This window comes from Anomalospiza imberbis, chromosome 24, assembly GCF_031753505.1.
Source record: "Anomalospiza imberbis isolate Cuckoo-Finch-1a 21T00152 chromosome 24, ASM3175350v1, whole genome shotgun sequence".
Taxonomy (NCBI): domain Eukaryota; kingdom Metazoa; phylum Chordata; class Aves; order Passeriformes; family Viduidae; genus Anomalospiza; species Anomalospiza imberbis.
In genome coordinates, this window is record NC_089704.1 from 4,490,491 (window position 1) to 4,562,184 (window position 71,694).

At 44.6% G+C, this 71,694-nt stretch overlaps 2 long non-coding RNA genes across 2 annotated transcripts; one reads left to right on the forward strand and one right to left on the reverse strand.

Annotated features, from left to right (window-relative positions):
* The first annotated feature begins 27,676 nt into the window (after nt 1–27,676).
* LOC137462115 (uncharacterized) lies at nt 27,677–29,201 on the forward strand. The gene is made up of 3 exons (XR_010993578.1): nt 27,677–27,925; nt 28,378–28,454; nt 28,914–29,201. It is a non-coding gene; the product is annotated as an uncharacterized lncRNA (long non-coding RNA).
* Nucleotides 29,036–31,048, reverse strand: LOC137462113 (uncharacterized). The gene is made up of 2 exons (XR_010993577.1): nt 30,310–31,048; nt 29,036–29,345 (listed from the first exon to the last, which is right to left on the reverse strand). It is a non-coding gene; the product is annotated as an uncharacterized lncRNA (long non-coding RNA).
* Between the last annotated feature and the right edge of the window lie 40,646 nt (nt 31,049–71,694).

Below are 71,694 nucleotides of genomic sequence, written 5' to 3' on the forward strand. Positions count from 1 at the left end.
CAGAAAATAAGGGTAGTGGGACTGAGCTTTGTGTATTTCTGAGCATTTTTAACCCTGTGTTCTGATCCAGACACCAAAAAATGCAAAAGTGACTGAAGCTTCATTTGGGTGGATGAAAATTTCTTTATTTGGGGATGGTCAGGGCATGAAAGACCCTCAGAACCGCAGAAAAAATGAGGAACGTCCCCCAGGCATCTCCACTGAAAGTGTTTCAGCAACTCCTTCAGCTTTATTTGCGCCCTGGCTCACGGGGAACAGCTGATTTTCCAAAACCAAGTTTTTAAAGCACATCTGGCACATCCCTGGGGTTTGGAGTCACCATCTCCCTCCAAAGTGGAAGTCAAAGAGATTCCTACTCAGGAAAAGCCCTGTCCTGGGAGGGAAGCCCAGGAAAAGCCTCCAAAAATTGCCTCTGGAAGGTGAGGAAGGTCTTGGAGGAGCTTTGTCTGTGTGAGAGCCAGCTGGAGGTTTGATTGAATCCAGCCTTTGGGTGTCCACACAATAAAACTCCTCCTGGAAACCAAACTTTTACCTCTGTCTTTCCCCTTTTTTTAAATTTTATTTTCCTTTTTTCCCCCCTTTTTAATTTTTTTTTCTATTTCCCCCCTCTCCCTTTCCTCCTACTGCAGTGAAAATTCGAGGAATGCTGTGAGGAGAGCAGAGCCATGGCACAGACTGTGCTTATCTAAAGTTCAGGCAGAACAGAGGGACTCTCCTACCTTTGAATATGTCTGAAATGAAAATGCCACGGCTCAGATTCCCACTTCAGCTCATCATGAGTTTTATCCTGGGCTGCAAATCTTCCCTTGCAGTGAGCCAGGCCCGGCTGGAAGTGAGATGCAGTTGTGGAGCAGCATGAGGAGAGTACTCCTTGTCTCCTTGCTCCATAAAATATATATTATATAAAATATACATTTATGTTCTATAAAATACACATTCCTGGGCACTTTTTCATGCAAAATCCACTGCTTTCAGGAGCTCCACTGAAGGTGAAGGTCCAGATCCACCTTTTCTCAGTCTTATTTCAGTGCTAACAGCCAAAATCTTTTTCTGGAGGCACTGAAACAATGCATTTTGAATTATTTTCTTCTAAATCTGTTAAAATGAAGCATAAAGCACTTGGAAAATGCAGCTGGAGAGGTGAAGGATATCTTTGAAGGACAGTGCGGTGACAATGGCTTTTTTATTGAATGATACCAAAATATCTCAGCTGTGCCATCCTGGCAGTCCAGGATCTGGTTGGGATTATTCTCCTCAAGGAAAAAAAACTGAATTTTTCTCTACTTGCTCTATTCCTCTCTGAAGTACAACTCATTTTAATCTCATTATGACCTGCAGATTTGAGGTCTGATTTTCAGCCATGGCTGTGCCACTGATCTATGAGGTATTTATTTCCAGCATGGAATAATTTTCCTTTAAGGAAGGGGACATTGTGTGTGTCCCTTAGGTTTCTGCTCACTCTAAATCAATAAATTAACCCTGGATCTGACTTCCCTTAGTCCAGCCTGGCTTGAAGTTGTCCTTTTTCTTGTTTTGTGCTGAAGTTGGTGGGGAGGTTTTTCCTGGAATCTCTCATATTGGAGCAAAAGAGGCTGCTGGAATTCCCTTTCTGCCAAGAATTGTGGTGAAAACCAGTTTATTTCTATTCTAATTGCAGGATTAACATCTTCAGCGGCCTAAAAATATCTGAAATTAGGAAGTGCTAGTGAAAGGCGCTTTCCTAATTCCTGATTAGATTTTTCCTGTATGAGGAAAAGTGGCTACAGCTTAAAAAAATCAAGGATTTTGGACTTAGGAGCTCAAATGATCCATTGCAAACTGTCAAGGGAAAATGTGAAATTTCCAAGCTACACTTATACTGCCAGAAAGAGCTTCAAAAGCTGAAATAAATCTTCCCTTCCACATCAAAACCAGTGGAGGATCATCTTTGTCCACCTGGTAGATTTTTTGGGGGGTTGTTAAATCCACAGAAATACCTTAATTTATGCACTAAGACAACTTTTCTAATTTTTTCAGGCTTCTCCCAGGGCAGGTTTTAAATTTAATTGAATTAAGACGATGAGGGAAACTTTATTTCATGCAGCAGGAAAAAACCAAAAGGTCCCATTCCAAAATCGACTTCTTCCTTTTTGAAATTTGCTTCCCAATTTCCATCAAGATTAAAAATTTCAGGTTGGGGAATTGGTTTAATCATTAGGTACAATGTGTTGCCAGACTAAATGTCTGCAGTGATTTAGGGAAGCATCAGTGGGTCTTTGGGGTCTCTTTTCTCAATTAAATCTGTTAAAAAAAACCCCAAATGCTGCTTTTTTTCCATTACCAGTTAAGTGTTTTGGCAAAGATTTCAGGCAAGTTTTGCAGCCTTTGCACATTTTCCCTCAAATTCTTGCCATCAGGCTGTTTTAAATGCTATTAATTGATTATTTCTCTTTTAATTTCCCCAAAACATTTCTTCTCAGAGGCAAAAAATGATTAGAACCACCCCCAGCACAGCCACCTTTAAAAGCTTCTGTTCGGAAAATGAAGCAGAAATCCAAAATTGAATGAGGATTTCAGTTGTGGGGGGCAAAAAAGGAACATTATAAAAATATTTTGAATGTTTTCTGCTTTCCTATTTGTTTCAAGGAGATCATTTGAGGCATGGAAATGTGTGGGACAGATATTCCCCAGCACCAATAAATGGGATACAGCTTAAGGGAGTTAGAGCAGGATTTTACCCCCCCCAGCTTCTGCTAAATACTTCTTCAGTTCTTGATTTAATGACCAGTATGGATTTGCAAAGGAAAAAAAAAAAAAAAAAAAAAAGAAGAAAGAAAAGGAACAGAAGGAGGGGAAATGTAGAAAATTTCCTGTATATGTGGATCCCACTACTATAAATAAAGTGCACCACAGCCCAAGGGTGAGTTTGGGTTGATATTTTAGCATTAATTTTTAGTAGCAGCCAGGCTGCTGGGTTTTGATTCTGTTTCCCCTCCGCATCAGGCACTTTCTTGGTAGAAATGAGATAAAATATTGGTGTGGGATTGTGACCTGAAGCAATTCCAGACCCCCAGTGTCAGGTGTAACCCTGAGTCTGAAAAGGAATTAGGAAGGTAACACCCAAAACTTCTCATTGCCTTCTACCTTTTGAAATTCTTGGTTCTCTCTGAGCAATTTTACCAGATTTTCCTCCTCACTACGAGTGCCAAAATCACCTTCCTATGTCCACCCCTCTTGCTGAAGCTGTCCAAGATTCCCATGATTTCAGGAGCTGTTTCATGGATAAAAAATTGCCAAATTAGTGGCCAGGCCTCTATTGCTGGAGAATTGGAGGTCTCTGAGATATGAAAAGAATTTCTAGCTCGTGGTTGGGGTGAAATACTGCAATTTTTACCTTGGCTGGGAGCTGATGAGGGCTGGGATGGGGACAGGGATGTGCCCTACTTAGGAGAGGAGCTGGCAGGGGGTTGTTTTGTTTGCTTGTTTTCATTTGGGAAGCCTCGAAACAAAGGCAGCCCCAACCAGGCCGTGCTCATCACAAAAGCATATTTGTAAAGATATTTACTGATAGGAATTAAACAGAGCAGAAAATACATTTTATTAGGGGTTTTTTGGTGGTTTTTGGGTTTTTTTTCTTCTGGTGGTTCAGGTGCTTTTTTCCCCACTGCCTTTGCTGCACGTGAGAAGCATTTGGATGTGTTCAAATCAGTCCAGGATTTTAAGGCAGGATCATTTTCTTCCTCAGTTTTTTTATTTTTTTTTTTTAACAGAAAAAGGAGCCAATCCTGTGTGTGGCAGCAAACAGGGGCTGATCTCACCATTTCAGGGGATATAAAACCTCCTGTCTGGAGCATTTCTGTCAGAACCCCTTGGGGAAAGTGGAGGGGAAGCCAGGAAAAACAAAAAGATACAAAGGCAGTTTTAAAAATGACATTTTGAAATGCCTTTTAATGAGCAACTCTGCTAAAAGCACCTGTCATTTCCTCCCAAATAAGTCATCCTGGAGGTTTGGTGGACGGTTTTGCCATAGTTATTTCTGGTTGACTGGATTAAATATAGTTTTGGGCATGCAGTTTCCAGCAGAAATCCTACTGAACTTCCTTCTGGAAATAGAGATTCCTCGCAGGACTGGTGGATTTGTCCATCTGTGGGTAAAAATCACCCCCCAAACCCCCAGCTCATTGAACAAGGCCCCATTTTGGCTCAGCCCCGACAGCTCTTTGACCAGCCACATGTCGCTGCTGGCTACAAATGATCAGCAATTCCCCCAAAATTAGACCTTGCAGCTTCTTTGTTGGCTGGAGAAATTGGTCACTTCCATGTGAAACAACAGGGAAAAAATGGGCAGGCTCCAATATTCATTATTTTTTAATAATTTAGCCGCAAATAGGTAATTATTCTTAGCACTGAAAACATCAATGTACACAAAATCTGTATTTTTTTCCAAGTGATTCCATCTATGGTGGAGGGAAAGGGATGAATTTGTGGAGAATTATTGTGAAGAATTTTAGGAAACATTCCTGGTGCAAGTCTTGTCTCTGATAACCTGTAATAACTGAGGTTAATGCCTGTATTTTCACATGAATAAATATATCCAGGGAAAAAACTCAGTGGAGGGGGATTTTTGGTCTTGTTTGAGCACACCTAGAGAAAAAAGAATAAATTCTTTTCTCTCTCTTTTTAGCATCTTCATTTAAAATAAACCGCCTCAAATTATGATGCTGAAAAAACAAAGGAGGAAGAGCAGCTCTTAAAGGAAATGCTCTTAAACATAAGGATATGAGATAATGAAATGGGCTACTGGGATAAGCATATTTATTGGGTTTGTTATGTATCAAATGTAACAAAAGTAAAGTGTCTGAAGAACTCCATGTGTGGCTCCTTCACACTCTTTGATCACACAATTCCCCCTTTAATTCAGATGCAGTAGAGCTTAAGTGGCTTCATTGATGTGTTAAGTGTGGAATGATTTTTGTATAAAATAAAAAAAAAAAAAAGAAGAAGAAAGAAAAAGAAAAAAAAAAAAAAAAAAGAGCCCATTATGTGTCCAGAAAAGCCTTGTGTGCACTTGTTTATTGAGACAGGAAGTCGCTTTCCCACACCGAACAACGGTGCTGAAACACTGAAAAATTGTGTAGGGGAAGAAAAGTAAAGGAAACTTAATTTTCTACCTGGCAGAAATCGGCCTCCGGAGGAAGAAGTAGACAATGAGATTGGCCTTCAAGTGAATAATAGAGGCTGATTGATTTTAGGAAAATGTTCCCCACCGTTTATGGAGGGGGTTCATGTGCTGCTTTTGTTAGGAAAATGGGAGGCTTTGGTAGCACTTTGTAGTGAGGCTGCTGCTGCTGCTGCTGCTGGGGGAGCAAACCCCCAGCAGAAGGGCTGGCAGGTACAAACACAACATTTCAATAGATATTAAAAAAAACCAAACAAACAAAACAAAAAAAAAAAAACCACTTTTAGGTCATTCCTTCCTGGTTTATCACCGGCAGGGATCTACGTGAGGCTCTCTGGAACAAAGCCTCGGATGCTGCAGTGGTGTAAAATCAGGAGAGTTGCTTTTATCTGAGACAAAGGAGAGACTCCCCGCTCCCACACCTGATACCCAGGCCTGAATTTGAATATCTAAACCAGCGAAAAAGAAATCAGATGGGCTGGTTTGTAGGCTGAGGGTTAATATGGATTTACTCCCACCCAGGAATTGTAACAGGAATAATGTCAGCTGCCAATATTCAGATTATCTCGGGCTCCTCTTTGGTCAGGGAGCGCTGTGGGCTGGAGGTGAAATATGGAATGCAGACATTTCTTGGTGTTTCAGGAGCAGCTGTGAGTGCCCACAAAGGTCAGGAGTGCAGCAGTCCCAGAGCTGTGGGCTCAGAGCCCAGAGCTGGAATCGGGGGAAGAAACCCAAGGTCTGAGGAGCAAGAGTGGCACAAAGACATGGAGTGGCTCACCAAAGGTCACCTCACCCACAGGCAGCAGAGACCAGGCTAAAGATCAGAATTTACAGGTTCTGTGTTGCTGTGTTTTCATATTTACTGGCTTTTTCTCTGGATTTACTCAGCAAATAATGCCCTGCCACCACTGTGTGCTTTTATGATCAGCACCGAGGTCTCTCTTCACTTAGGAAACTTGTAAAAATGTGTGGTTTCCTCAGCCCTGCTGCCAAAACCAGGGCTATTCAAACCAAACAAACACAAAAGCCCTCCAGAATGCAGAGTGGGCTTCCTAAATATTACCTTGAGGTGGATTTGTGCAGAATGGTCAGAGGGAAAAATCCCAAATCTTCTCTTTGCCCCAAACCAGGTCTGCAGGACTCAGGGAGAGCCACCCTGGCTGTGTCGCTCCGACTGCAGGGCACCTGTTCCTTTTACCTGGATGCCAAATCCCCTCCCAAATGTGTGTCCTGGACTTCAGGATTTTTACCAGCCTCTCTTTAATCCTTGGAAAGCAGGACTGGCAGGGAAAGCAGCCCGTTCTCCTGCCACACGTGCTCCTTCCCTCTGGCACGCGCAGCTCCCCCTTCCATAACCCTGCTCTGCCAGAGCCTTTTCCAGCCTGTACAAAACTCTTCTTCCTTTCAGCACCATCTCCCCACACCCAGCACATTCCTTTCATGTGCTCAGCCCCGTGGCCTTATCTCTGCCTCTCGCCCTAATTATGAAATGTGTGGTATGCTGCTGCTCCGTGAGAACAGAGAGAGCTGCAACTGGGCAGAAGTTAAAGGACTCCTCTTGCTACTCTTCAGGCAAGTCAGGGTCAGGATAAACTGGCAGTCCTTGGTTGTTTGGGTGGGGTCTTTAATCCCTTTGTCCTTGAGAATGAAAATAAATTGAAATTGCCATTAAACCCATCAGCTAAATCTTGATTTTATGGATGGCTGATGGAAGGATGTTCGCACTGAGCGCTGATTTTGGGTCTGAAGTGTCAGTCACACCTGACAGACACTGAGAGAGCCCAGAGGGTTTGGATGTTGAGCTCCTGAGCTCGACCTGAAGCTTTGGCTGTCGTGGCCTTGCTGCCTCTCTCCATCAGCACAGATTTCCCTCTCTGCTCCCGAGAGCTGCAGGACCTTGGTGCAGAGCAGGAGAATTCCCGTGTCTGGCAGGCGTGTGCTCCTTGAAATGAACTGTCAGACGCTTTGCAGTGGGCTTTTCAAAGAGGATGACTACTGGCTTATGTCTGCTTCCACCAAAACTGGCTGGAGCAGCAAGGCAGGGAGATGGACGCCTTTGAAAATGCCGTGGGTCAGAGAGCTCCTCGGAGCTGGCAGAACCCCCCTCTCCCCCAGTTATTTGAAAACCCAGACTGCATTAGCCTGGTCATAGAGCAAGAACATATTCGTGACCTGCCATCCATTCCTGACCCTCCCCCTAGCCCCACTTTGTCAGCCCTTAGTGAACCAAAAACTGGCTTTTCTGATTTGAGTCATGATTCAGCCTGATGCGATTTGAAATGCCTGAATTCTTAACCCCCTGCATGATGGGATTTTATCTAATGGAAATGCCAGCAGCCTTTAAGTCAGGCATGGCAGAGCCTTGCCAGCCGCTCTACCCAGCATGCTAAATAAATGATAAATATTGTTGCACATATGTTACATCTGTCAAAATCTCAGCATCACGCAATCATTGTGTGGCCTTTATAAGGTGATGAAAGGAGCAAAAACAACAACAAACCCTAATGCAAACATCAGATAGGCTTTCGAGGTTCCCTGACAGTGCAAATAAAATTCCCAGTTGGTGAAATAGGCTTTGAGGAAGGGGGATGTCTTTGTTGGGTGAGGTAAAGAGCTGAAATCACTGGATGTGCTATGGATTTAGAGACTTCCCATCAGGTCAAGTAGCTCCTTACACTGCAGTGGGGATGGTGCTTTTACTATTTTCATTTAAGAGGTCCCAAGTTCTGCTTTTAAACAGCAGGTGCAGGTGTGGGAGGAGAAGGGGAGTAAATAAAGAAAACTCTTACTGATGTTACTGCTAAATGTTGATGTGTAGTCTCACATCAGCCTGCTGAATGTTGGGAAATCCAGTTTTACTCTTCCCCAGGGCAGGAATTTTTAGCATCCCTTGCTCCAGAAGGGGCATTTGGGAGGCAGGGGGAGCTGGGATCAGCCCTAATGCCAGGAACCCACAGACCCCGTGTCTGTCTGAGCTTTGCCAGGGTCACCTTGAAGGGCACCCCAGCCCTGCAAAGGTCCTGCTGTGCCTGGGGGAAGGAGGAGGCAGGAGAAGGCTGTCAGTCTGCTGAGCCATGGCTCTGCTGCTGTGCCCCAGCTGAGCAGGGATGCTGGAGTGCTAATGCATCCTCCTCCCCTGCAGCAGAGCTGCAGATCCTCAGAGGAGCATTTCAGAGGCTCCGTCCCTCCCCAGGGCAGCGGTGGAGCTGCTCCACCTCCCGCCCAAGGCTCTGCCTAAGGGCAAAATCTCAGCCCAAGAAACGTATTCCTCTCTGTCTGCCTCCCTCCCTCCTGAAGAACAAGGGTCACGGTGGCATTTACCTCCAAGTCTATTAAAAAACATTGAACTCCCAGAGTGTGGCATGTGTGTTTCCTATTAAGAAGGCAGTTCCAGACTAATAACCATTTTTAATGGCTGTCGTTGTGCTTTGCACTAAATGATATCAGCCATTATTGCAGGAGAAAGGCAAAGAAGCCTGGAAAACTAAATGAAATCCTTCTGTGGAAATTTCAAAGGGGATCAAAGATGCTCCCCAGCTTTTTTTCCTTGAGCCCAGGTGGATTTTTCCTTGTTCCATTGTGAGGTAGGGAAACCCTGGAAAAGCAGGGTGATTTTCCCTTTCCTCCTTTAAATGAAGGAACTGTTGGTAGTCAGATAATTTTCTTAGATTTGGGCCCACGGAGGCTTGGGAAGGTCAGTGCATGGTGGCAGAGAGCAGAATGATGTTTGGTCAATCCTTTGTTTGCTCCTCCCATCTGGTTGTGCAGAAATAAATTCTCCTTGTAGGATGTGACTCACCTTACCCTAAAATGCAGGTGGAAACAACTCAGTACCCCAAAAAATGGCTGTTCCCCTTCTGTATCTAGAAGGATCCGAGGATGATTAGGTCTGAGAACTCACCTTGAGGAAGAAGCCAAGAGGGAGAGGCAGGGACAGGTTTGTTGACCTCCACAATGTGTTTTGAATTAGTTGTAGACTACGACCTCAAGTTGGGAAAAATTCAAACCAGCCTGGTGGTGTTGAAGCAAGTCAGATTTGGCTGAGGCCTAATGGTTTGTAATTTAGTTTAAGACCATGACTGTGAGGCTGAAAAATCCCAAACAGTGGGGCTTGCTGGCACGTTGAGCATCTATTAATGACATGGCAGTGAAAGCAGAAAGGGTTTTTTTTTTTTCCTCAGGGTTCAGTTCTGCCAGGTTCTGAGCTGCCCAGACCTCCCACTATTTCTGTGGGAAGGGGAGTTGCCCACAAATTTGTAGGATCTGGCCCTCACAGGGATAAATTATCTTTGTCCTCTAATTCAAAGGGAGTTACCTCATTCAGTGAAGTGCAGAAGTGTCCTGGTACCTACAGGGAAACTCTGCAGGTCAGGGTGATCCATTTAGATTATCCTATTAAAAAAGATGCAGCCTGTTTTCCAAATGCACACAAATCTAACTAACTTAGTTGCTCTAATTAGCCCCTGCTGCAATTTCCACCATGCTATTAAAATAAGTTATACTCAAATGCAATGAAATGCCTGTAAATCAAGGGAGATTAAAAATCCCTCTGGCTGCAGAGATGTGTTTATCATAAGGGCTTTAACATCCTGAATTTTAAGAGATGCTGCACACTGAGGCAGCCTGGGTTCACAGGGAGGAGCAATCTGTCTTCTTGCATCCTCTCACGGAGCTGGGAAACCAAGATAGACACTGCTATTGCATTTTCCTTTGGTTCTTAGCACAAAATATGTGCAAATTCAGTTGTTTAGGCTGAAGGTGGGTGTTGTTTTCTGCCTGCTCAGAGCCTCCTCTCTGGGATTTATTTCCCAGCTGATGGTTGGGTTGGAATGAACCTAGATCTGAAAGGGAAGACTTGTAATGGATTTGGTGTTAAATCTTAATTTTTTTTTTTAAAGAAGATTTTGTTAAAAAAGAAATCAGTGTTTTTAAGTCTTAAACTTAACTTTGAAGTTAAGTTTATGTTTGACTAAAGAATTGAATAAAAATGACTTTAGGTCCTTCTATGGAATAAAAATTACTTTAAGTGCTTTAAGGCTATTTCAGCCAGACTGGGGTGTGTCAGGTGAGAACCTAATCCTTGCATTTGTGCCAGTCTTCACTCACTGCTTACTAAACTTATATCTGATTCCTGAATTCCCTATTTTTCTCCCTTTCTCCTCTTTTGGGTTGGATTTCCAAAGGCATGTGGTGCTAGGACGACAATGGATGGCTTTAAGCTGCAGGAAGGTAGATTTAGATGGGATATTTGGAATAAATTCCTCCCTGGGAGGGTGGGGAGGCCCTGGCACAGGGTGCCCAGAGGAGCTGGGGCTGCTCCATCCCTGGAAATGCCCAAGGTCAGGTTGGATGGGGCTTGGAGCAGCCGGGGATAGTGGGAGGTGTCAGGGCAGAACTGGATGAGCTCTAAGGTCCCTTCTGACCCAAGCCATGCTGGGATTCTGTGATCTGTTTCGTTGTATCCCATCTCACTTACATTCCCTGCTCTTTTCCCCTCCTATGTGAAAGCCACAGAGAAAATGGGCCCAATCTATTTGAAACACACGAGCAGCTGATAAGATTTATCCTCGGTCCAGTTCCAGAGAGATTAATTGCCTGGCTGAGAATCACCTGGGGAAGGCTGTGGCTAATCTTCAACCCCAGCTCCCCTCCCAGCCTCACAGGAGAGCACAGCAGTTATTTTATGCCGCTGCTCCTGGTGTTTATTCTGGCTGAATTCGCATCCCTCCCCTCCAGCCCCGCCGGCAGCGTTGCCATGTCGCTGCAGAGCCTTCCTCTTCCCGCCACTTGTGCAGAAATCACCTCTCCTCTGCCGCTGCTCCTCGGCAGCAGCAATTTGTTATTCCCCAGGAGCAGCAGCAGCTCAGCACCTGTCGTGCAGCCCGAGAGGAGCTGCACAAGCAGGACTTCTGCTCGCAGCACCGGACCGGGATCCGCTCGCGTTTTCTCCCCTGATAGAATTCTCCTTCTGTTTTACCAGACAAATAATCTGTTGCGACTCTTATTGCTTCTTATCTTTTGCAGCTTGGCCCGGTTCCATGCACCATTTTGTTCTCAGAGATGCCTAAGCTGATTCTTCAGCGCCAGCCAAAACAAATGAGAGTCTTGGCTGGCGGCGTGGCGGCAGCAGCTGGTTCCACTGTGGCTCCTGCACCCAGCACTGGGGCAGCTCAGGCTTGGATTGGGATCCTTGTCCCTCCTGAGGGGTCTGGGGAGCAGGCAGGAGCCAAGGGAAGTCTTGTAGAGTTGGGTGGCTGATCTGGATTTTAGTGGAACAGTGTTAGTCGTTATTAGAGTCTTTATTAGTCTTTATTTATCGTGTGTTGTCCCAGGGCCTTGGTGACACACGGGGACAGAGCTGGGAATTGGGAATTGGGGATTACCCAGGATGTGTCCCAGAAACTCCCCTGCCCAGTGACTGTCTCTTTCTCCAGGCAGCACTGACAGAACCAGAGGACACAGGCTCAAGCTGCACCAAGGGAAGTTTAGGTTGGATATCAGGAAGAAGTTTTTTACAGAAAGAGTGATAAAGTTCTGGAATGTTCTGCCCGGGGAGGTGGTGGAGTCCCCATCCCTGGGTGTGTTTAACAGAAGCCTGGATGTGGCACTGGGTGCCAGGGTTTGGTTGAGGTGTTGGGGCTGGGCTGGACTCGAGGATCTTCAGGGTCTCTTCCAGCCTGGTGAATCTGTGATTCTGTGACTCTGAGCTTTCCCTGCCTTGCCACCTCCATTCAGGCTGCCAGGGCACCTCAGCTGGAGCTGCTGTGCTCCACAGCCCCACAGAACCAGGGCCTGGTCCCAGCTGGCCCCACAGGCACTGCTAACACAAATATTCCTTTATTGCCCACTTTATCAGCCCTGGTGCATGGAGGAGATGTAAAGCATTCCCAGGAGACTTTCGAAGACCACAGTGACCACAGTTTGAATTAGAGAAACAAAGAGAAGGCGTAGAACCAAGACAGCGGTTAATTAATAAAAAGTGCACAAACAAAAAGAAGGTCCAGCAAGTTTCTGAACTTCTGAAATTTGGGATTTTGCCTCAGTCTGGAGCTGAGATTTCTGGTGCTGCTCTACCAGTCACTGCTGCTCAGGTGTGAAGCTGTGGCAGGAGCTGGATGAGTTCTCAGCTTCTGTTTCACAGACTGAAACCTTCTTTTCCCTTTTTCCTGACCATTCCAGTCCAGGTGAGTGGCTTAACTGGGAAAACCAGATGGGTTTGGGGACTGCTTGTGGCTTTGGGCAAATTCCCTGATGTCTCACTGATTCTCCTTAATGCCCATCTTTAAAAATATTTTCCTACAGCTTCTGTGGGGCTTTTGTGGGACAAAGATAAAATTATCAAGGTGTGTGGCTGTGTAGAGACTGGGAAATGATGATGGATGGATGGATGGATGGAGGGAGGGATGGATGGATGGATGGAGGGATGGATGGATGGATGGAGGGATGGATGGATGGATGGATGGATGGATGGATGGATGGATGGAGGGATGGAGGGATGGATGGATGGATGGATTTATAGATTTATAATATGGGAAGGCCAAGCTGGTCAAAACCCTTGTAGCCATGCTGTCTCTGCCGTGAAAAAGGAACATTATGTCACTGTGAACGTGCCACACATTTTATTTTAAAAGGACACTGTGGCAAGGCTATAATCGGATCCCTCAGTGCCTTAGACAGCTTCAGAACCTGATTCAATAAAAACATGGCTGGACTCCAGCAGGATGAGGAGACGCAGGCTCGCTGAGGGGACTTATCTCTGCCTGCAAATCCTCTGTTCCGGAGCACTTTGGAGCACTTGAGCTCCTCTGGGTTGTTTGCTCTTGAACAGGGAGTTTCCAACGGGGGACATCAAAAAATATTATGTTTGGGTGGGGAGAGCTAATTGATTTGACAGTTAATCAAAAAGTACTAAGGGAAAATCAATATAGAGTAAAACAATCTAGTCTTCAGTTCTATATTGTATTCCCAGTGGCATTGTTGATTGTATAGCATCAATGTCATCTATTTTAGATGGAAATGTTACCAACTATAATGCCACTGTTGATGTTTCAAAATGCTTCTAATCTCATTTCAATAATAGCTTCTGTCTCTCTCAGTGACACACGTGCCATAACATCCCTGGCTAAATTGACAGCACTAATAACACGCTGGGAGTTTTTATTATTCGGACCCCTGGCTGCATTTTTGATCATTCAGGGGCTTGCACAGCAGGAAGGGTGGGCATCTCCCTGAAATCCTCAGGTGAAGGAGTGCCTGGACATTCCCAGGGCTCTGCTGGCACCCTGGGGATCAGGAGCTAACAGGGATTTGGTGGTTCAGGGGTGACCCCAGAGCTGGGAAGGTCTCAGAGTCCTACAGGAATGGCAAGCTTAGGGCTGAGCTGGTGGCCAGGACTGTGGTTTAACTGCTGGTTTAACTGTGCTGCCTCCTGAGTTCTTGGCTCTCTTCAAGTGGACTAAAAAACCCCACAGGGAAATTCCTTGCTGGTTTTTTTGGAAACTCTTCCTTTGAATCAAAGCCTGACACACTGAACCCAGAGCCTCTGATGTGGTTTTAGGGCTTGTTTGGTATTCACCCCTCTCGCAACCCAAGAGTGAAAACTGGATGTGGCACCAGCCCGGATGCTGCAGCGATGGCAAAGGGAGAGAGGGACAGCTCAGGATGAATCAGATTCCCCAAAGAAAGCAGGGAGCTCTCAGTTCCTGGATGTCTCATCCCAGTGAAATTCAGAGTACAGCTCATAACCCTTTTAGTGATAATTTACTTGAAAACTTAAGGAGGTCTCTGGAACATTTTATGGGGAAAACTGCAGCACATTTTGTGTTTTCCCAACCTCCTCCTGGACCAGGATGAGCAATAAAAGGTCTGACCAGGCAAAGCACTTCAGCAGATGCTTCTGCTCCAGACTTAATTTCAGCTGCACTGACCTTGACTCAGGCTTAAGTTTTACCCAATAAAAAAGTCACATCGGAGTGAAAGGACTTGAAGCCTGTCCTGATTTTAAACTCGGCCTTTGCCAGAGCCCTGCACTTGAACCTGTTTCTGGAATATACAGGATGTGAGTGGGGACAGAGAAACAGAATCTTTCCAATCTTTCATTTAAAACAGCTTTCCTCTTCAATTATCAGAAGTGGATTTAAATGGGATGAAAATTCAGCCCTTTATTACTGATTTTGTCTTTTCTTTCCTCCATTCTTTCGCAGAGGAATATCCCCTTTATTAACTTTTTGAGTATAAAACGCAGAAAATAAATGAACAAACAAAACCTGGAACAATATGCGAGATCTTTGAACTAATTCAGGAATCGTTATTACTGACATCAGGAGAAAGAAATGCAAGAACACAAATCTATTGCTGTAAGCTGGGATTTTCAGAAGAGCCTGTTGGAGTTTGGCACTCAAATCCCATGAAATCCCCTTTATACTTTTCACTTCTCTTTCTTTTCTTTTAATTTATTTTTCCTCGACATGGGAAAGGGCCCGGTGCATTTTTGGGAGGGTTATTACACTATGTTGGGGATCAGCATCCAGGATTGGAGCCAGCTCAGAGCTCTTGTGGAGCACAGAGGAACAGGGCATTTCTGCTCTGAGGAGGGATGGGAGCTTGTGGGGCCAGATTTAGTATTGAACACATCACCTGTCAAATGCCCAGAGAAGCTGTGGCTGCCCCTGGATCCCTGGGAGACTCCAAGGGCAGCTTGGATGGGGTTTGGAGCAACCTGGGATAGTGGGGAAGAAAAAAAAAAAAAAAAAAAAAAAAGGGATCATCTTGAAAGTCCCTTCCAACCCAAACCATGCTGGGATTCTGTGCTAAGGAGAAGGGGATCAGGACACAAGGGTGAGAGGATGAAGAGGGAGCTGTGGTAGGGGCAGGCAGCTGAAATAAGGCCCAGAGGATGAGCAAGGCAGGGCTGCAATGTGGAATATTGATAAATCATAGATGTGTTCAAGGGATTCTGGGGTTTTTCAGCCCAAGGGGTTGTTGTTGTCAGGTTGCTCCAGGAATTCCTTCAGCCACAAGATTCAGCTGCTTGCCATCAGCCATCTTAGCATGTAATTATTGATATTCCTTGGCAAATGGACGTGCTGGACATGAACTGTTGGTGACCCTGTTCCTTATGTAGGGTCCTGCACATCCCACATTGCAATTCCCAGTTAAAGGAACAGCCTTATGCCACCATCCTGGCCTCACCTTGCAGAGGGGTGCGGGGGAGTTGCTTCCTTATCTCCCAACAACCTGTGCTTCTTCTAAAATATTCCAGAAATATTTTATATTTTAGTAATTTGTGGCAACCCCCCCAGCCCTGTTGGTTGCTGTAATTAAGCCAGCCCTGAGCTCTTTTTCCTTTTCTCTTCCTGCCAGAGGAAAATTGATATTTTTGAACACACCCGGTAGAATTTGCTCAGTTTTGCTTCTCATTTGATTCCTGGAGAACCACATCCTCAGCACAAACCAGGGCTGTGAACCAGATTCTCTGCCCTGGCCATCAAAGCTCTGAAAGATTTCAGGACTGCAGCATATCTTGGATCTTTGGTTTGCTATTCCAGCCCTTCCTTCGGTGCTGATTTCTGACCTCATTACGGTCTCGCTCACGAAGATGAGGTACCAAAATTGTGCTGCCTGATGCAGCCCCTGAAGTGAGGCTGCTGCCGGGGTGACCTTTTCATTATTCTGCAGTTTGAGTGACTGCCTATCCCAGCCCTTTCCCACACGGTGAGGAGGTTCAGCCAGCAGAGCAAGGGAAATGCTGGATAATCAGCACAGAATGCAGAAAAGGTCAGGATAATCCACTCTGCACAAGGGATGGATGAGCAGACAGGTAACACACGGGCACAGCCCGAGTTTTCTACCTTCAAAGGAAGTTGTGTTCTCTCCTTTATCCCCTCCCTGCCCAAAGCACCCCACAGTGTTGTTATTTTTAAAAATGCTCCCTGGCTTTACAGGTTTTCATAGACCTGCCTGTAGGACAGGAGCAACAAGATTCAAGGGGAAATACTAGAAAGCTTCCAGCACTCTCTTCTTCCGAAAAATCATTTCAGATATCTTACCCCAGCTCAGTTTTTCACTCCTTTCCCTTAAAAAAATGTGAAAAGAGGTATGACAAGAATATTGCAAGAAGCAGCCTGTTAAAAACTGCAAACAGAGTGAGCTGGGCTCCCTTTATCCACTGGTGAAACAGAACCAGCTAGAGAGAAAAAAGAAAAATGGCAGAGAGTTTTAAAAGTACTGTTTTGTTCTGTTCTTTTAGCTGCAGGATGGAAGACTCAAAACAATGCTGTGTTTTTTTCTGAAAATTTCGTGGCCAGCAATTTAATATTTCTTATCATTAACCTTCCTGCAGAGCAGTACAAATTCCTCAGCTGAAAGGAGATGCTCAGGGCCAGCACCACTGCATTGAAGTCGAGATAGCTGAATTTATCACAGGAATTAGATGGATGTTCTAGCTCAAATTTACATGCCTAACAGCAGCAGAGGGACATAATTGAAGAATAAAATCTAAATAATCTGCGGGAGGAAGCTCCGTGCTATTACAAATCAGGTTGCTTTTCTTCATTAATCAAGCTAGAAATCAGCCCTCTCCTTTCTTGGAGGTTCCCTTCACGAGATTCAGCATAACCCAAAGGGTAGAAAATAATTACCCACACTTAAAGAATGTGCAGGACAAGCCAAGGTCAAGGTGAAGCTCGAGGGAACTTTCATCAGCCTCTTGAAGGCAGGTGGAGAGCAGCCCAATAAAACCCCCGACCTTCATTATTTTGTTGTCCAAGAGAAACCCAACGTTGCTCAGCAAGGAGGAGCTGAAAGAAGGCCCAGAGGATGACAAGGCAGGGCTGCAATGTGGAATAATGGCACATTACAGCCGTGGCCAGGGGATTCTGGCGTTTTTCAGTCCAAGGGGTTGTTGTTGTCAGGTTCTTCCACCAGTGTCATTGCTCATCTGCTCACCTGGGATGATTTTTAGTCACAGCAAAGTTTATTGGACTAAAATCCCTGCAGACTGCTTCAAAGTGAGAGCATCAAACCTGAGAACGAGGGTTTGTACCAGTTCTGACTCATTCATGACTTGTTTTTGCTGTGATTTTGGTTGATTTTTGGTTGTCCGTGTCCATCTCTGCTGCCTGGGATCCTGGAATGAGCATTTCCTTTTATCCCCTCAGGAATAATCCCTTCCCTCCTGCTCCTGCCAACCCTTCCCTGGCTCAGGTGACCAGCACTGCCCCGAGTCCATCACTCCAGCTCGTTTAATTCTGAGTCCTTCAGGTGTGTGCACAGCTCCTTCCTGACGTCCCTGCAAGCTCATGGCCATGCCCAGGTAGCCAGAAATGCAAAGATCTTCCCAGTTCCTGCATGAAGGAAAGGGAAAACTGAGCCACATTCATCCCTTGGGTTTGCCTCCAGGTTTCAGGGTTCTCTAGCCCAGTTCTGTCCCTGAAATCAGGTTTGGTGTGGAACGTGCTGAGGGCAGGATTTAATCCGGATTTCCTGCTGGCTGGAGGCTGCTTTAGCCTTTGGAACTGGATATTTGAAAGCAGAACTTCTTTACATCCTTTAGTTTAGGAATGGAATGGCTAAACCCATTATTAAATCCATTATTAAATATATTATACAGGCCCTTATAAAAAATGGCTGCTTTGAATCCAGCCCTTTTTTTTCCCCACAGAGATCTTTTTTCTTACCTGGTTTGATCCTTTTTTTTTTTTTTTTTTTTTTTTCTTCTGAGTCAGACTGCACCTTGCACTGCTCAGGCACTGTTTGTTAATTATCACCACAATATTTTTTATTTTATTATTTTTTATTTTCATTATGACCACAAAATTCGGTTTCCCATCAGTGGGAGTGCCCCAAGCCCTGGTGTGTAAATTTGTAATATCTGTAATTTTTTCGAGCCAAAGCTCCTGTCCTGTTTGTTAATTATCCCTAACGGAAGCAGGTGGAAGGGTCAGTGTTAATTATGCCCCGAGGCTGTGATGGAAGCAGGTTCCAGGCACTCCCTGCCCACCTGAGCACTAAAAAATCATCTCTCCTTTGTGACAAAACAACCCAAACCCTGGTGTTTCCATGGTCACTGTCCGGTCCTTGTGCCCAGTCCTGAACCCACCCTGTGCCACGGCTCCGGTGTGCCCAGGGCTGTGACCCAGCCCAGGCCATTCTCAGGTGGTCACTGCGGGTCAAATCCCACTGCAGCAGCCCAATTCTTGGGAAATCTGATTGGATTTGTTTGGGAGTTTACTCTCCAGACAAAGATTTTATCCCTTTAACTCTGTGGATGGCTTTCCATACTGAATTCCCATCTGAATGCTGCTCAGTCTTCCATTCCCTGCGGCCTCACTTCCCCATGAGGGCTCTGCAGGTTGAAATACCCAAATTTTTCCCTCTTTCCTCACCACCCCAGCCTCCTGCAGCAGAGGGGGGCAGATGTCACCTCCTGCCACCTTTTTCATGAAGATTGATGCCTGCTCCCCTCTCTCTGTGTAACCAAATACCCACTAAACATCGAGCAGATGGAAGCTGCAGAGTCTACCTGGAGAGGGGGAAGCCTCAGGACAACCTGAGTGTCTGGAAAAAGGGAATAAATTTCCTTTTCTGAGAGGTCTGGACCTTGCCTCCTGGTGGAGACAGATGAGCAGACTGTAGGTCTATATATATATAGACTGTAGGCTTATATATATATTTTTAAAGATATATATTTTCATCTATATTTCACAATCTCAGCTGGCTGAGGTGATGCCCACGTGTGAGGAAAGGGAAGCTGCTCCTGCTTTGTTTCATTTCTTTGCTGCAACCATTTCCCCCTCCCCGCCCCGATTTCAGGAGACAATATAGGAGAGATTTACCGCTGAGACAAGACGCCAAATTGCTGCCATTAGATCCAGGTTAAATCTACATTTTCTTTTAGCCCCACTGGCTCTTCCTCCCCATATTCCAAACACCAAGGGAGAGCAGCTTATGAGCTGAACACTCAGAGGAAAATGAGGGAGCTTTAGGGAGGTGAGATCTTGGTGAGATGGGACCTAAATTAATTCCTGCTGTAAATCCATGGCAGCCCTTGGCAGATTGGGCTGGGAGCAGTGCAGGTGAAGAAAAGGAGGCAGAGGCTTGGGACAGGGTGACTTATTTCTCTTTTTCCTTCTATTTTGCTCCTCACTGGAGCCCCTATATCTAATAATATATTTAATTCTATGTATAGATAAAAATGTAATTATATAATTAAAATAATAGAGTAATATAATTAATATAATATATAACATACATTATATAATAAATAATATGTAATATGTAATATGTAATATGTAATATGTAATATGTAATATATTATATATTATATATTATATATAATATATTATATATTATATATTATATATTATATATTATTATATATTATATATTATATATTATATAACATAATATATAATATGTAATATGTAATATATAATATATAATATGTAATATTATATATGTAATCATAACATATAATTATTACATATAACATATAATGTAGAATAATTATATCTAATATATAATTATTACATATATTTTATTATGTTTAATACTGTATTTAATAATGTATTTAATAATGTATTTAATAATGTGGGGACGGGTAACAGGGAATTTATTGGTTCTAACTCTTCAAGGGACTCCTTAAATTAAGGGACAATGTCCTTCCAAGAGCTCAGCTCAGACTGCAAAGCAAGTTTCCAGAGCTCCCTGCTCCCTCTGATTCCCAGCATCTCCCATGACTGCATTTATCCTGCAGCAGCCCCAGGATGCTGGGAAGCACCAGGAATGTTCCAGAAGTGAGGGTGGAGTTAAAGGCCACGGTTTGGGAGGCAGGGAATGCCCTCTGCTCCTCCTTGACCCGTTTTAGGGGCAGGAAAAGTGCAAATCAGGGATGGGATGCTAATGTGGGGCAGGGGATCTGCAGCCACACAGGTCCGGAGTCCTCCCAGAGGGATTTACCTCTTGGCTGGCTCAGCAGGGAAAGAACAGCCACAAAATTCAGTTTCCCATCAGTGGGAGTGCCCCAAGCCCTGGTGTGTAAATTTGTAAGATCTCCTGTCCAAGGAACAGCCTGGCTGCCTGGAGCAGAGCACTTGCCTTGGCACCTTCTCTTGAACACTGCCCATTATTACTTCCCCCCTCTTCCAGAGCAATAATCTGAATTTTAACAGGACAGGGATGCTAATTATTAATATGATAAAAATGGCAGCTAATTAAATAAACAATTTGACTTTAGACTCTGCTGCCATTTAACTATAACTGAAGTCAAAATATAATCCGTAAAGCCTCCAGAATGAATCTGCAGTGTTCTTTCTGTGACTGTTTTCATTGTTTGGAAACAATTAAATCTCAGGAAGCAATTACAGTGAACTGAACTGCTGCTGTAACAGCCAGGTAATGGAATGTTCAGGTGGTGATGAGCTCCTTTCACATAAAAAAACCTGATTCATTAAAAAATTCATCTCAGCTGAGCAAGGCTTGCTTAATCCATGTCATTGTCCAGACCAGGGTTAAAGAATTCTGAATGCCTGGACAGCTGAAATAAAAATTCACTACCAATTTATGGACAGTTTGACACCAAAGACTTGGTGTTGATCCAGAAGAGGAAAACAGAAATTATTTAGAGGGAGTGAAAAGCCTCATATGGAAGAGATCCTCCTCTTTTCTGGTTGGGGTTTAGGCTACAGAGGGCCAGGCCAGACCCAGCACACACCAAGCCTAGTTCCACATTTTTTTCCCTAGGATCTGATCCATCCTAAAAAACCATTCCAGCAGCTTCAAAGTCACCAGAGAATATGAGATTCCATCCTGTCCTCTTTTCCCCTCACTAAATATTAACCCTTACCATGCCAGCCCGGTACAGGGAGGCACTGCCGGCTCTCCTGGCTCTTCCCAGTCCTTCACTCAAGGAATAAGGAACACACTCCCAGTGGGAATCAGCCCCTCACTTCCCTTTTTCCAACTCCCCTTTAAAGAAAAGCCCTCCTGCTTGCTGAGCATCCTTCCTGTTGAGGAAGGATGTTCCAGCCCCACCAGGGATTTTCCTCAGAAAAGTCTCTGAAAGAGCTCCCTTGTCTTCAGACTGGGGAGAGATATTTTCAGTGCTGAGCTGGAGCGGTGTCCACACTGCTGTTCCAAAGGGAAATCTGCAGGGATGGCTGTTCCAGCACCTGGAATGTCTCATGGCCAGGGATGGCAGCCACTGATGGTCCTCCCCTGGAGCTGCCCTGGATCCTGTGGCATGATTTTCCACGCTGGGGTTTATCAGCTTCACCATGGGAATGGGGGAACCCAAAGATCACTTCATGCAGGGAGGCCAAAGGGAATAAATAAACCCCCTCCCAAAAAAAAAGTGATTTACAGCGAGGATGAATTCATCTGCCTGTGGGAGAAATGGCAATTTCTGTTTAATTGTGCTGCAGGTAAACTGAGAAGGACATGGAGGGAAAGGTGTAGGGACATGGAAAGCTGAGGGACATGGCGGGAAAGGTGTAGGGACATGGAAAAGTGTAGGAACACAGAGGGAAAGTTGTAGGGACATGGAAAGCCGAGGGACATGGAAAGGTGAGGGACGCAGAGGGAAAGGTACAGGGACATGGAGGTGGAAGATTCACCCTGCTTTGGAGCATGGAATCACAGCCAGGGTGGGATGGCAGCAGCTGGAGGTGGAGATGAGCACTGAGAGCATCATTCCCGTGGGGTCACAGCCGGTGTGCAAGAGAAAATGCAGGTCCAGCAGCTGCACTGAGGGCTGCTTGGTGTTTGCTCTCCTGCCAAAGCTGAACACAAAGGTAAACACAGCCCTTCAGAAACAGGGAATGATTGAAATCTCACCTACATCCATGTAAAATGCCACCTTTTGTTTGTTTTCCAGTGCAAGATTCTCCAAGCAGTCATTATCCCTTAAACCTATTTATTTATCTATTTATTTATTTATTTCTGTGAGTTTTTTCTTGCCCTTGGTATTACCTGTTCTTGCAGATTCAGGTTCTTACTCCAAGTGGGGTTGGAAGTCCACGTTGGGTCATTCTCCCTCTCCCTTTCCACTTCTGGCATGTGAAAATCTCACTTGCAAGGTGCTGCCTGTCCTACAGATCAAACTTTCAGGCCCTGCAACCTTAAGGCAAGCCTGGCTGGACTGCTGCTGTCCTTTTAATTCCTTGCTTTCTCTGCTCCAGTGGCTGATAAGCCACTTCTGGCTGTCTAGTCATGTAATCCTTTAATTTTTTAATTTCAAGGAACTGTTTGCAGTTCACCGTGACTCAACATTTGACTGCAAGCTCATTCGAGGCAAGGAAAAAGTTGATTTGTGCAGTGGAGGACTGGTGATGACGGTGAAGAATCCCAGCAGTGCCTCTTTCAGCAGATTTTTTTTTTTAATTTTTCCAGTAATTTTTAAAAATTACTGGAAAATTAAACATCTGAAATGGTGATTGGCCCGATGGACTTGGTGCTGTAATATTTACACAGTGCTTGGGGAAATCTCAGTGCTGTTCACTCTGAGAACATGGGGAAGGGATACCTCTGAAAGGGCATGAGTGATGCTGAACTCCCAAAAAAGGTTGTGAAGTGCAGGAAGTGGAGAATCGCTGAGCAGTCATTTCAGGGCCAGCCAATGGAAAATTATTGGGAAAAAAGAGATAATTGAACTGAGTATCTGTTCACACCTACAGGGTAACAAGGAAGAAAAGACAGCGGGGATTTGTTGGGCAAATTGTGCCTGAGCTGGGTGAGATCCTGTTCTGGGAGACTCAGAATAACTCCAAATAAAATTGGGAATCACAGACAAATTCATGGGCAATTTTGGGGATACTTCATACTTTTTATGGCATGAAGATGTTAGAAATACCTGCCTTCAAAAAGAAACCTGTGCTTGACTGCATTTCACTGTCAGGACAGTTCAAGGGCCCATTCTTCATGGTGAAAATTGGGATGGCTGTACCAAAAATCATCTCCTGAGCCACAGATCCCTGGGACAAACCCAAGAATAAGCATTTGAGATGATTAAAAATGATTAAAAAAACCCAACCAAACCAAGACTGGCTAAACCAGTGAGTTTATTCTGAAGTGTTTCCAAATGGCCACACATCTTTGTTTTGGTGCTGAAAATCCCTCTTTAAAAATTATTTTATTTGATCAATTAAACGCTACCAATTTCTGGACGCACTAACCACAAATTTGCTAAATTCCTGAGCTAATGAAAGGCTGGCTTGCTTTGACATGAATGGGAGTTTTGTTTGAGTAACAATCCAATAAGGACTTGGCCCAAAGATAGCAAGGAAAACATTTAGATGTTAAATATGTATTCAGAAGACCTTTCCACAAATCTTTTCTCTTGCAGTAACAGGACAGGAATTGTGTTCTGCAGAAGGGACAGTTCAGAGAGACGTCCAGCACCTCTCAGCATTTAGCAGAGAGAGCAAGAAACTATGCAAATATTTTAGTTTAGAAATACTTGTAGCTCCTTTTCAAACAATGAAAGCCTCAATTAAAGCCAGATCTCTGTTATTTAAAAATTCCAGGCAGCAACTGAGAGGGAGGGAGAAGGAGAGAGTGAGTTCCATTTTTTTTCTCTCCTCATTCTCAAACATAAAGTCCAAGGTATTTGAGAGTCAGGAAAATTGTGTCTAACATTAAAACTGTGAGAGCTGAGAAGGCTGGAGCTGTGATTCTTATCTTCTAAAGAGTTTTTGCAGTCATCAATACCTAAAGCAAGCTGGAGTACAAGAAATAGGTGACCTTAATAGATATAACTCTGTATGGGTTCATTGTAGCATGAAATTAAATTTTTAATCTGAATTGATGAACAAAAATGCTGGTTTGATCCTCCCCACCCACACACAATAGTTTAAATAGTTTGGTAACTATTTCACTTCCAGAAAGGGGCTGCACAAACAAGGTCAGCAGCAGAATAATCCACTCCACGGGCACTGGGCTGGGGTGAGCCCAAAACAAAAAGCTCCGGGAGATTATTTTTGCTTTGTTAAATAACTGCAAGCAAGGTTTGGGATTATTGGGAAGGTAAAATGATGTTCTTTTCCTCTGGTAATTAAAAGCATGGGGGTTAATCCAAAGTCACTGAAATCCATGGGCACTGAGCCTTTTGATGGACTTCAGTTCCAGGCTCCTGTTTTTAGCCAGTGGAAGCCACTGGGTTTGTGTATAAATCACATTCAGCAGCACCTTATCCTCTGAGCTCATCCCATTCCAGCCCACTTCCCCCAAAAGTGCTGCAATTCCTCCCTGCACACCTTTAAAATGCTGCCAGGCTGAATTCCAGGCAGTTCTGTTGTCTAGGAAGGAATTGCTAATTAATTTTGGGGTTATGGCCACAAAAATGCTGCTACAAGTTGTAGAAGCTGAAATTAAAGGTATTAAGAGAAAACCACCTGCATTAAAAAACCCCAACAAACTGGTAACCCCTAAAAAAAACCCAACAAAAATACTTTATTTTCATTATTTCATTTTTAAAAGCCAGCTCCTTTTCCATTTATTTCAAGTTCATTATTACCAAACATGACCCTCAGTCCATCATCTTATTTACTGCTTCTTCTTCCCCTACAATTACTAACAGAGATTTGACAAATACAAATGAATGGGGGGGGGGGGGTAAAAAAAAAATAAAAAATCCTTTTTTCATTGGACCAGAAGCTGAACTGGGATCTGTTGGTCAGCTGAAGCTGTCAGGAGGGCTGGAGGAATTATCTGCTATTATCTGCCGAGCAAACACCATCCCTGAGTGAAAACTGATGCCGTGGCATTTTTTAGTGTGCACCAGGCCCTCACTCCTGAGTATTGGAGCCAAATGTTCTGCCATGGCCCTATACAATAGCCCTGCCTGACAATAGCTCAGTGTTGGGGTTGTTATGAAATCCAGGCTATTTTGGGAGGGCCCCATTGTTCCTGGTTTATATGGGCTGCAGATTTGTCTCGGGAAATATGGGATTCATTGCAGAATCTGCTGGGAAGGATGAAGGCTTGGCCCCCAGTGGGAGGGGAGAAGGGTTCCTCTGCCAGCCAGCCCTTCAGGTTTGTAGGATCATCACTCCTCCCGAGCAGGTTCAGCTCCTCGCCCTTTTCCAATCATTTCTGCAAGTCCCAATGTCTGTCCTGGAGCTTTCTCACTCTCTTTGATGCTTCTCAAAGAAATATCTGATTTATCACCAGTCCCTGAAGGAGGAGATAAACCAGGAAATGCCCAGCTCGTGGAACTCTTGAATTTGCTGAAACAGGGAGGGTTTGTCCCCATAATGGGGCTGACTCACTGCTGCCATTAAAGAGGAGGGGCTGCTCTCTCGTGGCCTGGTTCTGCCCTCCTTTCTCTCCCAGCAGACAAGGTCAGGCCAGGAAATTTAATAAAATGATTCATCTGACAGGAGAGGGACACGAGCTGATTGCGTGCACTCCTATTTTCACCACAGAAAGCAGGATTCTTAGGGAGAAGTGACTGCAAAGTCAAATTTTGGTGTTTTTTTGCAGTTCCACGGGATGCCCCATTGCTGTAAGAGTCCCTGAGCATGTCCATGTCCCAGAAATGCCCCTGTCCCACTGCTCCCCTGGAATGAATCAGCTCCTGCTGGAGTAAAGCTCAGCTGCCTTGTGCTGGCTGAGCACCAAGCCCAGACAAATGTATGGATGTGGTTTCCCTGTTTTGTACAATTGTCTGAGGAAACGTTTGTTTTGGAAGCTCACCAGCCTAAATTTGGAGAGCTCCCACGTGCCCAAACTGCTCTGGGTGAAGGACTGCTCACCTCCTCTGTTGACTGGAATAGCGTAGCCCCAGTTGTTCAAAATACAGCTGCACTCTGGAACATCAGAGCATTTTATGTCCACTCCAAGAGCTCCATTCTCCAAGGAAATCCTTTTTCTTTCCTCCCTCAGGCCCCCAGCCCAGCATTTAAACCCAAGGAGGCAAAGCCTGAAGGGTCCCCGCCTCTATCTAATCATGGGAACTATGGCTTAGTATTGATATTGCCTTATTAAAGCAATTAGCCGAGCATTTCAGAAGCTTGTTAATGCTTCTAGAGTGACTTCTAATGAGGGATAATGATAACAAGCATGGAAGGTCTCTGGTGAACTTTAGATAATGATGTAAATCTGAGAAAGGTCAATGGTATCCGTGGATTCGATGATGGCCATTCCATTTCCGTTCATTACCTGGTTCAGCTTTTATTTTCTCTTCCCAGGCCATTTCCATCTGCAGGAACCTGTTCCTTATCCAATCTAGAGCCCCAGCACTCGAGCACAGATTGACTTAGCCATGAAATAAATGATGCTGAGCCTTTAGTGCTCCTTGTAATGAGCTCAAGTCTAGACAAGAACAAATCAATTAGCAAAAGGAAAGCAGGAACAACAGGAGGCACCACGCAGGGACAGTGTTTGCATTTACATAGCAAAACATTCCCCCTGAGGATCCCAAAACAGGGGGCTGCCTACCAAAAAACAGCCTGGGGAGAGGATAATGCCAGAGGGAAGGGAGATCAAACAGAGAGATAAAAAAGGGTCCTGGAGGGAGGCAAGAAACGGAGCAGCTTTGGCAGAGCTGGGCTGGGAAGTTCAGTTGTGACAGCAAGGTCTGGAGCTGTCATACCTGAGCTTTTTATTAACTTTTAGGCAAATTTTAAATCTTGATATTGCTCTTAAGTAGGCATTTTCTGGCATGGAGTATCACTAATGTCTCTGTGCTGACAGATTTCTGGTTTGCGATTGTCCCTGTGTTTTAATGTGCGTATATACACGGATATATTTGTGTATATGTATATATATATATATAATTGGGGCAGATACTCCCTGCAGACAAACCCTGCTGTGATAAACTCAAACCAATAAATCACAGCCCTAACCCACAGTCCAGGAGTGCAAACCAGGCTTTGCAGGGGTACAAAATCCTGGAAGTGAGCTTGGAAAGTTTGGGAGGATGGGAGCAGACACTGCTCAGTGCAGATGGCACAGGCGGCTTTGGCTGCAGCTCTCATGCAGCCCTTGGAGGAGGCAGAGTGTGGGCAGAGGAAGGACATTCCCATCCCAGGCTGTAATTCTGATATCAACTTTGTTTTCTGAAGAGGTTTGAGGGGTAAAGCGAGGCTGCCTCGGTGGCAGACTGAAAGAAGAGTTTCTGTAGGAAAAAGGATGGGGAGAAATGGCTAAATGGCTCGATTACTCCATGCTGGCACTGCCCTGGTACATCCAGGAGACACCAAAATGCCATTTAATCTACTAGAGATAAGCATAAAAGCCTATTACCAAACCAGGCAAACTCCAAATAGAAATAAAGAGCACTTTTCCTTTTTTGTGGGTTTTTTTTTGGGTTTTTTTGGGTTTTTGGTGTGTTTTTTTTCTTTTTTTTTTTTTTTTTTCTCTCAAGCAAGGATGATCACCCAGGGGAAGAAACTCCTCAGTGGGTCAATAAAGTGCCTCTCACAGCAGGTGTGACTGGCCTCACCTGTGGGCTCTTCAGTGCCCCCACAGCTCGATTTAAACCCAGATTAGAGCCCCAAATTCACCTAGGCTTTGCTGTGGGGACTGCCCTGCTCTTCCTCACCTGCAGACTGGTTTTCCCAGGTTAATCCTGGACTTTCTCCATCACTGGAGCACGAACTGCATCCTTGCTCCCTGTGCCTCAGTTTCCCCAGCAGCCTCAATTCTGCCTGGATTCCTGCCCTGCCTGGGTGCTGTTGTGAGGATTAATAATTAACAAGGAGATTTTTAAATCTGGGCCGAGTTCAGAGCCTTGTTCCGGGCTGCTACAGAAATCAAAGGAGGCACGAGGTAATTGTAAATCATTTTCAGGAAGTTGTTTCGTGCCTTTGGTGGAAAGATGTGTAGAAGGGGAAAGTATTGAATGCTTTCCATTCATCCACTCTTTGCTGAGATTTTGAGTCCAATATTTAGATCACCTTCTGATTATTAGTGCAAATATTTGCTCTTTGTTTATTATTCTGCACATCTCTAAGATGGAAGAGGCAGGGAAGGAGGAAGGGCTGGTGAGAAGGGCAGATGGGAGTTATTAAATAGGTAAATAAAAGGCCAGTCAGCACATGAATCACTCCAGACCCCAGCCTGGAAAGGTCCCCAAGCTGGGGAACCCCTTTCCTTGAGCACAAGGGAGCTGGAGTGCAGGGGGCAGTGGGATTGGGATCAGGATTTTTATCTGATCCTGGTGTTTAAGCTGCAAGGTTCTGTGTGATGGGATAAACACCGTGATCCTTGGGCTTTCCCAGGTATCACTTTCAGTGCTAAGCTGCTTCCCCCAGTGCTGCCTTCGTCTGAAATTCCTGTCTTGAGTGATTTACCCCAGGTTTGTCTGAGTATCTGCACTATTTATATATATTTTTAATATATATTATTTTTATGCTCTCTATATATTTACACTCTACATGTATGTCAATGCACACTATATCCATGTATGCACCACACAATTGGAATTTCAGAAGTTCCTATCCAAAAGAACCAACCCAAAACAGCCCCCAAAACCCACACTGCATTGCCATGGAGCATCTGCTGTCCCCTCCCCAGGTTCCTCCCTGAAGAATGGATGAAGAGTAAGAGTTGCCCCATGGTTGGGATGAAATTATGTCTCTTTATTAGGTCTCTCTTCTCGGGAAACAATTTATTAGCCACAAGAATGTTGTGTTATACTACCTCCTCCTTTTTGCCTGGGAATTTACAGTTCACACACTGCACCAGCACATAAATCCAGTTTTATTTCTCAATTTATTCACCTGGAACTAAGTGGATTAAATTTTTTTTTTTAAAGGAGACCAGTGCTGCATTTCCAACCAGCACCACTGCAAACAACAAGCAGACAAATTAGAGGTGGCTGTGGCCATGCAGTCGCTTTCTACTCAAAACTTTTATGCTCGCCGAGCTTAATGGCGATTTTTTTCCCCCCCCTTTAATTTTACCTTTAATGACCCTCTTAATAAACCGGGATTGATTAGAATTTGGCTTTAAGAGATGAAAGGGCTCTGCAATTATCTACTTGTACATGCCCTTCAGTAAACTACCTTGTCTGCCCCTCTCCCACCTCCCCTTCTTAAGAAGACTTTCCCAGGTCCCTCTTGGCTGCGGTTGAACGATGTTGGCTCATGTCCATGCTGCAACAAAGACCTGGCATTCCAGCTGTCTGCTTCTAATCTCCAGTGTCAGCTCTTGTTAATGTTTCAGCATGAAATCAGAGGGGGCAAAGCTGCATGGAATATTAAAACCATGATCAGAATTCCACTGAAATGCTGATAGTCTGCGAGAGCGCCATTAGGAGGGCCGGCAAATCGCTGCATGGCGTTGAATAAAACTAAAAAAAAAAATAAAGGGGGAAAAAAAAAATAAAAGATTTCCATCCACGGGGGGAAGTACAATCAGTGAATCGCTGGGCTAAATTAGCATTTTTTCAATTGGGGATCGAAGTTGATTTATTGTTCTACACAACATTAATGTAACTGTGTGCTTGACCTGTTAAGGCAGCTAATTTTTCATTTAAATGGGTCCTTTCTGTATGCAAAAAGGTTGTAATCATATTTCAACTTTGCAAAGTGATCAGGGAAGTACTGGACTGTTTCAAAATTGTCTTAAGGAGTCTCTCTTCCCTCCCTCGCTCTCTCCCTTCCCCCTCCCTTCTGCCTAGTGGTCAAGGGCAAGCAGTTTGGAGGTTTTTTCGCTTAAAGAAAAAAAAGCTGTCTCAAGTAATAAGCTTAATTGTCATTTGACTTGAGCTGTTTTACACCACTTTGACCATGTAAAAAAAGCATCTGAATGGGTGTAAATATCACAGCTCCAAGCCTTGCAACAGGAGCTGAGTGTACAGGGAGGGTCTATCCCATTAAGAATTGCAGGGTTTGCATGAAAAAGGGGGATTTTTATCCTTCCACTTTTATTTTTTTCACTGTCCTGAGCAAAAAGTTGCTGGATATGACTGCAGACAACTTGTATATTCTGTAGATATTTGAAAAAATATAAAATAGCTCTGATTTTCTGGGAGAAAAATGAGAAATAAAGGCTGAGCAATGTGACCAACACAAAGCTGGGTACAGAATGAGCAGTGCAGCAATTCCTGCTGCTTTTAATCGACTTTGCACCATCTCTGCATGGGCAGAGTTGTCGTTTTCCAGTTTCCAGTTTTCCAGTTTGTTTTGCAGATGGAAGTGATGACTTACTGGAAGTGACGCTGCCTGGGAGGAAGTGTTGCTGATGCTGACTCTGGAGAAAAACGAAGCTGTCCAGGAGCAGATTTCGTTTTCTGCTCTGAAAGGCCGCTCTGTTGTGTCATTTCTATATGGGGAGGGAGGGAGGGATGGGTGTCTGAAGGCAGAAATCCAGTCTGGGTGAGGAACCAGCTGAGGCTGTCCCTTCTCGGAGGAGAGTGAGGAGCTGGAGATGGGAACCCCTGCCCCACCTGAGCCCGGTTTGTTTCCTGCTCCACGTGTCCACCCCAAACCCCATCATCCCCAACTGTTGCTGCCTCCTCGTCCAGCTTGGCCCCAACCTGGGAACAGCCTTTGTCCTGAGTGACATTGCCCAGATGACAATGGCCAGCACCCAGAGCCTGCTCCCCCAGCACGGGAAGATAATATACATTTCCAATTAGTGCCACACATTCTGGTCATGTTCTCTTTTTACTCCCTAACTATCTTTGTTTTGCTCCAGAGCTGTTCGGTCATTAATGAAATCCTGCAGTTCTGCTAATCCTGGGTACAATGCAGCTTTTCTCTGCCAGGCTATCCCTGACATAAAACTACAGTTACCCAAGCTCCCCACCACATTAAGATTCGTTGTCGTTTGCCTTTCATTACATACCTGATGTAGCACAGTAGCAGTCAAATGTCCTTGGCAGGCAAAGCAAAGTATTTAATTGTATTAGTTTCTGCTTGCTCCGCCTTAAGAACATTTTTTTTTTTTTTTTTTTGCCATGGGAGGGAAGGGAAAAAAAAACCAGACAGAAAAAAAAATCCCGTATCATTGAAACTTTATATTTCTGTTGGATGTAAATGGAATTATACTTTTCCAAGCTGTGCTGCAGCCCCCTCCCCAGCAGCACAGTATTGCCAGTGCCATATGAAATGCCTCTCCGGCGAGGAGAACAATGAGGCATTCATCAAAGGCAACCAGTGATTAGATGTTTTTCATTTTCAGAACTTTAAGAGATAAATAGGGGCCCTGTTCCTCCATTTGATGTACAGTACTGGTGGGATTCAATTAATCTCTGCTGATAAATTCCAAATTTCTGCAAGAGCGTTTCTGAGGGGGGAAGAGTGGCACACAGAATGGTGGCTTCAGTTCCTCAGAACAGGGGTGCTGGATTTCAATAAATAGGTATATTAAAGAGGGCTGGGGTGACCATGGGGCCTGGAGCAGGGCTGTGAAGCTGTACAGCTTCCCCTTGCTTTTTCCCAACATTTTCCTTCAGAAAAAAAAAAAAAAAAGGACAAAAAAAAGGACATTGGATGGAATAAGGAGCAAAACATTAAATCTCAAGCTTATGCTTTAAGAGGCATGAATTCTGAGCCTGAATTTTCTGTGGAGGTTTTGAGTCTCTTGGTGTGTTTGTGACCAGTTCTGTTAAGCTTCATCATTTTCTTCTTCAAGATGCTGGGGAAAGTTTTGGTTTAAAACTCTTTTGAAATGCTCAGGTACCATGGGGTTAAAATACTCAGGTACCACAGGGTTAAGCAGTGCAGAATTCTCCACAGGTAAATGCAATTATTAAGTTGAATTTCTTCAGTTTTCATCTGAATATGCAGAATTCCAACCTTTAAAGGGGTTGGAATTAAGAATTCCTTTAAAGGGGTTGGTTTAAGGGGTTTAAAGGGAGGGCAAAGCCTGGCTGTTCACAGCCTATGAAAAACAAGTGGCTGAGAGCACGGTCCAGGGCGTGCGTGTGTGTCCCAAAAGCTGTCCCTGCAATTGATAATAATTCACCCATTGATGATTTTATTAATCAGATCGATGAGCGAACAGGTCTCAAAGGCTGAACGTGCACCTCGTCCCTGCTGCAGCAAATGGAGGATATTGATGGAGCAGGTTTGTGCTGCTGCCGCCGCCACGGGAGCTGGGTGGGGGCACCAAGAAAATAGGTCAGGTTTGATCAATACAGAGCTGCTTTCAGGAGGAGGAGGGCTGGATCTACTTGGTAGAAATGAACCAGCTCAATTAAAAGGAATAAATAAGGTGGGGAGCTATCAGGCTTAACGTAGGGTTGAAATAAAGAAGGAATGAGCACGGAGCTGGCAGTGTTGTGGGAGTGCTCTCAAGGTGCTGCCCCTCAAAAAGGTTCCTGACTGATGTCACTGGGAATTCAGGTGACACACGAGCTGGTGGAGCACTCTGGGGGGGTTTAAACTCTTTAAAGCCCAGCTCAGCACAATCCCAAACTTGTAATATCGTGCACACATTTTAACAGATCTGCCTTAAATCGCCACGAGCCCTTCTGGGTCTATTTGTGGTTTTTATCACGGTCATATTTCACTGCTAGAATTTATAATCTGCCTTTCCTTGTGATTATTCTGCACTAAAACCACACTCTGGGTGTTTTGCTACAGCACCAGCTGCCATTTATTTAGGGTGGCACACACTGGGAAGCCAAAAGACTTAAAAAATGGTGTTCATTAGGTTTTGCTCCTTCTCCCATTCACCTCTTTGGAAAACCTGCCACTGGTTTCCCAGAGTAGAGCCAGATCCTGATCAAACACAAATTTACACAGAGGAAAAGATGGGAATTTATGGTCAAACCCTGCACTCATTTTCCAGAACAGCACCACGGAAAAATCGAGGGGCAAGTGGCAGCTATACCTGTGAGAAAAGAAATGGGTTTGGCACAAATTTTCATCTTTGCGTTTGAAAGATGCAGCAGCTCCTTTGTAGTCGCCTTTGTAGGATTGATGTCAGCCTTGGTGGGGTCAACAGGAATCTCTCAAATTATTTCAAGGGCTTTGGATCAAATCTAAAGCCAAACTGCTCATAAAAAGTCAAGAGCAAGACATAGATTTGGGGAGGTCATTGGGTGAAAAAAGTGGATTTTTTTGCATTTCTGCTGGTTTTATCAGGTGCTTTCTGAATGCAGCTCAGCCTGTATTATCTACAAGATTTTATGTCACTGCAGTATCTCAAGCTGCACTGATAACAGGATCTCACAATGGATTCTTAACACAAAACATGGAGAGAGTTTGGGAAGGTTTAGTCTCTGGATTAACTGAGTGGAAAATGTCTTTCATTGGAGCTACAGATGGCTCACAACACAGGGGAGGAATCTGGAGGAAAAAATCAGAACCTCTTTGTCTTTTCAACTTCATTAGGTTTTCCAAAGCTCTGAGCAAGACTGTTCATGAAATGAGAGGAGAGATGGAGAATTATTAGTTTTCATACTCCCTCATTTGTTTTCATCTCCTCTTCTCCCTAACAGAAAACATTAAATGCATTTCTCATTTTAAAAAAATATGAGCGTGGGGGGAAAAAAAATTGCAAGCCTTTTGTGGTTTTTTCATACATACAAGAAGTTGATACTTGAAGATCTAGCTGGGAAAGAAAATGAAAATATTTTAGACCCAGTTCTGAACCTGAGGCAGTGGGAAGCAGCAATTTGATGATAATTCTGACTTGTTTGGGTTTTGTCCATGAGGGTCTCCCCGTGAGGAGTTGGATTCCTGACATGCTGGGGTGAGGTGGGTGAGTCCCTGCTGTCACAGGGACATGGTGAGGGGTTGTGTTTCCTTAGGGCTCTGACCAAAATCCAGATCACAATGTTGCTGACTGCACTGCCAGTCCCAGGGGCCTGGGGGAGAGCTGGGTGTGAGAGGACAGCAGGGACAGCGACACCGAGCTGGGGACAGAACATCCTCCTCTATGGGATTAATTTATCAAATGTAACCCCAGTGCTGTGATAAAGAAAACCAGTGCTCCATATGCCAGAACTTCCACTTTGGACCGATTTTCTCTTGGATTTGAAGGCACATGTGGGGGTGACTGTGTCCAGGCTGCAGTGGAGCTCTCAGTGCTGGTGGAATCACCACCAACAGTGTGCGAGCACCGTTCCCGCCTCTTTCCAATGCCATTACTGACATGATTCTCATTTAATTTTTCAAGCCCTTTACTGTAAAAGCCTCACAGCTCCATGACAGAACATTTAGAAAACATCTCCTCATTGTGGGAAAATGAAAAATCAGCCCAGCCAGCAACTGCAGAGGAAATCTGCAGCCTGTGTTTGGAGCACATTAATAACATGACGAGTGACCTTTCTGGAGACAAGAAATGCGTGGAATTGATTGTCCTACCCAGGAGCTGGGCAGAGCTATAGATCAGTTATTTTCAGCCCAATCTTTGTTGTGGTCACATCTTTGGCCAGTGCAGGCTCAGTGTGGGTATAGTTTAGTCTGGTTAAATCCAAATAGAGCCAAGGAACGAGAACAATGCCTTGGTGTGGCTGCCAAAGGTGCAGCTGCTGGTGGCCGTGCTGGAGCTTCTACATTGCAGAGCTGCTCCTAAAGAAGAGTTTATAAAGTCTCTGCTATCCTTAAAGCTGCAGATTCTCACTTTTTAGATTTACATTTATACCCATGTGAATTTTTTTGTTATGAGCTGGCAGAACAATTATAATTCAAACCCCGGAAATTTTTAGTATTTTGGTTACTTCATACTCTACCAGGAAATAAAAATCCCAGAGTCCAATGACCTCCTTATTTAGAATTAATCCCAAGGGTATCTCTGTGGTTGTGACAACCTGGATGTCCCAAATCTGAGGCAATCTCTTGGTGGGTTTCTCCAGCCTGAGAACTGGAGCTTTCCTCAGTTTTACTTGGAAATCAGAGAGGCTTATATCACAAAAAGCTTATATCAGAGGGTTATATCACAAAAAACCCAACCTCTTTCCCTTTAAGTGTTGCTTTATCCACCCAGTGCCATAAACTCCCAGGACAAACCAAGAAGATTAATTCAGGGAGCAAACAACTGGCCTGAAACCCTGCAGGTAATTTTCCAGCTGGGTTTGCTGCGTGAGGGCAGGGAACTGCCTGGTACCCAGCAGTGGGGTGGATGTCTGCTTCCTGCCTGTATCCAGGAGTAATATCCAGAATCCAGAGAGGGATGCCTAATCATCTTAACCTGTCAGATCCCAACCACCCTCTTTTAAGAGCCAATTTGTTTTTCTGCCAGATCGATGTTCTTATCTGTAATTGCCCAGGCCATGAATGGCACCCAATAACCAGTTAATATTCAGTTCCATTCCACAGCAGGGTGGGGAGCGGGGAAATGTCTTAATTTAAACATTTATTGTACAACTGTGAAAATGTCCTAAGTGAAATTAATTGAAGCTCGGGGAGAATAACTTATAAATCACCTTGTCTGGCTTGCATAAAATGATACAAGGATATGCTGAATTCTTATCGTGGGGCTCTGTGGAGCTGCAGAAAGCTTTAACCCTGAGGTTACTGCTGCTATTCCAGCTCCAAGATGGGAGAAATTTGACTCCTACAGGTGATGTGATAAAGGCAGGGCCAATCTAATTAATACTAAGCCACCAATTTGTACTGCTGCTCCTCAAACGTGTCTTGTGCCGGGCAATTTGAGTGTGGTGTTGATCCCCTCGGCCATCCCCGCATTCTACTTCAGCAAAACTTTAGAAAAGGAGGAATAATCCATCAGACTGTGCTTTGCACGGGACAAATATCACCAGAAAGTGGAAAAAAACCAACCCCAGTGGCGTCAGCAGAGTGGGATATAAACAATACTGGCTTCAGCACAAGCTGGAAATTAGGAAGGGTAAGGGGATTTGAAGAGCACATCGAGACACAAACAACTCACAGAGAATTTATAGATTTGCCAGAACAGTGGGCCTGGGAGGGAACAGAGTTGTTACACTTGAGGGAGGCTTGAAGAACACTTCAGGAAAAGCACAACATTGCAGAGAAATAAATGCCATATCTCCCTATTAACTCTTCCAGGGAAGCACTGATGGAGCTTTGAGCACACACCTGTGACTGTGAAAGACATGAGCGAGCTATTGACAGGAGGAAAGGGAAAAAAAAAAGTGATAATCCTGCTCAAATCAGCTGCTCCATAGGAAACCTGCCCCTTTGGAGATGTTCCCCCTGCACATTGCAAATCAGCAAGGCTTAATTAAGTACTGGGCAAAGCTGAATGAGGAGGTTATTGAAAATAGATTGGGGAAAAGAACTCCAGGATATGAGGCAGAGGAGCCAAAGCAGCTCCTGGAAGGGAAATCACATCTCTGTAACAGTCTGGGAGCAGGTCAGCAAACCAGGACTGGGTGACAGAATTTATATGGACACGCAGAAAAGTTTTGGGATCAAGTCCCTGACAAGGGGTGCTAAGGAAGCCCAGGACCCAAGGGCTGACTGGTAAAGCCCTGATGTGGTTTAGGTGGGAGGAAAAAGCCCTTCCCATCCCTACAGCACCCCAAGACGGGAGGAAATATTCCTTTGCCTACTCAAAAATCACTGCTGTGCCCAGAGTTTTGTAGTTGCTTGAATGTATTTACTACTGAGTTGGGAAAGCGGAAAAATAAGGCAGGAAAGGTGAAAAATAAGGTAGGAAAATGAAAAGTAAGGCAGGAAGAGTGAAAAATAAGGCAAAAAAAAGTTACTTTGGGGCTAAGCTGGAGGTGGCTAAATGGTTTTAATGGAACCCTGCATAGTCAAAGGGAAATCTTGAGGGGCTGGGTGGAAATTCCCAGCTGGCAACTCCAAGGGAACTCTTCAAAAGAATATTTGGACAGCCCATATCTATCTAAGTTATTGCCAAAGTGGGGGAAGAAAGAGGTCTGTGAGTGAGCAGTTCAATGGTATCACTGTTCAGGCTGCAGCAGTGGCTAAAAAAACACCAGTGAAGTGGTAGGAAAAACCCACCAACTCATATGGAACACAATATTAAAAATATAAGATATTATATCATTGTCCTGTGATATTGGTCACTCCTAAGCAAAGGGGGCCAGGGAATAAATAGAAACAGCTGGGAGATGGACAACAGAAATAATTAGAGGCCTGCAAAAGTGCTCAAAAGAATAATTTCTTGAAAGAGATTGTTCAGATGAGAGAACATAGGAGTAAATAATAAAAGGAGCAGGGAAGGTGAATTGCAGTACATTGAAAACCCTTAGAAAGAAGCGGGTTTTGTACAGTTGACAAAAACCTGTGGAGCTCTTTGTCTCTTGACATGGTTGAGGCCAGGAATCTGGTGGGATTGAAAAATTCATTGAACATTTGTACAGTGAATGGAAACATCTGCAGTGAAATGGGTGGGATGCTATTCTTAGCAAAGAACCAGCAGCAACCCTCCTACTTCAGGGCATAGTTTAAATAGTGGCTGAGGAAAGGGGAGGGAAGAAAATTCCTCATTAAAGGTTTTCCCTTGTGATCCACGAGGAGATAGGCACAAAAAAAACCCCAACTTTGTTATCACTTCAAAATAGGTTTGGCATTGCCTTAAATAAATATTTCAACACGTAGTTTTTATTGCAGCCTGTAGTTTTTTTTTATGGTGGTTTATTGCCATGTTATCCGAATTTTTGTGAAAGGAAGGGGAATTGAAGAGTGAAATGAAATTCCTCCTCTTTGCAAATATGGCATCATCAATGCACAGCTGTACACAGGTGTTGGGGGCAGTAATGAAACAAGTTTATTAAACTCAATTAAAATTTATTGCACAGGTAGATTTAGGTGCTAGAGCTAAAAAAAGATTATTTGTGGTGTTCCTTAATAGGGAGGGTGAGACTCCTGCACAATTTGCATAGGTGGGGAAGCCCTGAAAATAAGGACGAATTTTGATTTATAGTAGGAGGTTTTTTTTTTTTTTGAAATATTAATTTTTAACTGAGAGGAAGCTCATCTTCAGCTAGGATGGGGGGCAGGGGAGAGAAGAGGGGCAGGGCTGGGGGTCCCAGGGCAGGGCACCTGTGGTGCTTTGCCCCTAAAACCCCTCAACTCTGGCAGGTGCCTCATCCCAGGGCAGGGGCTCAGCCCAGCTTTCCTCAGTGCCCCTGGATCCCTTCACAAAAGCGTCAAAGAAAACCTGGGGAGCCCAAAATTCACCGGCCAAAAATTCATCCCCAGGGAAGAAAAGAAAGCAGAACAAAACAGCAAAGCCCCAGCCCAGGGGTTTCAGACAAGCTGGGACTTGGTGACACAGGCAGTAAATTTGACAGCTTCTTGTCACCTCCTCCTGGTGGGATTTACTTTGAACTTTTCGATATAAACAGTGCTAAAACTGGGCTCAGGTAGGGCTTTTATGGCCAAGCTTTGCAACTTTCCTGCAAACCACAGGACAGGGCACGGGGACAGTCCTGGCCACCTTCCCCTGGTGCGAAATTGTTACTAAATCACTGAAAATGCACATGCAGGGAGCAGAATCTGATCCCTGACTCAAAGGCAGACACAAAACACAGAAAGAAGGGAAGAAAAGCATCGTATTAGAGCAGAAAATATGTCAGGCAAAAAGAGTTTTGCTGCATTCTTCAAGTGGGATAAATAAGCATGTATGTGTGTGGATATTTATATATATTTATATATATTTATATATATATATATATATATATATATATATATATATATATAGATGGCTGCACAGGGAAATTTTGTTCAGTTTTGAAGCCCAGATCAGTGCAACAGGAAAATAAAATGCTGAGCCACCACACAAACCTCTCGTCTCTCTTTCCCGTGTCAACTCATGCCCACAGAGAATAGCATTTCGTTTCCTACTGTCGAGGCAGCAGCAACTAAAGTGAATGTTCATATGTGTGGTGAGGCATTTGTCCCTGGAAAAATAACATCTCTTCTTCTATTAACGTTTTAATTAATCCCTTTTAGTTATGAAATGTAACTTTACATTACATAAAAAAAAATTACATGCAGTCTCTTAATCTGCTAATCCTTTCTCCAGACAAGCTGGTTCTTTTTAAATCAACTGCCATTTTATCAACCCAATGGAGCAGAGATCCGGACTCAACTCTATTCAACAATACATTCTTTTCATGAGAGACTGGCCTAGCTAATATGACACCACAAAGGGCTTGAGGAATTCCAAATACCCAGCTCTTTGGATTAAAAGCATAATAATCCCATGCAGTTTTTTGTTCAGAATTGATAGAATGGTTGTATAGTGAGTCACACTTGTTTGAACTTATCAAAGTAACAATATATCAAGCATTTCGTAGGATGATATTTTATTTTCTCAGGTCGATTCAACTTCTTTCAAGTTTATTTTTTTCTTTTTTTTTCTTTTTTTTTTTTTTTCTGTGAGCGTGTATTAATGACTGCCAAATGCCCCTGCAGCTAAACAATTAAAACCTATAATTAAGCACAGAATCTGATAGCTGCTGTTTCTGTACAGTTTTTATATAGACATGAGCATTGCTTGTGCCAGGGCAGCGAGCTGCACTCGGCTGTAAAAGCTCTTCAGGCTGCTATGAGTCCTTCCCCTGGCCATGGGCATGACTTTGCTGTGTTTCCAGATCTGGGAGCCAGAGCAGGAGAGCTTTTGTGTGTCAGCGAGCCCCTGGGGAGGTGGCCAAGAGGCTGCTGGGATGAGCGGCCCGGTAGCCTCAATAAACAGCCCTGGGGAGGCTCGCAGAGCATCCCCTCCCTCTCTCTGCTCGGGATGCAGCGAGGCTGAGCCCCCAGCCTGCTCTCAGAGAGGTTTTCTGAGCTTGTTAGAGCAATCATCAGTGGCAATTTCCAACAGAAAGGCTCCTCCGAGGGAGCTGAGGTGGCCGCGGTCGTGTCGCGGCTCGCCAGAGGGGAACGGGTGTTCTCGTGGCTGATGCCAGGAGGACTGGGAGCACAATTTGAGGAGTTGATGGGCTGGACCTGCACTCCAGCTACCACGGGAAGAGGCGGCACAACTGGGAATGTGTGACGGGCTCCACAGAGTGGCCTTAGCAGGGAGCACCTTGGTGGCTGCTGTCCCTACAGAGTTCAGGAGAGCAAGGAACAGATATTCCCTTTACTGCAGCTCCAATATTCCCGTCCCAAGGCCAGGCTGGACGTTCAAGGCCAACCTGGCCTAGTGGAAGGTGTCTCTACCCCCAGCAGGGTTGGAATGAAATGGATTTTAAGGTCCCATCCAACCCAAACCATCCCAGGATTTTCACGCTGGTCACAGCCACGGACACAAACCCCGATCCCCATCCAACATCTCCCCAGAGCAGCAGTGTGGGACAACATCTTCTTCTTCTCACGGGGCAGCCGCAGCTCCCTGTGATGAATCAAAACATCCAGAATTTGTCTGGCCAGTGGGGCTGAGCTGGAAGTGCTGACTGGAGCATGGCAAAACCCATGGAGCCTCCAGGGATGCTCCTTCTCTTGCTGGTCTCCAGATTCTGTGAAAACCAGCCCTGAGAGAACCCTCTCGTGCTGTTGCCATCCTCCCCATGCCCTGCTGGAGCAGCAGAAATGTCTTGTGGCTGGGCTGGTGAGTCCTCAGCCATGTCCCTGCAGAGAACACAGAACTTCCTTTCTTTTATTTATGTTTTTGTTTTCATTGTCATAACTCTTCCCTCGAGTTCCCACCCCTCCTACTCCATATGGCATCTCACTAGGGAACAATAGAGGGCTCTTCAGGGGTTCCTACTATAACCCTTCAGAAGCAAAGCATTCTCTGAGGAGCTGGTTGGATTTTTCATCCCAATTATTTCAATATTTCTACTGAATTTCAAAACTAAATACATTCTCAGCAGAATTGGCAGCGCTCAGGCGAATATTTTTCATTTTTACTTTCGACCAACTGTGGAGTTAACCAGAACATTTTGAAATTTGATTCCCCTTGCCAATGCCTGCTGTAAAGAAGAGAAATTTGGGAAGGGTGGTGGCAGAAATGATTGCTAATTTCCCTATTTCTTCTCTTTTCAGTTTGGGGCCCGACCCCAAAATCAGTGAGCCACCTCCCCAGGCTAGAGGAACAAAAGTGTTAACGAGGAAGCAAACACAATTTAAAACTTCAATTCTGGAAAATAGAGGAAGAAAAAAAAAAAAGGCAAGGACAGCCATGATTTTTCAGGCCAGACGAGTTCTCCTTCCCTTTGCCAGGGGAATATTGTTTGCAAGCCTCCTTCAAGGAGGGCTTGGTCCCTCCATGCCCCTCCAGTGCCCCTTTAAACAAACACCTCCCGACACTGCAGCTATAAATAGCACCGAGGTGGAAATGGCTGGGTAGGTTTCTATGCCCTCCTTTGTGTTCCCATTTTTCAAACACACCAACCTTCTCCCCTTTCCCCCCCACCCCTTTCCCTCCACAGTGTGTGGTTATATATAGAATATTTATAATAGTTCCCTATTTTCCAAGCAATTTTCACCACTGCCACGCAGCAGGGAGAAATTGAGAAATTGCTGGTTGTTTATTTATTTATTTCTCCGTGGCAATGTGCACTTAATCCTGCAGAGTGTGGCAAAATACTCTGTCTGGATGGTATGGATGGGAACATGTACAGCCTATAGATGGATGGATGCACGTTGGTGCGTGCTTTTTCAATGCAGACCACATTGATTGCAATGTGGAACTTATAAAGATGGGAGATACTCTTATCTCTGCAGGAAATAAAGGGTTTTTTTTGGGGAATATATACGGGCAAGATGTTGCCTGCCTCATCCACCCCATTATTCACTTTAAGGCAGGGGAGGTGCATGGGGCATTAAAGTTTTGCTGGGAAGGAAGGGAATGACAGCCCAGGGACAAAGATCCCACTGCTGTCCCAAAATCCTGGGATCAGAGAAGAGCTAGGGTTGGAAGGGACCTCTGGACATCACTCAGACCAACCCCCATGCCCAGGGAGGGGACCCAGGAACGTGTCCAGGTGATTTTGGGATGTCTCCAGAGGGAGACACTCCACGCCCTCCCTGGGCAGCTGTTCCAGGGCTCTGCCACCTCCCTGGGAAGAGCTCCTTCCTGGTGCTCACAGAATCACCAGGTTGGAGGTGACCATCAAGATCATTGAGTCCAACCCAGCCCCAGCACCTCAACTAAACCCTGGCACCCAGTGCCACATCCAGGCTGTGTTAAACACTCCCAGGGATGGTGCTGAGGTGGAACTCGTTGTGTTTTACTTTATGGCCACTGCTCCTCATCCTGTCACACTGAACAGAGCCTGGTCCCATCCTCTGGCACCCCTTGGAGGCATTTCCTTGTGACTGAAAGCCAGAGGGGAATACTGGGGGATAATCAGTGTGCCCTGAGGCCCCTCTCCCACCCTTCCCTTGGCATCTGCTGTTGGCAACTCTTAATGGGATATGGAGCTTAATGACTAATTACTCCGCAGCCCTATTAGTGATCCTTCCTCCTTGCCACGGGAGAGGGGAAGGAGTTTAAGGGATCAGGATTCTGAGTCCATGGCAGAAGCTGAGGATTCTTGAGGTCGGGGTTTGAGGTTTGGATGGCTCCGAGGTCCAAGGCAGGCCCCGATGGTGCTGTGCAGTATTTGAAGGGTATGGAAAAAGAAATTAAATTCCTGTCATTGATCTTGGCTCCCTCAGCACCAAGGTTCATTTATTTAATGTTTGCTTCTCACTCAGGACCCACCTCGCCCCCTCAAAAAGGAGAAAAGATTTTAACGGGGCACATAAAAATGTGCTTTCATTTTTGAAATCGAGCCCAGTGAGGTAGAAAAAGGGGAGGAGAAAGGGGAAGGGCAAAACTTGAGTCAGGACTTAAGAGGGTTGGATTTAGCCCAGGTTCAGTTCTAAGCTTTACAAGAGCTGGATGAAACCCCTACAGGGTTTGTGTATAGAATCAGCTCTGCTGTGTTGTGTTCAAGGTTCTTTTCACCGGTTTCCAGCCCTTAGCAGGAGCTGGTGCTCAGAGTTCCAGGAGATTGCCAGCAACACCTTCACAGCTCCCCAGAACGTGGCATTAACTTCTGGTGACCTGAGTTCTCATGTTTGCCAGCTCAGGTGGGCCTTTCTTCTATTTATTAATGTACATGCACTTAAAATTCCTTTTTATCAATGGCCTTTGAAACCTCTCGTGCCACTGAGTTCCCCAAATTCACCGTGGACTCTGTGAGAACCAGGTGTGGCTTTTACAAGAATTTTTTTCCTGATTGATTCAAAGCAAGAATTTTCTAGGACTGGGACTCCCCTGCTGCACGGAGAACATGAAATATGTAACAGAACAGTAGCAGCTTTCGAGCTTTTTCGAGCTTTTTTTTTTTTTTTTCTTTTTCCCCTTGATTGCAGTTGACAAGTCCTGTCTATCAGCTCAGGGAAATGAAAAAGAGCAAGCATCCATCGCAGCCCTTTCTTCCCTCGGTATCAGGCAGCATCTGAAGGGAAGCGCTATTATCCGGGGGGATTGGAGCCCGGAGAACGCGCACGGCCCGGGACAGGGATGGCAGCGCACGGCGTGGCACCGGCGGCATCTGCGCTGTCCCCAAGCCCTCCGAGGGGCCGGCAGGAATGCGTGGCTGCTCCAGCGGCTTCCCTGGAATGCCGCAGCATTCCAGAATTCCCTCTGCTGCGAGTGCTGGGCGCCCAGCAATGCGAGAGAGCCGCGGGGGCAAAGGCAGGGCTGGAGAGAAAGCCCAGCTTAGGCTCCGGGTGTGCTTCGCTCTCGCTCCCGGAGGATCTGGCTCATGCTGTTCCCCCGTTAATCTGTCGCTTACAGCTGATAGCTGATCAGAGCAGCGCTTTAATGAGCCAGCCGGCTTGTTTGCATAAACAATCGCCAGGCTGATGCTTTGATGCTGGATCCTCCCTCCACCTGCCACGGGGGCACCTGAGCAGGCTCAGCTTGTTGGCTGCGGTGAATTCCCATCCTTTTCCTCGCCCTTTTCCTTCCTTCCCACCAGCCAGATGAGGTTTGGTGGCTTCAGGTGTAATTCACAGCCAGGGCTTAGGCTCAGCACTGCTTTTGCTCGGGGTGTGAATATCGAGCTCAGTTTCTCACCTCCAAGTGCCTTTATCAAGATTGTGACAGTAAAAGCTGTACAGGAAGAGCCCGGTGCCCAGCACAGCTCAGGAGATTAAATTCAAATGCTTTTCGGGGTGCACTGACAGATTTACGACTTAAATATTTTGCTTTGAAATGATTTCAGGCATTTCATATCAAGGTAATATAGTTTGGCCCGAAAAACAAATGTTTGCAGTCTCATTCATTAATTACCATTATGAGAGATCCAAGCTCAGAGCTTTATAAGTTCTGATCCAAATCTGTTTCCCTTGGCCTCATCTCAGCACTACAAAAATGACTTTCCATCTCTGCAGTGCCTTTTTCTGTGGCATTCTGAAAGTCCCCAATAAAAATTAATTAACCCATAATGCAAATTTGCCAAAGCTGGAGAAAGAACCCCTGACTCTTCCAAAGATAATAGCTTTGCATGAAGGTCTGACCACAAGGAAGCTCCTGATGGTGCTGCCATGCTTGAAAATGCACCTTTTAAAGGAGTTTTTAGTAATGCTGTGTGGGCAAAGTGAGCATTCAATATTATTCTCTTCCACAGATGGAGAAAACAGTCACCAAGTGACTAAATAATTTGCTTGTAGTCACATGGAGAAGAACACAGCGTTCCTCAGCTGAGCCACGTGACGTTCTTGTTCCTCTCCTGCATTCTCACCATGGAATGGGGAATCTAAAGGTTTGGATCTCTGTATTTTGCAAAAGGGAAAGATCTGGGCCTCCTCTGAGAGCCCACAGTTCCCTTTCAGCGAGCTGTGCTCATGTCCTGGCTAAATTTCAATTTGCCAAGGTATTTTGGATTTTTCTAAAATTACGCTCTCCCTGTGCACGACTCTTCCTCCCTGCCAGGTTCAAGTTCATGTTAAATGTTCTGGGTTTTAAAAGGCTGTAGCGTTCCACCATCCAAAGATTTGCTTTGCAAAGTTTAGATTCCTATTTTAAACCTCGATGGGAGAGTTTGAGATGGATGTGGAGCCATGGAAATGCCACCAAGCCACTGTCTCATCTGTGTCAATTTTATTTTTGTTATTATTGGTACCAATAGTAAACCTATTGCAGTTGTTATGTAATAGCACCTCCAGAGTTCTTTTTGAGTGTGGTACCTTGCAGAGGATTTTTAATTTTCTTTTTTTGTTGTTGTTTTTTCCCATACAACATCCAATTGAAGTTTTACTGTGATTTCAACTACTCACAAAAACATGAAATTGTGTTTTATCCGGGTTTGGGCTTCTTTTAATGTAAAAATGGACTTATAGGCAGCAGTTGAGATAATTCCCCACCCTTTCTGGGTATGTTCCTGATAAATACATGGTGAGGAGGTGATTCCTGCTGGAGAATTTATTTCCTCAATAAATAAATCCCAGGAGGGGAGCAGGTATTGTCACAGCAGGGTGACACCCACAGCGCTGCTGGGCTGAGAGGACAACAGGAATTTGGTGATCACAGAATCCCAGACTGGTTTGGGATGGAAGGGACCTCAAAAATCATCGATTTCCAACCTGCTGCCATGGCCAGGGATATCTTTGATGTTTAAGGATGTGTTGAAACCTCTTTTGGGGCTGCCCTTGCTGTTGGTACCTCTCCCCTTCATCACCACCATCACCCACACTCCTGCCCTCTCCTTAGCACACGTGCCTGCTAAAATTCTGCCTGGCAGTGTGAAAACAGCAGAAAAACAACCTTGAGCATCCCCACCTCTGTGGGAGCAGCCACCGAGATTTCCAGGGAGAAAAACCCCGAAGGCAAAAAGCCATGTGCAGGCTGCGGGCTGGAAGCGGCGTGGGAAGGGTTAAGGATTACCGGGCTGGCTCTGACAGGCTGATGTGCTTTCCAGGTAATCAGGATAAAGCCAAGCTCATTATAAAAGGGATGAGCCGTGTGTAAAATACGAGCACCTCGAGTAGGGGGGGTGGTTTCTTGGAGAGCAGGGCAGGAAGCAGAGCCGGGGGTGGGGAGGGGGGGTTTATTTTGATTATTATTGGTACCAATAATAAACCTATTGCAGCTGGTGTGTAACAGCACCTCCAGAGTTCTTTTCGAGTGCGGTACCTTGCAGAGGATTTTTAATTTTCTCGCTGTCAGCAAGGCTGGGGCTGCCTGCCTGCTCATTTATTGTGTCTGTGCAGAATCGATCTGCTCCGAGCACGGAGATGCTGCTCAGACATCCTGGGTGTGGTGTAGGAGCTCGGCTGAGTTGTGGGTTTTTTTGCTAAGCTGATCCCTGTAAGTGCCTGGGGTTTAGGTTTTTATTTCTTTATTTTCCACCTCCTTTCTCTTCTTCTTCTTTTTCTCCTCCTCCTCCTCCTCCAAATGGCTGCCTGGCTGAAAGAGCTTTGTGCTGTACATCTCTCGTGATTATTTTGTTATTATCCAGCCCGTTCCAAAGGCTGAAAATCTGGGAATGGGCATCCCATGCTCAGCCTCTGCATCCCAGCCTTCGCTCCGTGTCTGCAGAGCTGAGCCCTGCAGAGCTCAGCCCCTCCTCAATATGCCAAGTTTAAACCTTTGCAACACGTTATTTTCATGCTCTGCAGGGACTTTTACAAGAGGATTGAGATACTCCTCCAGTGTATTATAGGGAAAGAAAGGTTATTCCCTTTAAAATAAAAGTATTGGAAGGGGAAAAAAAAAATGCTTACAAGTGCACTACAACTAAGGATCATGTTTCCTGGCATGGCATAAGTGCTCATTTGCTTTATAGTGCTCTCAAACCTGTGTTAAATCCTCCAGAATTGGGTATTCAGCTGAAGACAGGGCTGGCTGATGATGCATCTTCCACTTAGGCAGCAAATATTGCAAAATACGAGCTTTGGTCACCTTCCTAAAGGAAAAAAACCAAACCTTAAATGGTTTGGGTTTTGGGGTTTTACAGCCCTGGTAGGGGGATGTGCAACAGAGGTCACAGTGGGATTTTTATCTTTTTTTTTTAGGGTGCATCCCTGGGATCAAAACTGTCCTGGACCTTTCTAAATTCTGTTTTCTTTGTGAGGGTTTTCCACAGTGAAATTCTCCTTGCCCAGAGTGATGCAGGGCTCTGTGTTCTCACTCACCTGTGCCTCCCAGGCAGAGCCATGGGGAGGGAAAGATGCTGGAATTCTCCAAGGAATGTGGGGATTGTGCAAAAGCAAAATGGAATTTATTCTTACAGTGTATTAAATCTCTGGAAACCTGTAGAATCTGATGGCGAGCTCGGCTTAATAGGAAACTTCCCCTGACCAAAAGAGATTTTGAGATTTTTCCTGAAAATATTTCATAATATTCTTTATTTTCTTTATTTAATACTATTGTTTATTCTTTATTCTTTCTTAAACAGGAGCTATAAGTGGTTTCCAATACCTGGAATTCCGCAGCTTCTGGTTATTATGCACAGTTTAAGGATGCCCAACAATTCTGCTCTTAGAAGCCAAGATAATTTGCTCAATATTGGCTTTTTTATATATTTTCTGTCACCTCTAGATCCTTGCATGAAGAGAAGGCAGTTTGCTGCGCTAAAAACTCAAATATTACCAATGTGACACTTTTTAAAAAAATAAAGAAAAATCCCTCCAACACTTCCTCTTGGATTTTCCAACCTCTTGGCCACCTATCCTCTTTCTCCTTGCTTGACTTTGTCCTAGTTAATATTCCAACAGGTGTTTCCTTTTTCAGTGGAATTTTTTAGGCCGCTGTCTCAAGAGGCCTTCTGCATAATAATGCTGTATTCATTATGTGGCTGCCTTACTGGGAGAGAACTTTATTTTCTTAACCCCACCATTTCCCCTCCGTGCAGGGGCTGCAGGAGGGAGAGACTTGGGCCTTTCAGCATCTTCTGCTCGCTGATTTTTGATGGAATCCCCACATGGACTGGGATTTTGGATGAAATCCCCCTTTCACCTCAGCCCTGCCAGGCGGGTGGTGAGGATTTGAGGGAGAAGTGAGGCAAAAAAGTCTCTTTTTTTCCCACTTTTTTCTTTGAAAATCATCTCAATTCCACTTTTGCGACCGTTGGAAAGGACAAAGTTAAAATCATGAAATTAAAGCCTAAAGATCCATCCCTTGGTGCCCTCGGGTGGGTTCTGGTATTGGTGGAAGTTTGTTGTGGTGACATTTGGGTTGGAGTGGTGACAGGAGCCACTGGTTCATTCCCACATCAGTTTGTTGAGGTGACTTCTCTGTGAAATTTGCCCCTTTCTACCTCTGGATGATGCTGAGCTCGAAAGAGAAAATGGCTTTTTTTCCAAGGTTTTACCAACTTTAATATATATTTTTTTTAAAAAGGGTGGAGGGATTTAAGAACTCTGTGCCAAAGCTTCCCCTTGCTCTGTTTCGCTGTGTGTAAAATGCTGCTCTGTGCAGTGATACCCCCAAATTAAAAAAAAAAAACAACCAAGAGGGGGAAAAAGTAACAATGCAAGTGTCAGATCCTCACATTATTCAGGTATTAGCCAGTTATGATTTGCCCCAAACTGAATAAATCAAATATTCCCACCAAGCTAAATTCATCACCCTGTGACATCACCAAAATGGATAATTTAGTTGATTTTAACATAAAATGTGGAATTTGGAGGAATATGTGCCAGTAAATGTGTGTGCACATGAAAATTTGTGAGATAAAATTCTTACTTCTTTATTTCCTTGATGGACATCTTTTTTTCCCTTCTTTCTTTCCTTGATGGACTTCTTTATTTCCTATATTTATTCTTATTTCTTTATTCCCTTGAGGTACTTATTTAGTTTCTTTATTTCCTTGATGGGCATCCACAATTCCCAGTCCCACACCTGAGGAAACGCCTGCTTAGGAGGGTTTGAATGCAAAAAAACCCAGAATTTTGCTGCTGTCTGCACAGATTTTTTTTTTTTCCCTAGAAAAGTATTAATGAAGAGGTTCTGGTGTCCTGGGTGTGGGGCATTGATTAGTGGGAAAAGGGACTCAGAAAACACAAACCCATCCCCAGTCCCTAAATAAAAACCTAAACCTGCCAATATTTTCCTGTGTCCCATGAATGCCCGTAAATCTATATCCTATATTCTATATCCTATATTCTGTATTCTATATTCTATATTCTATATTCTATATTCTATATTCTAATATACATAATTATACAATTATATATTGTAATATAATATATAATAAATTAGTTATAAATATATAACATATAATAATATAATATGTAATAATATAAAATATATAATACTACATATTATTATATATTGTAGTATATCTATAATATATCATAAATGAATTATAAATTTATATAAAATATATTCTATTTTAATCTATTATAGTCTATATATTATATGGAATATCATTCTATGTATTTTATAGAATATTGTTATATATATTATATTATTATATATAATATATAATGTAATAGCATGTATTATATTAGTGTATTTTATAATAAATTATAAATATATAATATATATTATTTTATATATATAATAGGTATAATAGATATTATATATGTTTCATAATACCCCATAATTATTTGTTATGTACGACAAGGAGGAAAGAGAGATGGGTTTGCTGAAGCCATAAAAACTATGACTAGATTGGGTTTTTTTTGTTGTAGCTCCATTAAAAATTGAGTGCACGCTAATGTTGGGCTATTCTTAGTGCAGATAACTTTTTAAAAGGCTAAGGCCAAGAAACTCCCTCGCCGTTTGGAATTCTAGCATGGAATGGATGACCTCAATATGATGCTGCAAATTATTGGAAACCAGACAACTGCAGCTCTTGGGAGCTCTGGTATTGATTAAGTAAATTATTTGTTAATATTGATTAATATCGATTAAGTAAATCATATCTATGTATTCATATAGCATCTATTGATTTACCCTGTTCATTGGCAGAGTCATCAGGAAGGCAGACGTGGGACTGGATTAAGAAGTGAAATAATCAGATTCAGATGTTTTAAAAAAAAAAAAAACCAACCCTGCAACACTGCTCGGTTTGGTGCTTGGAAACAAATGTGGAAATTCCAAATGTACCTAAGTTTATTTTTATTTATTCTGTGTCAGACATCGAGGGCAGGGTCCTTCAGAGACTGCAGCAATTACTGGCACTTTAATTTTTGCAACACAGAAAATATTTTCACAGTGCAACTGTGAGGGAGATTATTAAATCCAAAAGAATAATGAAATCTGATTAGATTTATTCGACTTCTTCACTTGTTTGATGGCAATTATAATCTATATTCTTGTGAATTTTTAGCCTACCCATAGGTTATTTTACTGGTTTTATCTCTGCTTCTCCACAAAGATGATTTTTGCTTGGTCATCCTTGTAAACACACAGATGAAAATATGGATACACGGGGATAAATTCTGAATTCAAGGATGCATCAGAAGGATCTAAACTATGGGATATTCCGAATCCTAGCTGATATTTATACCTACTTCATATTTTTTTTTAAAGTTCATACGGGCAGTAATATTGAAAAAAATTGCCACAACTCTAAATATTTTAAGGGTTAAAAATATTGATCACAAAATCCTCATCTGGGGAGAGTTTTATGCTCCTGTTTCTTTAAGGTGGGCTCTGTGCTCTGCAGCCACTGCCACTGTTTTCCAGTATTTGGAATTATGAGTAAATGGAATTACTCCCCCACCCCATCCTTTCTGTTTACATTGTGTAATTACCAGCCCCTCTCCATGCCTCATAATAATTGACTTGATATTGATAAATAGATTAGCTAATACACTAAATGATTATTCCCCACTAAATGAATCAGGGCGCTTTTGACTTCAAGTGCCATTAACAATAAATGCATGGATTTGGGACAGCTTTTGCATTTTGCATTAAGCAGCCCCTGGAAAAAAACACCCAGAGAGCAGGAGCAGAGCCCAGAGATGCTGCTCCTTCCCTGGGCTGGGCATTATCCACCTTTTCCCATCTCCTTCCTGCTACCCACAGCAGGGAAAAGCTTGCCTGGAAAGCTCCCAGGGGAGGTTTAGAGCAGATATTAGGAGAAATATTAGGATATTATATTATGTTAGGATATTATATTTTAGGATATTAGGAGAACTATTTTCATGGGAAGGGTTGCAAAGCATTGGAATGGGAGTGGTGGAGTCACCAGCCCGGGAAGGGTTAATGAATGTGTGGATGTGGCACCTGAGGACAGGGTTTGGTGGTGCTGGGTGATGGCTGGACTTGATTTTAGACATCTTTGTCCTTCATCTTTTCCTTCCATTATTTCTTAAAGATTTTATGGAGTTCTTGAAACCCTTTCTAAGGGTCAGGACAGGTCAAGATGAACTTCAGGGGGGATGTTCCATCCACGGTGTCACTGTGTCAGGTTTTGGGGTCACCACCCACCTCTCTGTGGGTGGTTTTTCTTCAAAAAGAGTGATTTTATCACCTTAGTGTTGTTGTTGCTGCTAATTCCTGTAAGATTGGTCCAGTCTGAGCACAGCCAGGGAAATTGGTACCAATACATCCAATTCCTTGATCCTGCAACACTTCTGGACCCGTTTGAGTCAATTCTGGGATTGAAACACCGGAGTTTTCAGATGGAAAGGGCTGGGGGCTCCTCCCTTGGAACAGCTGAGTACTAACCCAGGCAATTCTGGATCCTGTAGAGATTTGGGTACCTGCAGACCCCCTCAGCTTTCCCTGGGCCTGGCCCAAGCTGCTGCAGGAGCTGCCAGCCAGGATGATTTATGGCAGCTCTGGACCTTGGCTCCAGCCAGTGGGGCTGTGGGGGAGGAGGCAACCCTGGCCTGGATTTCGTGGCATCAGGTTTACAGCTGCTGCCTGCAGCTGGGAAGGGCAGTGGGACACAGGGAAAATAACTTTCCATGCCTGCAAGGAGGGCACAGCAATCTCTGGGCTTTAATTCCACCATTCATCAATAGTAAAATCATTGTTTTAACAGAACTGAGGGTGGGATGTAGCAGTGAAAATGTGATTTTTAGGCATTTCAAGTCTCATCTCTTTCCTTTCTTCCCTCTTTTGCAGTCTCTTAATTAACCTTAATCCTGACCAGATAATGTATGAAACCTCAAATATCAGCATATATTATATAATCCATAAATATTCCATCCCAGCCTGATTGCAGCATCAGGATTAGGAAGGGAAAAAAAAAAAAAAAAAAAAAAGAAACAACAGGGGGAGAAAAAAAAGCGCTAAAATTAATTTAACAAAATTGGAACCAGCCCTTAAATGGATGGGAATTGCAACCTGAAGTTCCAGTTCTGCAGCATCACATCCAATTTGCTGGATGCCTGCAGCTGATTTATGTCAGGGTCCCAAATTCTGGGAATGCTTGAGCATGGGCTGAGCTGGAAGGTATATCATTCCCAAGGCTCCTTTTTCTGGCTGGGGACTCTGTGAGGATGAGTTTGGAGCTGAACTCGGCGTTCCCTAAAATTCTGCTGCTTTGCAAAGTTCTTCCAGCTCTCAAAATTAGTGCTAAGTGTAAAATTAAAAAGTTTTGGGGAGAAAAATGATGATGATGTTGCGGGGAGAGAGATCCGTGCTCAGCTTCGGATGAGGGAGAAACTTCTCATTGTTCTTTAAAAAGAAATGGGGGTTTTATTTATCTTCTTTTCCCTTAAAACACCGACATTTCCCTTTTCTCCAATTTTTATTGTTGCCATCTTTGGTTGGTTCATTTCCTTCCCGCTTTAGATCAGGTCTCTCCTTCAGTATTCAATAATGTAGTGTCTTACAATGATGAATTCTTATATTATATAATAATATAATGTCTTATAATATGAATTCTTATATATCCCAATGCTATAATTCAGCTCTTGCCCTTGGTGTTTTTTTTTTTTTTCAGGTGACAATGCCGTAAAAAAGGTTTTTTTGGATATGGAAGATGAATGCAGATGGGATTGCCAAGGAAGCAGGGGGATGTGGATGACAAAGCAGGGCTGGAAAGGGAGACAACAACAAGATTTGAGCTCCCTGTGAGCACAACACCCCTCAAAAACTGCTTTATTTATGGCCAGGTGAAGGAGGGCTGTAAACAATAAAACCACCCGGAGACTTTTGGATATTGGCATTAAGGTTTGACCTGCATGGGCAGAAGCAGGAGCTGTTTGCCCTCCAAAGGTCCCTGGGCTGCAAATGCCAATTTCCCCCAGCTTTGAGCGAGGTCTTCACTCAGGCACAGCGTGAGAGAGAGAGAATGATCCAGCCTGGGCAGATGGTGGGCAGGAAACAGTTGCCCACAGCTGCTGGGAGCAGCAAAAATCCAGGGAAGAGCAGCAAAAATCCAGGGAAGAGCAGCCAAAACACAGCCTCATCCAAGTCTGGGACAGGGAAAGCAGAGAGCTGGAGTCTGGGCAGCAAAGGGAGGTGGGAACAAGCTCAGTTTGCACCGTTTGGCCAAAGACAATGAGCTGAAAATTCACCTCGTTGGGTTTTCTGATATTTCTGCACTGGGTCCCTTAGAAAATCAGTAAAAATTATCAGTTAGGAGCTGTTGTGCTCTAAATTTTGACTGAAAAAAATGACTTAGCAGGATTTCTCTAACCAGCTGAAGGAGATTGATTCCTAAGGGGTGTTTCTGTGACTCCAGGATTTCGTGAGAGCTGTTGCCTCTCACAACTCCATTCCTCACTATCAGCTGAAAGGTTTAGGAAAAAATGAGTTTGAATCTCCCCATGGAGGTGCAGTTCCTGAGCAAATTCACCTTTGGGGAAGCAAAGCCTCTGTAGTTGTGATAAAATCAATGTTTTCTGGGGGTAGAGAGACAAGAAATCAAGACTTCCATGAAATGGCTCCATGAAATTAATAATAAGCATTGTTAAAGTAGCAATTTAACAATAATCAAGTCAGTAGTGAAAGAATTTGTTGGTGTGGTTATTAGACAACAAGGTCGTTTCTTTTCTTGGATTTTTGTAGTTATTTCTAGAAATCTGTGGACTTTTTCTTGGATTTTTGTAGTTATTTCTAGAAATCTGTGGACTTTTTCTTGGATTTTTGTAGTTATTTCTAGAAATCTGTAGTGTTTTGTGGCGTGTGTGTTTGTTAATTGAGATCTCTCTCATTAAACCAAAGAAATTTGATGTTCTACGCAGCACTGATTGGTTCTAATGGGGCTACCAAGCAAAAAAAAAACCAGATCTGCCCTCTTAAACCAAGAGTAGCAGTCCTTAAAAATGGAACTTCTGGGGATCCCTCTCCCTTTGGGGACCCCCCTCCCTTTCTGGGGCTCCCCCTCCCTTTTCAGGGATCACTGCTATTCCCTTTTCCCTGCTCTGCAGTGTCACAAAGCTCCTTTTGAAAGGCTCCTTTTCCGAGCTCATTTTTGGACAGCACAGCCACAGCAAGGTCCCACCACCTGCCTTTTGAATTCCTGGGGATTTTTCAGTGCCAGGTGGGAAAAGAGTGGGAGATTGAGTCCTTGCAACAACCTCTGCCACTGGATCTCTGCAGCAAGCCAGGGAGACAGCGAAAAATAGTCAACATTATTTCAGCTCAGTGGGGAAGGAGGGATGAAAGCTCTGCAAATGAATTCATTGTGACAACCTTTGTGAAGGATCCGAGTGTTTGATCTTTTAAAAGATTTAATAATTCTCTGGAGAGATTAAAGAATAAAACTGGAGGGAAGGAGGAGAGGAAGTTAACTTTCTTTCCCCCGATTCTGTCAAAATAGTAAATAAAAAAGAGCAAATCACTAAATTCAGTTGGCTTCTCCCCACATCATCTCTTTTTTTTTGGGTGTTGATGCATGTCATGTTTGAGTCCTTGTAGTAGAGAAACGCTTGGAAATGTGACCCCTCAGATAAAGATTTTGGGCAATGATCTAATGTGCTTCTATCCAATGGAAATGGATCTAAAAAGCAAAGTAATTAAATGCCTGGAAATCAGAATTTCCACCATGTTGGCGTTTATGATGTTTTAGACATTTCCAAAAGGCCAGACCTTCAACCACAGGGTTGGGTTTGGCCCCTGACTGCTGAACCAAGCAAGATCTGAAGGTCTTTGCACTGCCACTGTTAAAATACATTAATTTTTGGTTTCTGGTAGCTTAGAAAACCCTGTAGTTTAAATGTTTTCTTAAAACTACCTCAGACTGCTGTGATGCAAACAGTAAATTCTTGTTATATTTTTTTGAGGTATTACTTTAAAAAAACAACCCTGAATAACCAAAACTAACCCCCCTAGGAATTAAAACTGGTGGACTTTTCCATCAAATGACCTAGTATTACTCTTATTTTAAAATAAGGCAATTATCTCTGCTGCAGTTTTTGGGGGAATCAAACTCTTCTGCTATGAAGAAGTACTGATAATTTAAAAATGAGGATTTTTGGGTTAGCCTGGTCATTTTCTACCTTTAGCTAGCAAACAAATAAATACAGTTTGGCTGGTAACAGCTGCCATATACAAGTGGAACAGGGTAGGAAGAGTTTTGTAATCATTTCTCCATCAAATACTGAACAGCCTTTCCTATGATAAGACCCCAGGGTCCTCTGGGCTGAGCCAGAAACTCCTCTGGACTGGAGCTGCACAGGAAGGGCACTCAACGGAGGCATCTATTTCAAAAAGCCACTCATAATGAAGATTAATTAGACCTTCTTTAGCAGCCCAAAGTTAAATACACACAGCCAAGGCCTTGGGCTTCCTCCCAGCACCAGAATGTTTCCATGGAAAGCAGAGAAGAGTAAAAAGTGGGCGAGAGAAGAAAGAGGCTCAGCTCCCATGTAAAGGTACTTTAAAAACGTTCCAGGATTGACTTTTCTTGTTCACATACAAGGATAAAATGCCTCAAGGGGCACTTTGAGCAAGGTAGGGGTCACGTTCTGGGTCTGTTTGCAGTAGTGCAGCTTCTCCAACCATGTTCTATTCAACTGCCTTTTTGGTGCCTGAGGGCATCCCAGTTCCTTTATTCCATGAAATATTCTTTTCTTTCAAAAGGCCAAACTCATGTACCTGTATCTTGAATTTTTCAGCCACAAGCTGGGTTTTGACTGGACTTCAGAGCTTTGCAATGACAACTTTTCCTTCTTTCCCTTCCTCTGAGACATCACTTGGTCTTGGATGCGGTCTGGGGTGAGCTTATGCTTTGATCCCACATTTCTGGCCTAGGATAGGAATCAAGGCTGGACTTGGTGATCTCAAAGGTCTTGTTCAACATTAATGAGTCCATGATTTTAATCTTTTTAATAAGGCACTGATGCAGGGCGCCCTGCAGCTGAGGGTGTTGGGAGAGGCTGGCAGTGACCTGTTCTTTTCCAGCTGCAGGATGCCTCGGAGTGGCTGCAGAAGGAGGGGCTGTGTCCAATGCAATCAGTAGGTTTGACTTTTTCAAACCCTTCCTAGGCCCAGGCCATCCCCACTCAGTGCTTTGGAGCGGGGAAGGAGCCCTGAGTGTCCCCAGCACCTTTGGGCACACAAAATCCTCTCCGTGCCTCATTGTCAGGGCTGCTGACTGCTCTCATTAACTTCAAGTGGCATCGAGTGCTCAGCACAATGGCAAACGGAGCCCTCCACTTCTTTAAAGTGATCTTTGGGGTTTCATATTTATTTGCAAACTGGGGGCGGCGCGGATCCCGAAAGAAAAGGGTTTTCCTCTTCACCCGGGGCTGGAGGTGGACACACGGAGCCAAGGCATGTTCTGCCGGCACAATGGCAACTTATGAATAAGATCATACTTGTATTTGCATTAACACGGCTGGCTTCTCCAGGCAGTTTTACATAATCTCCTTTTCAATGGGGAAGGGTGTCATTTCCCCTTCATTTCATACAGCCCCGCTTTGAAAATGTAGGGAGGAAGTATTTAAAGAAAGTCCGCATTTTATGAAAGGGAAAATTGCCGGCGTTCCTTTGTGTGTCTCAGTAGGATTTGGATAGATTACTCATACTTAAAAAGGAAGGGAGCTTTTGCTTTCTCTTCCCCTTTTTTAAAAACTTGCATTAACATGATGTATTGACATATTACAAAATCCAGGGAATGCTGGAGAGCGAATCAACCGCGGCTTTGTCCACAAGTTGCAACAAATTCTTAAAACGTCGTCACCTTCTGAAATAAAATTGTCACATTTTGGATACAGGCAACTTTTATAAGGACTAAAGCTCCACTTCTGAGATAGGGACAACAGCATGTGCTCTCTCACTTGCTTTTTCTTTCTGTTTAAAAATTAATTCTCTTTTCAAATTTTTTCCCCCCTTTTGATCCAATGAGCTGGGTACGAGTGCAGCACGTTTGAACCATTTTCATAAATCAAGCAACTGGAATAGATTTTAATACAGAATTGTATTACTGCAGGAATGCCAGGCATGCAGGCTTGAAGCACTAACACTTCTATTAGTTGAATGGAAGCCAATCCTTTAGCTGTAAGCACATTAAAGGAAAATAATTCCCCTGCTACATTTCGGGGGTCTCTGATGTCAAAATCCTCCCTGAAGTAACTCACAACTTTTTTCCTGAGCTGTCCTTGTCTCGGGGGTGTTACAACTGCTCAGTCACACTCTGAGGAATATGTTTTACAGGAGATATTAAAGCCCACTGAGCTGCTCTCCTCTCTCTGACATCCTTGGAGTAAAAATAAAGTCACGGAGAAGTAGAACATCAAGGTTCAGTGCTGGAAGAAGCTATCAGCTCCCACAAAGGCTTTCTATTCCTTCCAGGACCTATATTTATATTTGCTGATGACTCCTTGTCAATCTGACACTCGCTAATCAACCTTTGATGATAATTGTAATTCTTGCTAAGGACACTTCATCCTAGGAGGTCAAAAGGACATTTTGTACACTGAAATGCACTCTGTGCATGCGTGTGACTGAATCCATGGGCACATGTTTATATTTACAAGAGATGTTTATGCTAACACCTCTTTTTTTGGGCTAAATTTTTTATCATTCTCCTTTCCCTCATTTGCTGCTGTCTTTTTGCCTCTATGAAATGTTGCTCATTGCTAAATCATTACCAGGATTTAAAGGAGAGGGGTGAACTTGTTGCTCAAAACAGAGGGGAGAACGCAAGAAAATTTTAAAGGTGCTTTAGTAAAAAAATTGGTAAATATTCAGCTCTTTTTTTTTTTTTAAGAAAAGTGTTTTTGTGAAATCAGTTGATAACATCTTCATCTAAATCCATTTATTATCTCCTATTTGAAAAGCACTTGGCTCAACAAGGCTTTGTGCCTTCACTGAGGTTTCCTGGTATATTCAGATCAAGAATCTTAAGTTAAGCATGGATAAAACATAACAATGTTTGTTATATTCTCCCTCCAAAAAGAAAGCAAATAACTTGAGGCATCTGACACTGATGGTGTAGACTAAGCCAATTGGGAGGCTTTTCATTTCATATTTTGGCACTGAATTTTATTCATTTTTGAGTCCTTTTTGTCTTGACATTCCACAGGTTTTGGATGTGATGGACTAACCCCAGATCTCTGCAAATAATCAGATTTTGAATTTCAGGGTTTGCTAAGGAGTCCTGGATTTGCAGTTTGGGTTCCCAACATTAGGAATTCCACCAGAGGATGGGTTTCTACTTGTATGTGCCACTCTTTGGAGCACAGAGTCCTCTCCCAAGGACAGCAACACGGATTTGCTGTCAGGAGGAAAAAGGAGCTGGGCACTGGGGATTGCTGAGCTGCTGGAGGGCACTGCCCCTGCATCCCCACTTTAATTGCCCTGCTTAGTCTGGTGTGCCAGCCTTGGAGCGAGAGTGCTGGAATAATATGCAGGACAATCCCTTCTTGTAGGAATCTCAGCATCACCTCAGTGGCCGGTACCCAGAGACTGCTTCTGGCTCAAGAACTGACCTCAATCAGAGAGCGGGGCGAAAGCAGAAAAGCAAATTATCTCCCCGCTTCCACAGTTTGCTCCCGAAGGACTCCAGAACCTTGCATAAACAAAACCTAATTATAATACACACACACACACAAAAATTTAGTAAAAACTCAAAGCTCTGCTCGTAGGCTGAACAAAAAGGAAGCTGGGAGAGTGAATGTCACAGTGCCATCTACTGACGCCAGCCCCGAGCGGGGAGGGAGAACACCCAACTGCAGGGGGAAAAATAAATAAATAAGGCTGGGAGTCTTGGAAGGATTATGTTTAAAGGAAGGAGATGACTGCTAATTAATGTGACAAGAGAGAAAGCCTCACCTACTGACAGGTTATTCATCCCACAAGTGTTAGAATCCTCCTCAGCGATGTCTGTTCCTATAATTCCTGGAGAAAGGCTCGTGCTGGAGGAACAGCTGACCAGAACCCTCAGTGCCAGCTCCCATCTTTCTATTTTGTCTTGATGAGCTTTACACCAGAGGAGAATTACAGCCTGCTCTGTGGCAAGCAATTTGACGACATAAAGGAATGCAATTGTGGAATAAAACCCGCTCTGTGTGCTGTGAGATAACTTCACCTGACACAGAAAATGAGCGGTAACTCGGAGGCAGGTAGGAGCAACATGTAATCCAGTTGACATAAATGAAAAGATGATATTGGCAGAAAATTGGGCTGCGTGTGAATATAAAGGCTGTTGAATAACAGGGAGTGGAAAATGACATGCTCAGCAGCAGCGAGGGAAAGATGAAAGGAGTTCAGAAAACATTTGTACGGGAGAAGCCAAGCACGAGTCAACAAAGGCTGGAATTCTCTGCTCCTCGAAGCAGAGCTGAGTGCTGCAGCTTCAGCCCTACCTGTGCTCAGGCTTGGCAAGTGGTAAAGTGTCAAAACAATTAGAGTTTATTCTCTGGTTGCTAATGTGCCAGCTGAAGTGGAGGCTGAGGTGTTCAGCAAAACCATTACTAAGCAAAATGAGGCATCATCATCCTCTGTATCACTGTCAGTAATTCCAAGGTAAGAATGAAATGAAGGGCGAGCAGAGTGGTTGGGGATGGAGAGGCAGAAGGGAAAAAAAAGTCAAGAAGTGAGGAGACTGCAGCATGTTGATTGAAAAAAAGCATTCTGTGTATTCTGAAGGGTCGTGTCAAGAATGAGAGTTCAGGAGGAGGGGAGAAGTGAGCACCTGAGCTGGGCTTGCTGAGATTCACTCCAGGTATGTGGTGGCAGATGGAGCTGACATCCTGAGAGGGGCCAAGAGGTGAAAGTAATAATGAACAGCCTTCACAAGGTAAAAGCAGAAGAAATATTAGAGCTGTTGCAGGAGAGCACGCAGGAGATGTTCAGATTTATGAGTTCTTTTGGAGAGCAGCCATGGTTTGTCTTTATTTCCTGGTAACTGGTTCTTGATTTGAGCTTTGTCAGGTCATCAGATTAGTGCCATCAGCTCTGAAAGGTTTTCAGCCCTTCCTTTGGATCATCTAGCAGGCTCAAAATGAACATGTGGAGTGCAAGCACGATCTGCTTTTGGGGGAGCTGTCCTAAAAAGCAAAAGCAATGTAAAAAAGTAAGGAGAGAGGATTTTATTATGGCACCATCTGTCTCCTCGCTGTTAATATTTCTCTCCCCTCTTTGCAGTGATTCTGAAAACTGGGTTTAAGGATGGATGTTGGAGGAGGGATGGTTCCAGAAGGGTCCATGGCTGTGGCTGTCCCTCCACGGAGAGCAGGGTCTGGCTGCAGGCCCCTGTGTGACATTGATCTTAAAAGTAACACACAGAGCGAGCCTTGGCTTGGAGGAGGGCCAGCAAGTGAATTCCAGCTTGGTGCTCATTTCCTTGGTCTCATTCTCTTCTTCCTTGCTTTGCTTTGTTAAAAGATTGTGATGAGAGTCCAGCCCTGACTCAGGCAGTGTGCTCTTGCACAGCACCTGGGACAGGCTCCTGCTGGATGCTACAGCACCCTGGCAAGGGCTCTGCTCTCGTGTTTTTCAGCTGACCCAGAGATTTCAAACAGCAGTTTCATTTTTCCTCTTTTAATTTAATTGGAGAACGTAAAAGGAGCTTTTGACTTTTACTGGTGGAACCTGAGGAGGACTGAAGCAGTTTAAACTTGACAGACCTTAATCGTGCAGGGCACCCTTCTAAACTTTTGTTTCCCTCCTGTGAGCTGCTGAAAAGAGGAGGGGAAAAAGGGGAGAAAAGAAAAAAAAAAAAAAAAGAAAGAAAAAAGGGCAGCTTTCAGTTACTAAACCCCCTCGTGGTATTGAATTCCAACCAAGTACATCCAGCCCTGCCAGCCAGAAATGCCAAAAGGAGGAAAGCTGCTGAATCAGAGGAGAATCAGGATTGGGAGGATGGTAGGGAATATGAGAGTAGCACTAGGTGAGTTCATTTGACAGACTTATTGCTGTTTTGTATTTGCAGATCATCTGGGAGCAAACTTCTTGAGGTTTTTTTATTATCATCGCTGGGTTTTGTTCCTAAATTATTTAGCAAATGTTTTCTGGGAGCTGCTTCCAGCATATAGATGAGTTATCCCCAGCTACTTTCTGGTCTAAGGAATAAGTTCTGCAGCTCTGAGCTGAGCTTGCAAAATGCCAAATCTTTGAGCACCCTGGGCTGGGTAAATGAGGAGTTCCTGGTGCTCTGCACTCCTCGGGTTCAAATCTTATTTACAGGGTGTAGAGTGGTCACTTCAGTGCTGCTGTTTCCCTTCTGCTCCCCCAGTGAGTGACTCTCGAGGGCTTTTCAGATCCCTCACGTGAAGGCTCCTGCCACCTCCTCAGAGCCACCCTGGCACTTTGTCCTGCTGTGGGGCCCTGGTGGGCTGGCAGCACGGGGGCGGTGATGGACACCAAGGTCCAGCAGCAGCACAAGGTCGCCAGGCTGGCTTGGGGCCCTTATCTGACCTTCCCATGGCTCTGCAGTGCCCTTCTCCGTGGCTCCTTGGGACAGACTGTCCAGCAGTCACCAGCTGTGAGTGTGGGGATGATTTGGGACGTTTGCTGGAACACTTGAAGGGTGCCCTTCCCTGCCAGGGTGGAGTGGCCCTGGATGGACAGGGTGGACAAATGGCCCTACCTTTGCAGCCATGGTGGCTGGGATGGAGCCCCTCCTGCTGTGGGCTGGTCCAGAACCCCCAAATTTACCAGGCAGTCACTTCTCTTTTATTTCTCAAGCAGAGACATCTTTGACCCAAAAATGAAATAATCCCACTGCTGGTGGGAGCTCCGAGCAAGTGTCCATATCCCTGAAGACCTTATTGGGGTGCCAACCCAGACCCAATTGGATTTTGAGGCACCAAGCAGCCCCTGTGGCATGTTTTCAGCTCATTTATTGTTTTGAAAAATGCCAGTCTGGTGGCATTATCAGGAAACTGAGGAGATACAGCAGGAATGTCTTTGCTGAGCGTGGTTTGCTACAGGAAGCCGTGCAGTCATCAGCTGATTAATGCCAATTTATTTAGAAATAGAGTCTGCCATGGCAGTCTGCTGCTCCAAAAGATCCTGTTGTGTCCTTTCTCCACCACACTCGCTGGAGCATGTTTGCTAAAGTTGCTGTTGCATATGCTTGGGCAATAAAACATTTACAGCTATTTCAGAAATTGCTGCAGTAGGCAGTTTTCCTCATTAATTTTACCATGCTGGATGGGATTTCATGAGGTGTGAATGCGTGCAGAGTCATACCTGACACCATCCCTGTTCCAGCTTGTAATGCCAACCTCTTTAAGGAAAAATGAAATCAGAAGAGGATGTTTTGGGGGAAATGGAAGTGGCAGCTCCACATCCAGTGATCAGCCAGAGAATCACGGAATATCCTGAGCTGGGAGGGATCCACAAGGATCATCCATGTCCTGCTCCTGCAGATTTGCTCTGATTGTTCTTTGCTTCTTCTTGCCCAAGACTATGGAGACTTTAGAAGACCTCCGGGACGCTGCAGGGAGAAATGGGCTATAAAAATATAACAATAATGATTTCTTTCTCCCGCCTCCATCTGAGGAATCGCTGAGAGTGTTTCAAATATCAAAGAGCAAGAAACCTATTGTAGTGCTGTCCCCTGGGTAAAGGTGGGAAAGGGAGGACCTGAGAGGTAGAAGGAATTGTACAAGGCTAAATGGAAAGCCAGTAGCAGATCAGGAGACAGACCTGAGGGCAGGCTTTGGGTTCTGACCCTTTTTGCAGGAGTTGTCCCCATTCCGGGGAGAATTTTTTTAATCTGTGCCCAAACACTTCATATCTGATGAAGATTTGGATGTTTCCTGCAGAAAGAAGGCTTCTCTTCCATTTTAAAAGTGACGCCTGCACTAAAATATAACAAATCAAAGAATGCTCTGCTCCATCCTCTGTCCCAGAGCTGTAGCTCAGCCTGAGTCTCCTGGAAATATTAAGACAGATGATGGATAGGGACAGGTCAAAGCAGAGAAGATCTGGAATTATTATTTTCATATTCCAAAGGAATGAGCTCATGTTATTCCTCACTTTCAAATTTGTCCCAATTTATGGGGTAGATAAGGCTGGAATTTTGAAGGGCAATATCACAAATTGCTTTTCTTATTGATCGAGCTTTTAATGTGCCAACAATGAAAACAATAAAACTTGCATTTAAAAACAAACATTTCTAGCACAGGAGCTGCATTAAAATGACACAAATTGCTTTTGTGGGCTGAATTTAACAGAACACCCATGAGGTTCCACTTAAAAACAACAAGCCAACAAAAATCAAATTGCATTGTTTTACAGGCAAACAAAATGGTGAGCACGCCTTGGGCTACGTTTTCAGCGTGTTTTCTTGGGAGATCAAAGCTTAAATCCCATTAACCCTTCAAATGTCATCCTGGTGAGTTCCTTTGCTTTACCTCTGAGCTTCTGGTGCTGCCTTCAGCAGGGAGCCAGGGCTCTGCCTGGATCTGCTGCTGTTCCTCCTCCTCGTTTCCCCCACCGGCAACTCCACCTTGTAAGTGGCGGAGTTCAAACAGCCCCTTTAGCCAGCCCACATTGCTTCCCCACTTTACTGACTTGGAGATCTGGCCAGAAGCCAGCACTCAAATACATTTATTTTGGTTTTTACTGTTCACTGTGATGCCTCAGGTTTGAGCTTTTCTATTTTTCAGATTCTGGTTTAGTGTGTGGGTCTGGGGTTCACATGAGGGGATGGTGAGCTCTCTGCACAGAGCAGGGAGACAAAACAATTCCTGCTCCAGCTGGGCACCAAGGACAAATGATCCAAATCTCAGCCCCAAGAGCACAAACAACGTGGGCTGGAGAGAGGAAAACGAGCAGGATGGGACTGCATGGGCTAAAGCTGGAATGGGACAATGAACTCCAATGTGCCAATGGAGCAGAGCTGATCACAGTGAGAGCCCCCGGGAGCGCTCGTGCATTTTGGGACCATTTTGGTTCATCCTGGGTGCAGCCCTGGCTGGGCTCTGGTGCTGCCCAAGGTGGATCCATGGAGGAGATCCTTTGAATAAATCCCTGCTTTATTCTTTAGCTCTGCCCACCCTGTGTTCGAGGCCAGCTTTCGTTACCCCCCTGGCAAGTGGCTGAACGAGGCTTTGTTGGCCAGCAGAGCCATTTTGGAGCAAATTAAGGTTTGTTGGGTGCTTGTTAAAGACCTCTTGGACATCGGGTATGTTGGTGATGGATAGTTGGTCGCTCATAGTGAAGGAAAGCTGATCTATTTTGGTGTTTGTCACCTGTTCCAACCACCACTGGGCTTCTGACGTGCTTCCTAAATAAATAAATGCCCATAAGATGCCACTTCCTCAGGGTTTGCTGCTTTCTCGGGGATAACAAATGAATATTTTGCACAAACATGAGGTGAGCCAGATCCTAATCTGCCTTCACCTTCATTTCCCTGCTATGATGGGGCCTTGCCTCTTGTGTAAATACAAAAACCCTTCCAAGCAGTTGTTAGTTCCAAATATCTGTGTGTCCACATACATCACAAAGATCAGGAAAACAGAAGAGGTGCAGCATTTTGGGACTGGTTTGGGAGCATGAAAATGCTGGGGAGCGGGGAAAGATTTGAGAGCATGGAAAGGTTTGAGAGCATGGAAAGGTTGGGGAGCATGGAAAGGTTTGGGGAGCAGCAGCTTCTCGCCCTTTTGGAAGTGATTTGGGAGCATAGAAAGATTGGGAAAGCAGCAACATTCTCCCCCTTCTGAGAATGGTTTGGGGGCATGGAAAGGTTTGGGAAAGCAGCAGCATTCTCCCCTTTCTAAGGCTGGTTTGGAAGCATGGAAAGGTTTGAGAGCATGGAAAGGTTTGGGGAACAAGGCTTGGGGAGCAGCAGTGTTTTCCCCCTTTTGGGACTGGTTTGAGAGCAGGGAAAGGTTTGGAAGCATGGAAAGGTTTGGGGAGCAGCAGCTCCTCCTCCTTTTGGAACTGGTTTGGAAGCATGGATAGGTTTGGGGAGCAGCAGCTCCTCCTCCTTTTGGAACTGGTTTGGGAGAAGGGAAAGGTTTGGAATCATGGAAGGGTTGGGAAAGCAGCAGCTTCTCTCCCTTTTGGAACTGGTTTGGAAGCATGGAAAGGTTGGGGGAGAAGCAGCATTCTCCACTTTCTGGGGTTGGTTTGGAAGCATGGAAAGGTTTGGGATCATGGAAAGGTTTGGGGAGCAGCAGCTTCTCCCTTCTGAATGTTTGGGAGCTGTAGGATTTATCCACCCCAGTCTGTGGTGATACTGAGAGTCACACAGATGCTTGAAGCATTTGGAAACGTGCCAGCAGAAAGAGGTCAAAAGGGAGGATTTTTTCCCGTGAAATCCAGGAAAAAAAAAAAGTACAGAAAGGAAGGGGAAGAAGGAGCCTGAAGTGAGGAGCTGTGGCAGAAGGTGGATGCGGCCCGGCTCACCCAGGAGCAAACTGCACTTCCCCTTGCTGGGCCTCCTGTGCACATGCCAGAGCTGACTGCAGAAATGTGCAGCTCCAGTGCCAGCCCACAGCTGTGTGCAGCTGTGTCCAGCTGTGCCTCCCAGCCCCTCACAACTGGATTTTCACACAGGAACATCCCCTTCCCAAAGGGCTCCCCCAGCTCGTCGCTGCGGCCTGACAGCACGGAAAACACAGCCCGTTGTTGGGAGGGCATTTTGGGGAGGTTTTTACACCCCCAAATAATTCAGTTTGGTTTTTTTTTTTTTTTCCAGTCCCACATCCTCCTGCCCCTTTCCCTTTAGGAATGCCTCATCCTTGTTCTTTCCAAGGAAAAATGAGAGTTCAGCTCGCTGTGCTTTCCTTCTGAAGGATTGGGACGTGAAGCCCCAAAAGGCCAAGGACACAAATCTGATCTGTGACCAGGGGAACAACTGGAGCTGTGTCAAGGGAGGTTTTGTTGGATTTTAGGACAAGATTCTTCCCGCAGAGGGTGTCAGGCACTGAACAGCTCCCCTGGGAACGGGCACCAAGCCTGCCAGAGCTCCAGGACAATGGTCTCAGGGACTGAGTGGGATTTTTGGGACTGTGAAGGGTCAGGAGATGGACTGGATGACCCTTGTGGGTCCCTTCTCACTCAGGATAGTCTGTGATTCCATGAAATCAGACCCCCAGGGTTGTGTCTTCCTGAACACTTGCAGGGACACTCTCCCACAGGATGGCAGTGCCTGTTTGTCACCCTGCAGTGCCCATGTTGAATGGCAGAGTTCCTAAATCCCTAAATCTGTCTTACAAACTGCAGACACAGAATAAAATCTCCCTTTTCCCTAAATCTGTGCTACAAACCCCAGGCACGGAATAAAATCTCCCTTTTCCCTAAATCGGTGCTACAAACCCCAGGCACGGAATAAAATCTCCCTTTTCACCCTTGATGTGCAGGTGCTTCACAACAAATGCCATAAATCTGAGGGAAATGAGAAAGAAGAAGAAGAAGAAAAGAGGAAGACTATTTGAAAGGTTTTTATTATTTTAGAGGCTGGCTGATGATTGGATTGGAGGATTTTAAAGGTCTTTTCCAACCTGAATGATCCCATGAAGTTTGCTGGATAAGGTTAAAGGAGAATCTCTCATTCAGGAGCAGAAGGTACAGAAGTTTTGTTATTTTCATTCCTATTTTTATTTGACTCTAAATCTGTGAGGAGGAAAACTACATTTTATTATGGGTGGGCAAAAGAAACACAAAACAATAACCCAGTCTTTTCCAATGTCTTTATTTCTGGCAGTTTGGGGATATTTAGGAGTGGCAGAGGTTGTTATTGCATATAGGAAGGTTTTATTGCTTCCCCTTCAGTGCAAACTCAGTTGTGTCTGTCCCCTCAATTTCCCCTTTTGCTACTGGGATGAGGAAATGAAGAGAAAGGAGGGAAACACCAAAAAAAGCAGCACTGATTTCCCTTTGCCTGCCACTCAGAACCTGCCCATGTCTTTTGGGGGAGAGGAGAAACCAAAATGCATCTCCAGACAGCTGATTTTGCCTTCTCAGACACGACTTGAGAGGAGCTGGGAGGGGATTGCCTGTGCCACCCTCTGCCAGGGGTTTTGTCTCTGCAGCTCGGCAGCTCTTGCAGAGACTTGTCCCAAAAAATTCACATACCACAGCCAGACCTGCCAGGACGTTGCTTTTTCCTCAGTTTTCCAGGGGATTTCAGGAGCGTGGGGAGCTGCAGTAATGCTGTGCTGGAAACCCAGATCCCAGGGAGAATTTCCCTGCACAATGGGTTGCATTTAGAGAGGTTTGCTCCAAACGCAGCGCTGTGGCCGAGTCCAATTTCCAATGTAAAGCGAGGTGTGATTTTTAATTTAGTTTTGTATGATTTTTTTCCCCCCTAATCCCATCATCATTATTCTGCTCTGAGCCCCTCTGCCAGAGGCTGGTGCTGATTTGAAATGCAGCTCCTTCCCCTGGTGCCAGCTTGCATGGAAGAAAGGCTGACCTGGGCACTGGGTGGCCGTGCCCAGCACTGGTGGCACAGTGACAGGATTCCCAAAATCCTTTAAATCCATTCCCTGCTCTGAGGCTGCTTTGCAATTAGTTGGGAATATCCCTTGCTGTAGCATGATGGATGTGTGTGGCAAGAACATTTCCCTCTCTCTCCGGATTTTTCATAGAGGTGCACAGAGAGAAAGAAAGAGAAAACAATTTCTATTTCTGCTCCTTCTTTTTCCCATGTGGAATGTGTTTGGAGAATTGTTTACCTGGGGTGATTGCTTGGTTGGGTTCTGGTGAGGATTGTTTGAGCTGGTGGCCAATCCAACCCACCTGTGGCTGCACTCTCAGAGAGGGGCACGAGTGGTGAGTGAGTTAGATATGGGAGTTAGAACAAGTCGGTTTGTAGTTTTAGTATCTCCTTTAAATGGTATATTAATGTATTATAGCATAGTTATAATAAAGAAATCATTCAGCCTCCTGAGCTGGAGTCACACATCAGCATTTCCTCCCATGGGTTCACCTGCATTTACAACAGATGTGTTTTCCACAGTGGAGAATTCGGATGGGTTTTCTTCCATCTGAGGGTTGCTGTGATGCAGCACAGAAACATCATCCCCTTAAGGGGTGCTGGTGGTGCCTTTGGGGTGGGAATGTGGGATCCCGCCCCTCTGGTGTTCCCACAGGGTTGTGCTGGACTCTCCTTTATCCCACAGACACGCTGAGGTTGGCCAAGCTGAAACTTTTCCCCGGCTCTATGTTCTCACACGCCATTTCTGCACAGGAAAGTTAATATCTTGGGTTTTTCCTTTTGGGACAGCCAGGAAGGAAGGCATCAAACAAGCAGGACCTGGTGGGCTCCGAAGGCATCCTGGAGGCATTAGATATGGCTGGCATTTGATCCAACAACTGAGGCTTTCCTGGTTTATTGATTCCCCCTATTTGTGCCCGTGCACGCACAATGGGCCCCATTATGAGCGCCATGTGCAAACCCCAGAGAAGGGCAGATGTTTCCCACCCAAAAAATTCATTCCTCTCAGGCTGACACAGAGAGAGGCCTCTCCCCAGGACCTCCAAAGCACAGAGGTGCACGTTTCTGGGGGTTTTGTGCACATTTGGCTCTTGGGGAACAGCAGAGAATTCCCTCCCTGCGTGATTTGCTCACGTTCCCAGCAGGAATAAAAGTTGGGATGGTGGAGGAGAGCGGCTGCTCTCAGCTGGAACATGCTGAGGGCTCTAGGCATGGACACACCTGGACTTTGGGAGAGTTTTTTTCTATCAGAATAATTTCCTGATTGTTGGTGTTGATGCTTCTCGGATAAAAAACGCTCTTGGAGGGGATGGGATTGATGTGCAAGTGTTTAAAGAGGGATCTCTGGGTCTAAAAACAGGTCTAAACCTAAAATTCTAGGTTTAAAAGGGGATCAGCTAGGTCTGAAAGGAGATCTCTGGGTCTAAAAAGAGATCTCCGGGTCTACGAAGGGATCTCCAAGTCCAAAAGGGGATTTCCAGGCCTAAAATGGGATTTCTAGGCCTAAAAGGATCTCTAGATCTAAAATGGGATTTCTAGGCCTAAAAGGGATCTCTAGGTCTAAAACAGGATCTCTAGGCCTAAAATGGGATCCCTGGGTCTAAAAAGGGATCTTTAGGCCTGAAAAGGCATCTCTGGGTCAAAAAAAGGAAATATCCAGGTCTAAAAAGGGGCTCACTAGGTCTTAAAAGAGCTGTCTCCTGGGATCCAGGATGTGCACACCCCAAAGGTGTCAGGGGAGGCAGTGGGAAGAGCAACCCCAAACCAAATTCTTGTTGCCACCAGCTCAGCCCAGAAAACGTGTCCTTCCATGTGCAGCTCTGCTCAGACAGGTCCTGTCCTGCCAAGGACACATTTCAGGGAAATCAGGGCATGGGAAAAACCCAGGCACTCCCCACACTGGTCACTTGGTACCTAAGTGAGCTACAAATTGGGGGTACCAGGGTGATAATGGGTGTTCAACTCAGGAAAAGGTGCTGGAGGGGGATCTCTTGGGGGAAAAAAAGGCAAATTCTGGTATTTTCCAGGTGTGTGAAATGGGATCATGTTCTCCTGCAATGAACTGGAAGAAGAGAACACTTAATTTCTAAATATTAAGCCACCAAAATATCAATAAAGGGACGCTTTTCATTTAAGCTGTTGCGTCCCTGTGAAAAACCATTGTTTTGGGACAAAACCCCGATTTATTGACTCAGTTTCAACTCAAGATGGAGCATTCCTGAAGAGGAAGTGTGCTTCCCATCCTCTTCCAAATTAAATGCTACAATTTTCCACTTGGAAATTACTTTTCACTTCCATTTTTGTATAGCACAAATACTTGAAAAAAAAAAGTCAAAATAGAAATGGAGTCCTTTGGATTTTACCTGGAGCTGGGGAGGAAATATTTTTTGTGGGAACTGAGAAGATCTTTGAGCATCTCAACGTTTTGAGCCCTCCTTCTTCTGATTTTCCAACATACACCTCAAAAATGTGGGGAAAAACAGAAATCCAGAAGAGATTCCAGCTTACAAGGAGCAGCTCAGTGTGAAGGTCAGATCTCCATGTTCTTGCACAGCACGTGCCAGAATATTTCACTGCTGGGACAGAAAGTCTGTATTTAAGTAGCAATAACTCACACGCGGGATTGACAGATTGGAATGCACCTGGTTCAGGCTGTTGGTCGCTAATATCATTCCCAGTTTTCTCTGCTGAAAGGCAGCTGGGATAGTTTATGGGATGTCCAGCCTTTCTTAGGGCTGTTTTACTTAAATATGCCCCCAAATTAAACTCCTGGGGTGGGATCCCTCGAGGGACAGATAAATTTAGGAGTGTGGTGGAAAAGCCTCCGTGTTTCCCACATGGCTGTGCCAAACTTGTCCCTTTAAGGACACCCCAAAAAAACCAGAACCTCCCCAAAAATCACCAGTTGCTTCTGAAAATCGAGGCCAAGCTCCTGAGCTGACAATATGGTTTAAAAACAATGGGGCTCGATTAGATGAGAATTATTTTAACACTTCGGAAGGCTGCCAAGTCATTTCCTTCTCCTTTATTGATTTTTTCCGTTGCCAGTAAATATATCTGCGGCAGCAGGATGAAAGGAGAGGGGGAAAAGCAAAGTGTTAAAAAGGAGACTGAAACGAGATACGTGCCCTGAACCTCTGGGAAGGAGAAGGACATTTTAAGGCAGAAGGAAGCAGGGGATTCATGAAGGCATTTCACGGGGTTAGACGTGGTAGCAGACAGCCCAATATTATTTTCCTTGCCTGATCCTTTACTTAGATTGGCTCCTGTTTCTTCCCCTCATTGTGCAGTCCCTGCGTGAGCCGCTCTCCCTGTAAAGACATTCCACCTACATTCCTTTGCCACCGGGTGAGAGGAGGGGGGAGTGCAATTATGTGGGCAAGCGAGACACAAAAGGCTCTGCTCCACAGCTCAAGCTCATAAACTTCAGTTAACTTTTCCCCTTAAAAAATATTAAAAACCCCTCAAAAAACCAAACAAACAAAAAAACCACCAAAGACTCTGTTCCTCTCCTACCAGCCTGCAAGTGAAGGGTTTGGAGCTGTAACTATCCCACCTATAAATATTTCCCTCCCCAGCACTCTGTAGATCACCACAGAATAAATAGGTTTTAAAGTTTTTTTTGGCAGCATCCACGCTTCTCTCTGGCTTTTTTTTTTTTTTTTTTTTTTTTAACCTGAATCTTTGTGCTAATCACAGAACCCCAGAATGGTTTGTGTTGGGAAGGACCTAAAAGATCCTCTGGTTCCAACCCCTGCTATGGGCAGGGACACCTTCCACTGGAGGTGGGAACAGATTGAAAAGTTCCTGGGAAAAAAATGCCATAGGTGAATAATTTTCCAGGGATACTCATGTCATAATGTTTATTGGGATCTAATGGGGGCCATTATGGCATTTATCCAAGAAGTTTCCAGGCTACAGGTGTGACCTTGCTTTTCTCCATCCTGGAGAGTCGTGTCACCATCCTGGTTATAAATCCTGGGAATATCCCACCACAGGCACCCCTAGAAGGGAACTGGCTCTAGAAGGAGACATGGAGCTG